Raw genomic sequence first — 60,948 nt, 5'->3', positions numbered from 1 at the left:
ATGAGCAGTAATCCGTCTACTTCTGGCTTCTAACAAACTTTCACTGAATGACAAAATGATTTTAGTGGGCAACAGTTTGCGATGAGAAAGATATGCGGAATGAACGACAGAAACGCGAAGGAATTCACAAGACACAATATCCGCATTGGTTGGCGGCATAACACCTGCGCATCTGTCTCCCTTTAATAAAGTTTTATACAAAGAGCAGCCGCAGCGTGTAGCCGAGAGTCTCGCTGATCACGTGCTCTCCTCGGCGCACTGCATCAGTGCCCCGCCTGCTGTCATTCTGTTCGGATTCAACTGCGTTCTCCATTCCATAGCCCCGCGCAGTTACCATGGCGACAGAGCGTCAGTACCAGCTGGTGATACTTGGGGCCTCTGGCTTCACAGGGCAGTTTGTGGTTGAGGAAGTGTCCCGGGCGGCAGATAGTGAAGATTTCAAGGGCTCTGGGCTCCGCTGGGCAGTTGCGGGTCGGAACAAGAAGAAGCTGGAGGAAGTTTTGCAGAATGCAGCACAGAGACTGTGTGAGTATAATAATGGAGGCTTATTACTGTAATCCTTTGATTTTCAAGCTAATTAATTGTAACACCCTCTTGGCGACCCCCCTGGCACCAAGGTTGTACCATCTTACCAACTCGGGTCCTGAGTCTCCTTTGCAAGGTGAAAGGGTACTGGGAATTCTTCTCATGGCAGTGCTTCCATCTAATGGGATCCGGGTATTCTCCTGCCGGTGGTCCCATTAGGAAAAACATTCAACACACACTTTGCTTTATAACAATATCAACTTTATACAAAGAAAGTGCAGATTAAAGGGTAAGTAAAATTTTAAAATGTACACATGCGTTAAACAGCATGACCCACTACCCTGGTGAACCTGTGCCAGTCCTATCCTGGTAATTCCCTACCAGCACTACTCCTTTGGTGACAAAGTCTCTGTCCCTTTTCCCAACAAGAGCACAAATGGTCCCAGGTAGAGCTATTGCCCAAATACATTTCCCTCCGGACTAGGTACTTGCTCCCACGTGGCAGGCTCACGAAAAGCCTGTGTCACATTAGGAGACACAACAGATCCTCTTCCTTTACTCTTCCCAGGCAGACTCACCCGGGGCCCACACAGAGCTAAAGTAGGCATCCAAGTGATGGCATCCTCATAGGCTCCTAGCCGAGCATCCACTTGCTTGATCCATTGCTGAACTAGAGCTCCCAGCACTGTCTATAGCGCGAGCACACACAATCCATTTTGGGAAATCCAGAGATCTAGACCCTCCTGGTCTAGCTCCTAGGCATGGGGCTGCCACCCCAGCCTCAGAGGCCTCCTGCCTCTACATCTTGTTGGCTGTAATCACTATCTCCTCTGTGAAGTAGTATCCAGCAGTAAGATGGCAGAAATCTGTAATGCCTGTCTGAGCACATGGCATCTCTTTTTATACCGAAGTGTTGCAGCAGCGACACCTTGTGGCATCCTCCGGTATCTGCCATGCTGCACCAGCACAAGGGCTCTGGCCCCTGCCCAGCCCCTCGGAAACCCTGTAGCTAAAGTCTAAACGGGGGTTTCCACACCACGTGGATCAGACCGGAGGGGAATTAACCTTACAGGTCCCTACATAATGGAAACTCTTCTCACATATTGCTTAGTGACCACAGTTCCATTTGTTCATGGAAATTTGTGGAAAAAGTAACAGCTTAGAGTATAATTATGTTCCATAGTATTTAGTAGTGCGGAATGATATGTATTGTAGGTGATGTGCATAATTTCATGGAACTGAGTAAATTTTTCCTCAATGTCACTGTTGGTCTCATCTGATGGTCAGTAGATAAACCCTCAATTCTACAATTTGTCCATTTTTTCCCCTGCAGTTATATATTTTAGTTTTTCATCTGAGCAGTGTTGTGTATGAACTTTGTCTTTGTCTGTCTCTCTTTCCCAATAACGTAACTGCATTTCACAATACAGTCTTTCATGATCATGCAGTTCATTCAACTGGAAATTATGCCTCATTTTGAATTAGGGATGCACTGAATCCACTATTTTGGATTCGGCCGATCCCCTGAATCCTTTGTGAAAGATTCGGCTGAAATCCGAAACCAGGCCAGGCACAAGGATTCAGCCGAATCCCGTTGAAAAAAGCTGAATACCGAACCGAATCCTGGATTGTGTGCATCCCTATTTTGAATATGCAAAAGATGGCTTTTCTCATTTTCATGAATCTTCTAAATGCATTGCTAAAACTGCTCTGATTCCTCACCTAGTGGTAGATATAAGAACAGCACTCAGTAGTAAAAATCCAAGGCCAGCTAATCCGTCACAACACCTCCAGGTAGATTCCAATAGGTTATCTGAAAGCAGTACAGTTGTGAAGTTCTGGCTTTTTCTGAAAGCACAGGACCAGGCACAATGACCTGAGATGGCTGCCTAAACACCAATATTACAGCTGTAATAATATACCATAAAATTCTTACCCTTTTAGGAACAATATGGAGTAAAACAGGGTTTTATGTAACCACGGGTAACACAATACACACTTTTTTAACTATAACTACTGCATACAGCAAGAAGCAATGCATTTAAATGATTAATGGTTTGTGCTTGAAACATTTTGTATGTTGCTTTTAAACAGTAAATAAATAGTTCTATAGTTGATTGTCCTGTAGCAATTTTGTATTCTACCAAAAGAGTTGCACTCGGTTACCTATCTTTTACATAAAGGGTTCTTATACTGTGGGTTGGGACTCCAAAATAGGTCCTTATGCTCTATATGGTGGGACCAGTGTGTATTGAGCAATCCTGTATATCACACCCTCAAATAATAGCAGTCTGCCAGTATAGAGTGAATTTGTCATCTGTGCTTTGAATATGAATTTTGTTGTCTAGAACGTTAATCCTCAAAGTGTGAACACTGGGAAAAAAAAGCCTTCATAATTGAGTACCAGCCACTGACAGGGTTAATTATCTGTGTTTGCCTTCCTTAGCCAAGCCACAACTGAAGACTAATGTTGACATAATCATCTGTGATGTAAGTGACCCTCCCTCCCTCGCTGAAATGTGCAAGAAGGCCTCTGTTGTTCTGGACTGCGTGGGGCCAGTAAGTATAATACAGCTGTGTCAAACAAAAAAACTGGTGTTTTATTCTGCAAAACGGAGAGTAGTGAGATGAATCCGTAATTAGTAAATATTAAATTATGCTTTTGTATTAAGTTTAAATAAATAAATGCAGGTATGGGATATCCAGAAACCCGTTATCCAGAATGCTCCAAATAATGGATGGCTGTCTCCAAACATATAAGGGTACATTATCCATAAACGCATTATCCAGAATGCTCTGAATTAGGAAAGACATTTTCTCATAGACTCAATTTTATCCAAATGATCCAAATTTTTAAAAATGATTTCCCTTTTCTCTGTACAAATAAAACAGTACCTTGTTTTATTATTACACAGAAAAAGAAAATCATTTTTAAAAATCTGGATAAAATGGAGTCTATGAGAGAATGTCTTTCCTAATTCAGAGCATTCTGGATAATGGGTTTCTGGATAATGTACCCTTATATCTTTTCAAAACAATTATCCTCTTGAAATATGGTGGGCCCTTCTTAGTCATCACTGCATCATCAAACTTAACAACCTAAATCTGAACCTTCTGGGGTTCCACAAAATCAGTGTTTCTCTAATTTCTTCTTTGCAGTATAAGCAACTATGATCTTTTCTGAACACGTAAAAACGGTTTGCTCACTGTAGACAGTGGGCCAAAACAATTACTGAAAAATGAGTGCAGGCAAAATTTCTATTTTTTTTCTGAAGTTTTGTATATATACTGGAGTCATTACTAGAATGGTTAGTCCTCTCTATGCCCTTACTTATGTATTCTAAGACCGGGTCTCTAAGCAGAGGGTAAACTACTCGTTATTTCATGAAACATATCACATATCCCTCTGCATAAACATTTCTTGTTTTGACAATTGGGCAATACATAATAATGAATGTGATAAAGCTCCTGCTTGTATAAGGGTATGCAGGCAGCAACCTGACTTCCTTAGTGTCAAAAAAGTTGAACCTGAAAGTGCAGGTAGCTGCACCTTAAACAATCCAGTGCTTATAAATGTGATCAAGAAAAGAACAGGAGAGCTTTACATTCAAAAACCTGAGTGTAGCATCTGATGAATAGACAGAAGCCTTAGTAAATGCCCTTTTTGGTGCAAAGCATCATTTTCTAGATGCAAGTTTTTACCAGTAATTCAGCACTTTCCCAGAATTCGAGATATGGACACATATGCTAAGCCGTAACCATTGCAACTTACACATGATGCACCAATATGGATTCAAATTAGTGGCCATTTTGCAAATTGACTATATATATAACATGCTGCCTTGATGAGAACTCTTCATTTGATATGCTGGCTAGGACATGTAATTCTGAAAACAGTCACCTACTCTATATGTCATCGTCTGTTGGAGACAAAGTGATTGCAAAATATACATGCTATCTTATCTCTCTACTGCAGCTCTTTCAGGGCAAAGTTCTTAAGATAATCAATGTGCTTCTATTATAATAGATATTTCTGCTCATTCTCCTGAGAGCATAACAAATATTGCACAGCTGCATAAAAAGTTACTTCTCCTTCTGTAATATTTATTTTAGGTGTGATTGCTTACCTAAAAGAAAACCTAACCTAAAAGAAAAGGTTTAAACTGTTTCTATAAGGCATTTGTTATAAAATCACTGCAAAGCTATTTTCAAATTTAGTATATTTTACGGTACAAAGCGTATTAACCATTTGTACACCAGCTGGTCAGAATTTGCCCATTGTGGTTGCCACTTTGTTATCCATCAGGTACAAATGATCAGCTAACTCATAACAACATCTTTTGCATAGGGAAGCAAAATCTTGATAACGTTACTCATGTAAAAAGATATAAAGGGAAGGCTCCAGAGAACACCAAATTCAACTATACACAAATCTGGCATACAAAGAAAAGTCTCTTTAAAGGGGAACTCACACTAGTGAACTTTGTTTTTCCAGCACAGGGTGCTTTAAGAATAACTGAAAATACTACACCATATTTTGTCCCTGTTTCTTCTGCTTTCTCCGTTTGCTTTAGGCGTTGTTCCACAAGAAAATATTGTTATATATTTTTATATGCGATATCTTTATATCCAACATTTTTGTATGCAGCTGAGAGACTGAAAAGGAACGGCAGGGGAAAGACATTCTAAAGGACTAACTAATCCTAAATTTGATTTTTGTATTGTTTTAAAAAGAAATAAAGCTGTCAGGTGGTCCCTTGCTGTAGTAGATAACATGGGGTGAATTAATTACTACAGCTGACAAGGGTTTAGAAGTGCTAAATTAAGATTAATTTGATTCTACAAACATTTGAAAGCCACTACCGTGTAGGAGGATTATGGCATTATGGATAATGTTGCCATAGTTTAAGAAAGCTATGGAGCTGAATGTCCTTGGGAGCTGTGTCCAGTAATAGTTGGGAAAGTTGTGCTGTAGTAGTGATCTTCAGCCAGCGGTGCACCCGCACTTTCTTTAGTTTGTGATTAATTTTATGGAGGTATTCCTCAACCGTTTGAAAGTGTTTTTACCCAGATACTTACCTTTATGATTTCACCAACACACATAAGAATATTACTGTCTTGCTAGTACGTGCCACACATTTTGGCGTCCGACCTATAACTGGAGACTCTTCAACAATAACTATTTCATACCCAACAATTACCTTTCAGCAAGGCCACCTTTCCACGTCCCATCCAAACGTATGTGCAACTTCGATATTGCATATAGGAAAGGATACGGGCAAAGGCAGAATAACTGCAATGTGCATTTATTGACACAACATGTTTCAGGTATAACAACCCTTTATCAAGTGTAAAAATGTAAAGTACAAACATATGTTAAATAGCCCAATCACAGGAAATTACATCACAATTAACCACTCCTCACCACCACCTCTTCTTCCCCAAACACAATTAACACTTGTGTAGCTTTCAGTCCCAATCCTTGTTAGGTGAATGAGGAAAATCCTACACCTGAATTCAAAGCCCATACGTAATATCTTAAAAGTTCATCTGTAGTGTAGTCCACCAATTGTCTCATGCCGGCAACCAAAGTCCAAAATTTGAAAAAACGTTTTTTTTTTTTTGAAAAAAGGAAAGATAAAAATAAAAAACTAGCAGAGAGCAAAAAATAAACCATAAGAACATTAATGAAAATTGGTACTGCTGTGTTATAAACTTCATTAATAACAGTATTTTTCAGGGCAAAGTTCTTAAGATAAAACATGATATTTAATTATTATAAGTATCTCAGTTGAGAAAACCAGCATCTTGACTAAAAAAAGAGGGTTCCAGTTCCCTCCTGTGAACCAGAATGAGCTATAGGTAACTTTTGATGTACATTAATATTTTGAATAATTTTTTTGTTTCAGTATCACTTTAGGACAAGTCATTCACAGTGTTGAATGCTTAAAGGGGTTTAACGCCAAATATGAATCTTTTGCATAATTTAAGACAAATTAATTTGTAAATAACATCCCAAAATACAATAATTAGAAATTTGTAATAATCTCAAATTATTAATAAATGTAATTTCTATTCGAAGCATTGCTATTCAAAGTATCTGTATATCTATCCCTTGTCCTCTGAACTGCTGATCCTGGCTAACTGTACCTTTGAAACTGTGTTGCAGTAGTTAGCTATCATCTATGCAAGACCAAATTTACCACAATTTGCCACATTTAGTAATAGTTTCAATCACTTAGCTTATAGAATGTGTTCACCCTAATTGACCTTTAAACTGGACTTTTTTAGAGCATCTGTAAGAGCAAAAAGGTTTTGTTCCCAAAATGGAGTAAAACAGGATAAAATAAATGGAATATAATAGATTGTGCGCTATGGCATGCTAGGAGATTAGTTGCCACTTGCCAGTGATAAAACGCCTCTTCTGCAAATGCTTTACCAGCAGCAATAAAGCAAATAATCATTGGGAGAATACACAGGGCACTTCGTCACTCGATTTTGCAAGAAGCAAAGAAGATTGGAAATGAGGGCATGTGCCAGAGACAGGTGCAAGAAGCCAAAGTAGTGCAGGTGCAATAGTCCATGTATGAGCAAAGAAAATTTGGGGCATAGCCAAGAGGATGTTGAAAGGGACAAAGAAGTGCTTGGAAGTGTGTACACTTAGCAAGGTATGTTAGTGAAGCTGAATATTGTAAAGAACATATTAAAGCAATAGATCAGAACATAGTAAAGGAACCAGGTACCTGTAATGTTACTCACAGTGCATGGAGGTGAAGATATATGGCACAGAAGGAGGAGTGTGGTGATGAGGCAAAAGGTGATGTAAGAGATAGTGGGAGAACATGGTAATGGAAGAAGATGGTTAAGGAGTGGAAGGAGATACTGCAGTAGACATGGGTCAAAAATAAAGGGGGAAGGATTTTTGGCAAAAAAAAATCATACACGTATATAGCATAAACAGATTGTATATAAAAAAAAAAGTTTACATATCCATCTTGTTTTATGCTGCTTTTGGGTTTATAACTCTCCACAGTCCTCATTATTGCTGTAATGCCAGGTTCAAGTATTGTTCTTATTTAATATTGGATTCTTACTATATTTAAAATGTATTCTGTGGATTTGGTCTGTCCTCAAATGTTTTATGCTGTTGTCTGTAAACAGTCATTTTGTTCCTTTTACAGTACAGGTTTTATGGTGAGCCAGTGGTGAAAGCCTGTGTTGAGAATGGAGCACACTTTGTTGATATAAGCGGAGAGCCCCAAGTAAGATTTGTTTTTGTTTTTCCAGACACAATTAAAGGGGATGTCAAGCTGAAAGTGAAAATTCGCCACTACAAACTTTCTAATATATTCCATGAGGCAATTATATACTGGTTTCAAGTAATTCATATGTGGAGGATTTTAAACAGTAGCTTTTCTCTAAACCAGGCTCAGTCTCTCTCTCTCTCTCTCTCTCTCTCTCTCTCTCTCTCTCTCTCTCTCTCTCACACTGTCACTCTAGTAATGTATCTAAAGTTGTTTGTAACCTCAGCAGCCAGAGGTTGTCATTATACCATAATCCACTTCTCCAACCATATAAATTTTTAGAAGCCCACTCGTACCTGTCCATAAGAAGGATACACTGCAACTAACACTATAAAGAGGCATAACATGTACATACTGCGTTGAGTGATACCTGTCTTTGCCTAATTCCGATACTGGGTGCTCATTCTCATGAAGTAGTTTGAAGTAAACCATACAACCCATACATGATTCTCATGTTCTTATTTATGCAACCTGTTATGATGGAGCAGATGTACGGCTAAGGGTCAGGCCACACTGGTCGTTTTGGGAGAGTTGGTCGCCTGGCAACTAATCGCCTCGTTTTTGCGGCGACCAATCTCCCCAAAAGCCTTCCCTCACTTTGCGCCGGCTAAAATGAAAAACCGCCGGCGCTAATCACATGCAGCGATTCATTTTTTAAAGTCGGCCGACCGAAGTTTCCTCGTGACGCAACTTCGGACGACTTCGGAAAATGAACCGCCACTTGTACGATACATATTAGTTCCTAATTTTCACCACCCAAAAGTTAAAAATGGCATTCCAAAGGGCCAGTTCTTTAGGGACAGGAGACTAACTAGTGATAACAAAAGAGGCATTGTACAGTTTCTAAAGTATTTAATTGTATTTAATAAATACGGAGAAAAAACCAGTGCGGATTTGGTTGGAGTTTTTTTTTACAGTTTTCTGAAAATTTTGTTTCTGTGAAAAAAAAACCAAAAAATCTTGAGAAAAAACATCTTACAAATTTTTGGGATTTTCTACCCGAAAACTCAGATTTTTTCTGTTTTTTTCCCGAAAACCAACAAAATCCAAGGATTATTGCACAAAACCCAGTGCAAATCAGAAAAATCTTTGGGACTTCTACTATTGACTTATATGCAACCTTGGCAGGTCTGAGATGCCAGATTTTCGGACTTTTTCCATCCTCAGGGTATAATATATCGCAAAAAATTTTTTTTCACTAAAAATTTGGATTCTATACTAAAAATTTTTTTGGGTTTTTGGCATTCCAAGTTTAGTAAATAACCCCCTAAATAAATAATATATTGTGTGCATAAGTTAAGGTATCTATTTTCAGTTTCTTGAGGGAATGCACCTGAAGTATAACAGCCAAGCAGCAGAGAAAGGAGTATATATTGTTGGCAGCAGTGGTTTTGACTCCATTCCAGCAGATCTAGGTGTTTTATTCACCAAAAACAGCTTAAAAGGTATGAAATCTAGGTTTGCTTTTTCAAATGTTTACAAATGTTCTTCTATTTCTTATAAATTGCATCTTGTCTTTTTAATAACAATGTGAGTTATGTGAAGACTAAGTGACTGTGTGCCCCCCAGCTCAGACATACAAACGGACTATACTAAATTAGGTTATGCTGTTTCCATGTATAAGTAAAAGATTAGATGGGTCATTGTGCCATTTTTTACACTTTGCACTGCATTTAAATATCTGCAAATCCCTGAACTCCACAACATTAATACAGTGCTGTATGCATTGAGAAGCACTGTATTCATGATGGGTGGGAGGGTAAATGTATGCTAACTTGCACATCATTTAAATGTACACATTAGGGAGCAGTGACAGATGCAAGCCGCAGTGAGACCCAGTAATGGCAAGCGATTAAGATCTTATCTATACATTATTCAGCAAGGATTCGGCACTATCAATCCATAGGGCAGTCTGACTGATTCTTAAGAATGTATTCAAATATTAACTTTGTAAATGAGTGAAAAGAGAAGGAATGGTGAAATCAGCGTACCAGCCCAGAGTATTCAGTAAGTGATTTTAATCAGAGACGGGGGGTGGGGAGGATGGATTGTCTAACATTTGAGCACTTTGCTGTCAGGTATGTTTTGATGAATGGCAAAACAGACTGAATTGCTGGGAATGCTTCCAGATTTCTTAGTTCATCTTATATTAGCATTGCACTGACTGTATTCACTATCTAGTCACTTAGGTTGTTAAGGGTAGAATTAACATAATTTATAATAAACTTTTTTCTTTAATAGGGACTCTGACTGCAGTTGAAAGTTTTTTGTCTTTCAAATCAGGACCAAAGGTTAGTATACAGCAGTGATCCCCAACCAGTGGCTCGTGAGCAACATGTTGCTCCCCAACCCCTTGGATGTTTCTCCGAGTAGCCTTAGGGCTATTCCACACGGGGAGATAGGCTTTTTCAGGCTTTTTCAGGCGACTGTTGAAAAGCGCATCGCCTCGTGTGGTTAGCACAGGCGTTTTTACATAGGCGCCCATACAAAACTGTCGCCTGCGCCGGTCGCGGCGACTGTCGCGGCGCTTTGTCGCCGCGACCGCAAACGCGTCGCTATCTCCCCGTGTGGACTAGCCCTTAAAGCAGGAGCTTCCTCAGGGCGACTAATCTCCCCGAATCTGAGTGTGTGTGTCTCTGCATCATCAGTGTGTTAATGCATTCCAGTATATGTCATCCGCAGACTGGATTATCCCTTTCAAAGTGATATGAAAGTGATTATATAGGATTTTGATTGTTGGCTGATCCCAATGTTATCAATAGGGAAAAAAGATAAATATATAGGAAGGCTGGTATTTTTTCCAGAAAAGGGGGCAACCCTAGCTGCACACCTCTTCTGGAATTCTCTCCCACGGTCTGTGTGACTTTCTCCCAGCCTTTCTGTTTTTAAGCACTTATTTAGAGAAGCATACCCTCATTCTGCACTGATATGGGACTTATCCTCCAAATGCGATTAAACAATATTAGATAGCCAGGACCATGCAATTTAAATTAAAAAGCGATATTTATTAACACCATGCCAAAATTACTAAAACCATTTAAAATAAGCAGCGCTGCTTGGGGGGTGGGGTTCCCATTCCTCCTAAATATATATTAATAAACAGTCCAATGTAGTATGAGAGGCTGCGTGCACGCTTTGAATCCGAGCCTCCACTGAGTATCAATTGTAACCCGCTTCTAATCAAAAGCGCCCATCCATACGAGGACCGTGGTTAAACTTTCATATGCTGAGGAGAGCAATAGATCATCACAACAGATGAAATGAAACACCAATGAAGTGCTTAGTTCGATGGAGAAAAGGAGATTAGTCCAGTTCAAGTTGTGGATAACAAGTGTAGAGCGGCATGTGAGGCGGAACCGGTGTGGGGTTAACACATTGGTGCCCAAAATAGTACAGTTCTGAATAGCAAAGACGTGGGCTCTAGAGAAGGGGATATCCCCTAAATACATCCGGTGGACATTTGGATTCCAATGGTATGGTGGTATAACAATTACTGTGTAGTTGTATGTGTCCCACCGCTCTGCAGCGATTGCTGCACCGAATAAGAAAATTACTGACCGTAGCAGATCACCTCCCACACCGGTTTGTGCAACAGTCCATACTCACATCCGTCTTCCGATATCACTTGTACCTCTGGTGCGCATCATCCCCACCGGGAAGGAGAGCAGAAGAATTCCCCTGGCAGCGCTGTACCTCACTGATACTCAGTGGAGGCTCGGATTCAAAGCGTGCACGCAGCCTCTCATACTACATTGGACTGTTTATTAATATATATTTAGGAGGAATGGGAACCCCACCCCCCAAGCAGCGCTGCTTATTTTAAATGGTTTTAGTAATTTTGGCATGGTGTTAATAAATATCGCTTTTTAATTTAAATTGCATGGTCCTGGCTATCTAATATTGTTTAATCGCATTTGGAGGATAAGTCCCATATCAGTGTGGGTAAATACTTCAATATAAATTAAATGTGGACACCTCCTTTATGCGGGCCGTTATTTGGCCATTACCAATTGTAGGTACCTTGCTTGGGCTATATGGATATTTATACCCTCATTCTGCTTAACTACCAAATACAATACCACATACAGTATCCATATATCACCCTCTTTATTCTGATCCTGCCCACAACCATACCTTGTGTCTCATTCCCTTTAGATTGTAAGCCTTTTTGCACAGGGCCTTCCTCACCTTTTGTACCTGTATTTGTTGTGATGTATGTAACGCCATATGTTCCACGTATGTAATTCATGTGATTTAGCTGTATAAACACATTTACTTTACAGCGCTGTGAAATATGTTGGCACTCTATAAATACATGTTAATAATAATAATAATTATATATATATATATATATATATATATATATATATATATATATATATATATATTCTATAAGTAATGTTTTATTCTGCTTAATAGGGCACCTGCATTCATGATGGAACATGGCAATCGGCAATTCATGGAATTGCAGATCAGGGGAATCTTAGGAAATTGAGAAAGCAGTTGGCATATAAGCCTCTTCCAGTAGTCGGGAGGAAAATAAGGAGGAGGTTAGTGCAAGTGCATTTTATCTTATTCCTGTAGTCAGGTCTGCTCCTGACATGAAGCAAGGTGAGAGCCCTACCTGTAGTAGAGAATATTAACGGATGCATTTAACTAGAAGTGCAAAGAAAAGAAATGTTTTGTTTGTTGTTAACATTTGTTAAATCTAAATAAGTATATTCTGTAAGTACATTTGTAATTATGTTAAAATATGATAATACAGAAAAATGTGTATAATCTGAAAAACTTTTGCACCTCTTGTTATCCAGGGATATACTGTACAGTCATGTGATTTTAAAGGGCATGTTCATCTTCACAAGACACAATGTTACAATATGTATGTATTGATAGCTGTGTAGTTTCTGCCTTCCAAAATTGAACTGGTTTTTGTTCCCTTTCTACAGAGGAGCAGTGTTTTATAGTAATGAACTGAAGGAATATGCCATTCCGTTTTTGGGAGCAGATGCTTCTGTTGTCAGACGGACGCAGCGTTATCTGCATGAGACTCTGCAGGAATCTCCTGTAAGTTTACTCTCTACTTGAATATAAAGGGATACAGGTAGGCCCATGGTATATGTACTGTGTATGTAAAGCATCCGAAGCTATATCACACTATTAATAAAGCTAAAGTGCCACAATTTCCTGTTAATTTGGCTTATGCTTAACCTATTAGGTGCAGTATGCTGCATATGTAGCTGTTGGTGGTCTTACATCTGTGATAAAACTGATGTTTGCTGGAATCCTATTTTTACTTTTCACAAAGTTCAGCTGTGGGAGAAAACTTCTGATCAAAGTAAGTATTATTCTTAAATACCATCAACAAAAAAACTCACCATGTATATGAAGAGGCCCACGTGCTCTGCCCTTACCCTTTAGCTTGAGATACTTGATATCACCATGTTGTTGTTGAGCAGGCACTCAAAGAACAGTACTCCTGGCAGTTATAGTTAAAAAGCAGGTAACAACACTTAGAAGCCCATTTATCAAAGGTCGAATTTCAAATTCATGTTCAAGAAGGCTATTAACATCTCCAAATGGCTCAACGAACCACTGCCGTTGACTTGTACATGAACTCGGCAGGTTTTAGGTGGTGAATATTCAAATTAGGTCGAGGTGTCATAAATATTCACATTCGTTCAAATGTACATTTGAATAGAGGGATTAAAATTAGAATGTGTGAATTTTGACACTAAAAAAATTCTAATTTACTATTCGACCCTTAATAAATAGGCGACTGGTGATACACAAGTGTAAGATATTTCCAGTAATCAGCAACTGTGCAATCTAAAGAATATACTTGTATATCTGTATAATTTATCTAATAGGCCTGATATGGGACTATGAAAATTTACAACTATTTGGATAGATATCTGACTGAAATGTCTTTGTCTTATTTTTTTCCTGCTTCACACAGCGAGTACAAACATGGCTACCTTAGCCGTGTCATTTGATACATACCATCATAGTGGGATGGGCTCCATTTTGAATCATTTAGATTGGTAGATTCTCTGATTGGTAAATTTAGGTACGAATGTGATTGGTGGTTAACAGTTTAAATATCTACACTTGTGTATCACCAGTAGCCTATTGATAAAGTGTTGTGAGAACATGAAACGCATAAGGCTGTTATCTATGTTTATACTTCAATAAACACCTGCTTTTTAACTATAACTGCCTGGAGGACTGCTCTTTAACTATTATTCTTTCCTCCAAAAATCATGGATAACCTGAAGACTTGAATTCATCATCCACAATACTGTGTTCATTGTTGTGTTTCTTAGCCCTGACAGATTTGACTAAGTTCTGTTTCATTAAAAGAGGTTTCCAAGCTGCTACAAAAGCCTTTAGCTCTACCTCCCAAAGTCTTCTCTGCACTGATGATGTGAATATTTCTTATGTTTTCACTAGTTTTTTTGCTATACTACTTGTCAGCTGAACTAGGTCTGACAAACCTTTGATCGGAGTTCTTCCCTGTTTCTTGATTCCTTGAATAGTATACGTCACTGTGCTCAGAAAATCTTTTAGATTATTTCCAAATCTTTTATTTCACAGCGTGTGTGTATACTCCCATGTGCAGTTTATTTGTATTCTTGTTTTTTTTTTTTTTTCAGTTCCCCAATCTTTTTTCATTTGGCTATTTCTCAAAGGAAGGACCAACACAAGAACAGGTAATTGTCATCATCCACATGAAAACGTTTTATCATTTAGTTCATTTAGGAACTCTTTTAAGATCCGTATGACCATAATACATGCCTGTTCTGCTGTGCATATATTATATTTTTTTTTAATAAAATGTATACAATATACTCTTTGTACTCAAAATTAGCTTCAGTGTATATATCAATATGATACACAATAATACACAAAGCCATGAATATCCTTTGAATTATATCCTTATAAACGGCTCTTAGTGATGTCATCAGTTATAAATGGAGTTTAGTGATGTCATTTTGGTCACATGACTCACTAAAACTTTGTATTATAATAAATAAAGTACCCCTTGTTGGAAAATATGAGGATATTCGACGTAACCTCAGAGTTCCATGACCTGCACTTGGCCTTCGGCCTCGTACATTTATATGGTCATGGAACTCCTCGGTAACTTATAATATCATTATATTTTACAATAGGGGGTACTTTATTCACTATACAGTATATTTATTAAATGTGTAGGCTATTTAGCCTTATATTTTACAATAGGGGGTACTTTATTTACTATATATTTTTTAAATGTGTAGGCTATTGATACCTTTTAAAGGGACAGTATACAACCCTATTCATCATGAACTGAACTTGTGCTGAACATACTGTAGTTTTGCCTGTTATTTTAATTAAAGGGGTTGTTTACCTTCCAAACACTTTTTTCGTTTCGGTTGTTTTCAGATTGTTCACCATAAACAAAGACTTTTTAATTTGTTTCCATCTTTTATTTTTTACCATTTTCCAGAAATTAAAGTTTAATGTTCATGTCTCTAGTATTTCAGTCTGGCAGCTCAGTGATCCAGGAGCATCTGAACTGTTACAATTTGCTACATTTAGTTGATACAATTAGTTGATACATTTTTCAGCAGTATCTGTGGCATATTAGCAGCTTTTGTATCAATTCTAACAGCTACCTTTAATAATACTCAGGGATTCTACTCAGCAGGGACAAAGTTAAGAAATGTATCAATTTAAAACAGTTAAAGATTCAGCGACCGCCCCCCCCCCAGAGCTGCTTTAGAAGCTGAAAAATGAAACTTTACACTTCAATATTAGAAAAACGGTCGCAAATAGAAAGTAGTTGGAAAAAGGGCTTTATTTCTGGTAAACTATCTTGAAACCAACTGAACTGAAAAAAGTGTTTGAAAGTGGAACTTTAAGATTTATCTATGTTTTTTGGGGGTTTTTTTGGCACTAAATAAAAATATCAGGCCAGTTTCATTTTAGCATTTCCTGTTAATTCCTGATTTTACAGAACATCAGAGGAGCTAATAAAAATAATTGTGTCCACCGAGAGACCCCAGATTATGGGTAGTGATGGACGAATTTCTCCCGAAAAATCTGCGACTTTCCTGCATAATTCGTGAAACGGTGAAAAATTCACAAAAAATCATGAAATTCGAACGTTGTAATGAAAAAATCGTGCAATTCGAATGTCTTCACTAAAATCGAGCAATTCGAACGTGTTCACAAAAAAAATCAAGCAATTCGAACAGTTTCATGAAAAAATCTAGCAATTCGAACATTTCCACAAAAAAATCGGGAAAATCAGAAATTGAAGCCGGAGGATTTTCACCTGAAAATTTTTGTGGGAGATTTGCAAACTTATTTGCCGGCGGCGAAACACGGAAATTTTTTCACCCATCACTAATTATGGGCTGATGCTAAGAGAACTGCCCTGTTTATAAGGAAAAGAGGGGTTCAGTGAAAATAACCCAACTTTCAAATTAGTGCTTCATAATGGAATAAAAATAGGGAAAATTTGTTTTTCTTAATTAAAACAATAGGCAGAATGTAATTAAAACACAAGTCCTATGAATTGTGTTAATTTTTATCAAAAATGTTATATATATTTCAGTGTGTGGTTTCATAAAATATATTCCTTGTGAGATCTTACATGGCCAGACATGATCTGTTGGATTAAAGACCGTTTTACCGTCGGGTATATAAGGTTTTTTTTGTTTATAGTAGGAATATTAGAAAAGTAAAATAATCATACAAATACAACAGCATTCTCATATACTGTACAGTCAAGATTATGTTCAGTAGGAAAATAGAGAGGAGTTTTAGGGGGTTATTTATCTCAATATTTTCTGTGACAAACTCGGATCAAATCCGTTTGGGTTTATTTTATGCTTATTTATTATTACATTTTCCCTGAAAATTTGCTTTGCAGTTAAAAATCCAATTTTCATGATTTTTCCGAACGATTTTCACTATTTTTTTCTGAATTTTCACGCAAAAACTTCAGGGTATTGCACGAAACCCAGCACAAAAAATCATTGGAACTTCTCCCATGGACTTTTATGCAACCTCAAACGGGTCTAAGATGCCGGATTTTCAGATTCAGAATTTTCCATCCTCAGGGTTTAATAAATTCCAAAAAAATCATGATCTTTTAAACGTCTGATTTTATAACAAAAAAAATGAATTTTTCGGAGTTTAGTAAATAACCCCCTTAATGTTGATGTGCTCCGTTTTCCTTCTGTACATATTCTCCTTGACTGTATAGTTAGTTTGTAAGAAATTCATTATATTAGTAGTTAATAAATGGCTTAATGGCTTTAAAATTAAAAAAAAAAACAGTTTTACATTCATTTGTCAGGGTTTACATATCCTAATGGGAATATTAAAAGGTGAATAATTTTTTGTTTTATTTTTTACCTCTAGTGGCTAATGTTCCTGATCCAGCCTGCAGTGTCGGTCTTTCCTAAGCTACAATTGTCTCAGGATGGCTAGCCACATTCAGCTTTATTATGTTGATATCCCTTAACAAGAAGCCATATTTGTGCAAGGCCTTAACTATTCAGGGGAAATTACCAGTTTACCAGGACTATTTATGTAAAACCTGTACAGAGATATGCTATTTCTCTATACAAAGCTAATTTCAGCAACAATATTTTAATACTAGGGATGCACCGAATCTACTATTTTGGATTCGGCCAAACTCCCGAATCCTTCGCAAAGGGCCGAATACAGAACCGAATCCGAATCCTAATTTGTATATGCAAATTAAGGGTGGGAAGGGGAAAACATTTTTTACTTCCTTGTTTTGTGACAAAAAGTCACAGATTTGCCTCCCTGTCCCTAATTTGCATATTCAGATTCGGTTCATTCGGGCGAATCCTGCTGAAAAAGGCTGAATCCCGAACCGAATCCTGGATTCAGTGCATCCCTATTTAATACAGCAGCGGTTCATGGAAATTACTTTTTCATTCCCTTTTCTCAGAAACTGAAGCAGATTTCAGAGAGAACCCCATTTAAAAATACAGCAGATACTGCTAAATGTAACTACTATATACTGTACTTTAATAAACATGTATGTGGCTTATTAACAGATGGATGGATCATCTTTCACAATGACATTTTTTGGTGAAGGTTATAGCCAAGGGCACAAGCCACAAGACGGGAACCCAAATGTAAAGATCTGTACGCAAGTGTCAGGACCAGGTAATGTGATGCTTTTTCACCAGGTTTCCTATGCATTCATCTATAACATAATGTAGACTTCTATAGTATAATAAACTGTGATTTTTTTTTCATAGTAACTGATACACTGGTAAATGGGGACTAGATGATCAATTTAATTAGTGTTTACTTTATTTATTATGATATTTGATGTGCTGGTGACAGTCCTCATATCAAATGGGAGTATTATCCACTGACAGAACACATTGTGGCCAGCCCTCTAATAGACTTTCTGCTCATACACCAATGCTGCCTTCCTCTCAAGCTTGCCATTATAGTTTGGAGTTATACTCCACCATGCTGAACAGGTCTCCTTGTATTCCAGTTAGGGAATTGCATTACCATCTACTTGATGACCAGATCCATGATATTGAGAATTAACTTGAGTAGTTTATCAACCACAGTGGTGGCAGTGGCAATTAGGATTATTTAATGCTTGAACGCCAATGCTAATGGGACACATACACACACCATGATATTATTCATGGACCCGTGGAGCCATACACAGTTCACATTAGAGTGATTATCTTTTGGAGGTGTTGGGAGTTTTAAAGGAGAACTAAAGCTTAACTAAAGAAGTAGCTAGAAATGTTGTTCATTATGTTTTTGGCTTCTGTACCAGCCCAAGGCAACCACAGCCCTTTAGTAGGGAAGATCTGTGTCTCTGAAGATGCCCCAGTAGCTCCCCATTTTGTTTTCTGCTGATTCACTGCACATGCTCTGTGCTGCTGTCACTCAGCTTAGGGACTCACTCACAATATACAGTACACATAGAATAGAAATGTCACAATATAAGGCTGATTAATAATTAATACAGATAATAACTACACGGCAGCACAGAAACCAGTGCAACTAGCAGCAGAATTTAATAATCAGCCTTGTAGCACCATCTTATATTACAGACAAACCTCATTTCCTGTTTGATAATTTGCAACAACCCCTAAGCTTAACTTCTCAACAGCTGCTCAGAGCCCACTGAGCATGTGAGTGGCACAGACACTTTACAAGATGGTGATCCCCTGTGACAAGTTTTAAGTCCTGGATCATTACTGGTATTGAGAAGCTGAAACTTTAGGCTGGTGCAATAAAGTTCAGTATATGAAATATGCCATTTTTAGGGTTTAGTTCTTCTTTAAAATCATTCACTTAGAGTCAGGAATAATGTGCGATCTGTATGAGAATTTGCCCTGTAATAGATGGCATAAAATCTGAAAGTGAATCTGAGTAACCAGACAAGACTTTTGCAGAAGGATCCCAGTTTCGTACATATATAATTATATCAACTTCTTATTCACACTGGGGGGTCATTTATAAACTTTGCGCAGGGCAAAGTGAATATATTTGCCCTGCACATGGTTACATTTATAAAGCTGAATAAGATGGTGCAAACAGAATTGCAAATTTTTTTTTCACAATGTGAATGTCTATAGCAGCTTTTTAAATATGTCACAATTCGCAAATTGCGAATATTTATGCGCACACTCTGCAACTCAATTACGCCACAACTTTGGTGGCTCATAAATATTCGCAAAACAGTTTTGCAAACTGCGAATTTAAGTTACTGTCAACGATATTTTTGCGCACAACAACCTCGCACATTGGGTGCGCTTGCGCAAACTCCCGCCTCATTTGTGCGCCATTTGCGAAAATGTATTCACACTGCGAATTCGCAAAAACCAGAAAGACGGGCAGAGCAGTGCAATATATTAGCGTTCAGGAAAAAACATGCGCAATACAACCATTTGCGAAAAATATGCGCTGCGCAAACTTTATAAATGACCCCCACTGACTGCTACAAATTAGAGTTATGTGTAGGGGATGGGGTTTGTGGTGTTAGGGTGAACTATAGAGACTACCAAAATACTGTATAAGTTATTATAGTAGACTAATAGTAGTAGAATTGCATATATAAAATCTAATAACTCAGATAATTTCAAGACCATTTTTAAAGGATCCTAAACGTTCTGTCTTTTTAAAATAACATTTTACAGAAGCTGGGTATGTTGCTACTCCTATAGCAATGGTACAGGCCGGAGTGACCATTTTAAAGGAACCTGCTTTGCTTCCAAAAAGGTACCGTTTATTTTTATATCTTATAAACAGATTACTGCTGATGACTGGTGTGGGGAAAAACAGCAACTTCCTAATCACTTTGGATGGTCAAGTGGATAAACATAGTTTGAATATATTAATGTTTGTTGGTAATGGTTTTGGTTGCAGAGCTTTGAGCATCAATGATTTAATATGAATGGCGAAGCATTGATGTCATAATAATGTGAGCTAATAAAAAATCCACCTGTAAAGCACAGTTCATTGACCTTGGCAATCAGATTTGCAAATGATTTAAAAATAAAAATCATGGTATTCTGTCTTCTTTTTGGTTGCTATGGTCAGTGACAAGGTGAGTGAAACACATTCAAACCATTAGGGATGCACGGAATCCACTATCTGAGATTCGGCCGAATCCTTGGTGAAAGATTCGGCTGAATACCGAACTGAATCCAAATCATAATTTGCATATGCAAATTAGGGGCAGTAAAGGAAAAAGTGAAAAAAAATATTCTTTTGTGACGAACAATTATGTGATTTCCCTACCCACCCCTAATTTATATATGCAAATTAGAATTCGGATTCGGTTCAGCCGAACCCTGAACCGAATCCTGGATTCGTTGCATCCCTACAAACCATGCTTACATTTATAAAAGAACGTCAGACAATATTAGATTACAAATCCGATTCTAAATATTCGGATATTAATATGTGATCTCATAAACATGGTTTTACTAAAATATTAAAAAGATGTTGTACCAAAATTTCTGATAACTGTAGTAGAACACTTGACAATTCCATTGTAACAGTAGAAGGGACTGACTGATGTTACAGGGACAGAGTGAAGGAAAATAAAAACTTCCTGGAAACCAAAGGTCGAGGCGAATTTTCGAATGAAAAAAAATTGAATCGTAAGCTATTTTTTGTGTACTTGGACTAGGGTATAGTCCAAATTAGATTCGAATTTGAAAAAAATTTGAATATCGAAATTTATCATGTACTGTCTCTAAAAATTTGACTTCGACCATTCGCCATCTAAAAAAATTTCTGTTTTAGTCTATGAGGGACCTCCTAGAACCAGGAGTCAGTTGGTCGACTTTGAAAAATCAAAGTTTTTTGTTAGGGGAAAACTTTGAATCAAATTCGATCGAATGCGCTGTTCCTTAGATTCGTACGATTCCAATACGGCCGAATATGGACCTATCCGATCAATAACTAACCTATTCGATCAATAACTAACCTATTCCACCAAAATAAACTTTGACTTAATTTCGGTTGGTTCAATTCAAAATTCGACCCTTGATATATATGCCCCTTTAAGTCAACATTCTGTAGGTAGGCATTTTCAGATGGCTGTTTAATGCAGCGACCTACATGTATTTACAAAGGAACAAATAACCATCAATTAGGATAGCATTAGGGTTACTACATTACACTGTGGGGCATATTTTTCAAGGGTCGAATTTCGAATTGAAAAAAGTTTGAATTCAAAAAGACCAACCGAAATTAAGTCAAAGTTTTTTTTTGGTCTAATAGGTCTGTATTCTAATTTTTCTCCAAAAAAACTTAGATTTTTCAAAGTCCACCAATTGACTCCAAATAAGTTCTAGGAGGTCCCCCATAGGCTAAAAGCAATTCGACAGGTTTTAGATGGCGAATGGTCGAAGTCGAATTTTTAAAGAGACCGTACGTGATTAATTTTGATATTCAAATTTTTTTCAAATTCAAATCGAATTTGGACTATTTCCTAGTCGAAGTACACGAAAATTCACCTCGACCTTTGATAAATCTGCGTGTGTTATTCCATTCTGACAGCGTGGAGTGTATTTCAACCTGCCTTTTAATTAGGGATGCACCCAATCCACTATTTGGGATGTGGCCGAATACCAAACCGAATCCTAATTTGCATTTGCATATGCAAAATAAGGGCTGGAAAGGAAAAAGTTTTTAAAAACTCCCATAAAGTCGACCAATCGAAATGTATTAATAAATCGAATTTTTAAAACTTGGATAGATTGAATCGACCCAAAAACACGATTCAAATTCGATTTGAATCTAAAAAACTCAATTCGAGTTTTTTTTCTGCAAAACATTTTGAATGTCAGGAAGGCTGCAAATAGCTCCAAATTGATCCCTGGACCTCTCCCACAGCAACTGGCAGGTTTTAGGTGGCGAATAGTCGAACTTGAATTCTTAAAGGGCCAGAGTATGATAAATCTCGAAAATTAAAATAATTTTAAAAAACTCAAATCGAATATGAATAACTCCCTAGTGGAATTTGACAGTTTTGACCATAAAAAAATTAATTCAATTTGACCCTTGATAAATCTGCCCCATAATGTTTATTTTCAAGGTTTCATTAGAGATGTCAACATTGGTATGTGGTCAAACAGGACCCCACTGAGCCTTTCCGCTGTCCATCCACAAATCACTACTGTTGGAAACAGCTTTGTGAGATTGTTATGTATTTTTCACTCTGATAAAGCCACTTGGTAACATGTTTGAATAATGGAATAATATGATGGTGGGATAGGTTGTCATGTTTATTATGTTTATTTTGTATATGGCATTATATAGTAATTCTATAATATATGTTAAAATCTAAAATGTATACATTATGATTCTTTTTTCATAGCGGAGGGGTATACACACCAGGTTGTGCTTTCTCTAAGACGTCATTGATTGAACGTCTGAACAAAGCTGGTCTCCACTTCTCTGTCATCAGCAAACCAGAAGCCTGAGAAGCATTGGGAGCAGTGTATCTACAAACATGGCTAACTGGGATACCGTCCACTTACACACAATTACACGTTTAACTCATGTGTTGATTACTTGGAACTGTTAAGTAGCCAATTAAATTTCTTCGTTCACGTTATATTTCCTCAAAGTGCATAAATCATTTGATTCTACTGGAAAACAATGTTTTTTAACTGGTACTCTTAGCACCTTCCATTTTTAAAACCAAAGGATTATTCTTATAGTTTATCTTAAGTTTTACAATTCGTTAATCAGGTTGTATAGAGGTATATTTACTAAACAACAATTATCTAAAAACAGACAGTAGTAACCACACGCTATCTGATTTTATTATTCCAGAATTGATTTAAAATTTAAGTTACCCTTAAAGTGCATCAATTAGTGAAAGTGCTTAGTGGTTGGAAATTTGTGCAATCAGTTCAGTGCTAGCACAACAACCAATTCATTTATCAGTATAACCAACACTTCATTTATGAATTCATTTAACCATCAAATATAGTTCATTAATTAAAGTGCCAGTGCTTCAATATATCAAGTAATTATGAATTCATTTTCAACCACCAATTAATTAAAGTGCCAGTGCTAATAATTCATAAATTAAGGGGGTTATTTATCAAGGTCCGAATTTATCTCAATATCGGCTGCTACAAACTCCGATCTAACCCGCTCGGGTTTTTAATACTTATTTATTATTACATTTTCCCGAAAATTTGCTTTGCGGGAAAAGCTCAGATTTTCACGATTTTTTCATGAATTTTCTCAGAGAATCTCAGAATTTTTCTGAGTTTTCACCCGAAGGCTCCGAAAACATAGTGAAATTGCCCAAAACCCGACACAACCAAAAATCAATGGGACTGTTCCCATTGACTTTTATGCAACCTCGACAGGTTTGAGATGCCGTGTTTTTATATTGGGGCTTTGTAGCCCTCTGGGTTTAATAAATTCCAAAGAATTCGTAATTTTTTTAAAAGTCGGATTTTATAAAAAAAATCACAAATTTTTCAGATATTCGGAGTTTAGTAAATAACCCCCTAAATGTTGGGTATTCTAGATATTAATATGCTTTCTGCAAATCCTAAGTCAAATATTATCTCCCATGAGAGTAAATTGACTTCCTTTTTTCTAGCTGCTTCTAGGAAAGCTTTATTTAATTTCTGGTTACAAAAGGAACCCCCCTCATTATCGGACATCATCTCTTATATGAATCAGCTTAGTTGGCAAGAAGCCTTAATAACTAAAACTAAAGGAAGTATTTCCAAAGATTCTTTTAGGCTGGTTTGGTCTTCTTATTTTGAAATCTGTAACTCCAATACTGGCGATCAAATAATGCGCTTTCTTCAATAGTTAGATGACCTATCTGACACTCCAGATGATAAATGGGCTTTTTCTTTCTTTTATTACTTGTGCATCCACTGGCTTAGTTAATTTTTAGTTCGTTTTTTGTTATTTTTCATGAATGATATAGTTTTGATACTATCATGCCATTGTCTCCTTTGCAACATATTTTCTTCATCTGTATAACATTTGTTGTCATTTTGATTTCATTTGTTTAATATGAAAATCAAATAAAATATTTTAAACATTAAAAAAAAAAATGTTGGGTATACTGATAAATTAATTGGTTGTCGTGCTAGCACTGAACTGATTGCACAAAATACCAACCACTAAGCACTTTCACTAATTGAGGCACTTTAAGGGTAACTTACATTTTAAATCAATTCTGGAATAAAAAATAATCAGATTGTGTGGGGTTACTACTGTCTGTTTTTAGATAACCTTCCATTTTTAGTTCTGCCAGAGTATCTGTATTGTTCTCAAGACTCAATTTTGAAATCCATTCACTATGCACTGCATTTAAAAACAAAAATATGATGCTTTGTTTTCATTTAGTGCCTTTCTCTAGTTCTTACAAACTCTGAGAACACAGAAAGTTAATTTGAACGGTAACGTTCTGGCATGTCAGATCAATTATGAATCAATGCCTTCAGATAACCCGGCCACTTCCAGCCACTTTTTCTAGTTGCTATCTCTCCCTGTCAAATGTAAATTATAGAATCTATTAAGAGTGGCACATCAGTGTCGCAGGTGAAGCTGTCCTAGGTCTATATCTTAGTACCAGAAGTAGGGCAAATTTTAGAAAAGAAATGTAAAGGTACATACCATTATATGATATGCAGTTGATTGGCTAATTATTTTGCAGAGCATCTGTATGCTTCGCTTTACCTGCATTATAGTTCTTATGCTAAAGTAATTTCATTGTATCTTCAAGCTATGAGCAGACTTTAAGACACGTCCTAGTCAAAGGTAAACATACATATCAAGGGGATGCCTGGGGATATTTTAAAAAATATGGGATGGATGACTGGGAGATGTCCAGGATGTATTTCCATTGTCCCCGACCCCCAGCAACAAGACCCACTGCTCCACTCATTTATTTTATTATATATTAAGGGAGTCCATCACCCTCTCCCCTCATTTCCCTTTTCTGTTGCTTTCCCTGTCCTCTTCTATTGGACCTAATTGTGGTCTCAACGTCTCTGTTGTCTTTCTATTCATGTTAAACCAATAAAGAAAATCTTACAAAAACCCTTTACTTTTCATATGATGTAGCGATATTGTGAGACACCTTTCATATAGTCTTTTTTCTTTTGTACAGTTTTGTATTTTCTTAGGTATTTAGCTTTCTGGTTATCAGATCAGATTACAGATTCAACTTGTCAGTTAATAAAAAGTTGGGACTGTGGGCTGAGCTGTCGGAATCTGGACTGTCCCACAGAAAATGGGACAGTTGGGAGGTATGGAAGCCTCTGCCTCTGGTCACTGGAGAGAAAGTGCAGTATCTTTGCTTGGCTAGTCTCCCATAATATTTTTATAATCTTCTCCAGACTCTCTTTGGACCCATAATGTTATTTCTGGGTGCTGAAAACTAAAACCCTATGCCTATATTAAGTGACAATATGTTTAATGTTGCAAATTCCCAAAACGCATTTGAATTTTGACAGGTATTAGAAACTGTGGGAGAGGACGTCCAACAAAGGTTTGATTTTTATCCTTTTTAGCCAATACTGAAGTCAGACTCCATATATTACTTATTACATACATTATTAAGCGAATGTTAGAAAACATTATTGGTGGAAATTGTGTCAGTCGACTAAAAATGTAAATGAGAAAAAAATTTAATACCTTTTAATTTAGCAAGTAAAAAAAAAAACAAAAAAAACTTCCACAATGAAACAGGGAAAAATGCTCCTGTTATTTCACTTATTTAAAAGAGAACAATTTTTGGTGTACACATGAGACTTTTGAATTGGGACAAATAATGACGTTTTATCCGCTATAAAAAAAAAACCACATTAAAGGGATACTGTCATGGGAAAAAAAAAAATTCAAAATGAATCAGTTAATAGTGCTGCTCCAGCAGAATTCTGCACTGAAATCCATTTCTCAAAAGAGCGAACAGATTTTTTTTATATTCAATTTTGAAATCTGACATGGGGCTAGACATATTGTCAATTTCGCAGCTGCCCAAAGTCATGTAACTTGTGCTCTGATAAACTTCAATCACTCTTTACTGCAAGTTGGCTGAAATGAGCAGGTATGTGGGGGATATGATTGCTCATAAAAAATAATTATTTGAAAAATGCTTATTCATTCGGCAAAGGGGGATTAAAATTTTTGACCATACATTTCCTTTAATAAATGCAGACAGCTCACCAGGTTGGGAGTGGGTGTGTAAGGGAGGGGTGGGTGCTGGACATCTTGTCCACATCAGTACTGCTTTTAGGATGAATTGGGAAATAAGCAATTTTTGAGGCAGTGAGAGAAGCACACTATAAGGGGCCGATTCACTAAGCTCGAGTGAAGGATTCGAATGTAAAAAATTCGAATTTCGAAGTATTTTTTGGGTACTTCGACCATCGAATTGGTTAAATTCGTTCGAAATCGAACGAATCGAACGAAAAATCGTTCGACTATTCGACCATTCGATAGTCGAAGTACTTTCCCTTTAAAAAAAACTTCGACCCCCTACTTCGGCAGATAAAACCTACCGAAGTCAATGTTAGCCTATGGGGAAGGTCCCCATAGGTTTGCTAACCTTTTTTTGATCGAAGGATTTTCCTTCGATCGTTGGATTAAAATCCTTCGAATCGTTCGATTCGAAGGATTTAATCGTTCGATCGAAGGAAAAGCGCTAAATCCTTCGACTTCCATATTCGAAGTCGAAGGATTTCAATTCGAGGGTCGAATTTCGAAGTATTTTTAACTTCGAAATTCAACCCTTAATGAATCTGCCCCTAAGTGTATTTCACTTTTTGGGTGAATGGACACTGATGCATTGATCACTGAAGCACTGATGCTTTCTTTGATCTTCACAGCAGAGCACTATGTTCTGTACTGCTCAAAAATGTACATACATTACATGGGCCAACCCATACGGTAACAACGGATCATCATGACAGTGACATGAGTGAAACTTTCAGTTGGGTCAGATAATTCTCGTTCCACCAATATCACAAGATTATCTGTCAAAATGGCCTTCAACTTGCTGTACAAGCTAAGATGGTTAAGTCTGGTCACAATCAGCCAAACTGCTTGACAAGATCTTGACATGTATGACCAGCTTAAACATGTGATTGCTCTCTTCTAATTCTTTTCCTAGTGCTCCGCATATCAATTTATTTTGAAAGATTTGCAATGGGCAGAAAGCCATCTCCTGTAGAACACTGGGAACAATAACAGAAAATATTGTAGCGGAAACGTTCGTGTATAATCCCCTGCTGCATCCATCTGTCTCCACAAGGCTACATATATTTACTGACGTTTAACCTGTTTTTTCTTTGCCCAGGAACGTTTTTGTTTATTTAATGTTTGAATATGTCAAGTCAAATATAGTGAATGTATAACTTGTTGGAGATACAAATATATATGAGAGACCATTGGATTTTATTTTTTTTTAATAAAAAGTAAAATACTATAATGTATTTTTATTTACCATTCCTGAAAACCTTAGTTACATTTTTATAAACGTATGAAGTATTAATACAAAACAGACAAACTGTCCGGGAAGAAATTTTAGCTCCAGGCGGAGTTATTTAAATTTCAAATACTTTAAGAACATTTACAATAATTTATATAAATTATTGTCTCCCAGATCAGTTTTTTTCAATATTACACATTTTCAACTTTACAAACCTCTGTGCACTTTTAAAAGAAGTAGCCCCCACCCTTCCCTCATATCATCTTTCGGCGCATGACTGGTTTTGACATTATTCTCCTTCTTGTCCGCCAAACTGAATTTTTTTCTGCTCCTTTTGCTTCTGCAGAGTCTTTTTTTGTATCTGTTTCACTCACTGCAGGACTTTCAGGAGGAGAAATCAACTTTATTTCCACGGGCGGAGTTGACCAGGATGTTTTTTTCAGTACCCTGCAAAATCATTAAATACTAAATTGCATTATCTGTGTGTAAATTGTTTGTGACAAAATATTGCCATTGCCAATATAGCTTAGAACATATCAATATTAGACTGAAGATAAGCAGCATCAAATGTTAAGCATGAAAACGTTTTAAATAATGGTCACAGTGAGCTTTTCCATTCTAAATATAACTTAAAATATTAACTGTGGTTACAGTTTGCTGTTATCGTGTACAATTGTATCATCACCTGTATTCAAATAAAGACATATTGCATTTACAATTTAGCAGAGAATTATTGTTCATCAAAAACATTCCGTTAAACCTGTTCCCAACGTGTTTTGTCGTGTCTGGACTTTCTCAAGGGTGATAGAGAGCTGTATAGAGTAGGCCCCTAGGTGTGCTCTTTATATCAGTTGATATTGGGGTTTGTTGATGCCCATTCACTATATATTAATATTCAACATAGTTTGGGTATTAGAATGGAATATTTTTTAAAGGAGACATTGTGTAAAAAAATAAGAATGTACCAGTGCATTATACTCATTTTGATGTAGAAGAATTGTGCTTAAAAAATGAGTGCTTCAGGCTAATTTACTAAATATTTCTGCAAAAACCCTTATAATCCCTCCCTTCTCTACGAATTTCCAGGCTGGGCAGGGGAGCCGGCGGCTCTCAGCTCACTGCACTGTAGGACAGGAACCAATCCGCAGCTATCAGGACCTGATAGGGAACTGAAGCCTGTCTGTGATTGTGTGACTGCAGGGTTGTGATTAGTTGTCCCCCTCCTACTATGCTGCTGGCAGGGACAGTTCGGACACGCCCACCCCTCATTTGACACACAGACAGGGACCAGTAAACATTTAGAGGGAGCTCCAATAAAGGGGCTATTTTTAAAGATATGAATTTTTAGCACCATGTAAAAGCAACACCATATATTTCTCATAATTGCCTACAAAATGAGGGTTTTTTTTTATTTATCCTACATGTCTCCTTTAAGAAATGATACCTATATGCCTAGTATACAATGTCATTTTATTTTAGATTGTATTCAGTATATGCTTACTCAATTAGTTTGGTTTTCACAATAATTTACAGTTACAAAAGTGTGGAACAACAATGGGGACCAGGTTCGCACCCAGTTATGCCAATTTGTTCCTCGGTTATTGGGAACATACTTAAATCTGGCCCTCCAAAGAGTCGAGTGCGAACCTTGTCCTATATAAACGTTATACGGTCAATATTATTATTACGATCTGAAGGGGTACTTTGGATTCTCTTCAGAACTTTGATTATATGAATAGGAATACTATTGGGATTACATTAAATTAGTGGTGGACACTACCAAATTACCTTCTTGGAACTTCATTCTTGAAGGTAAAAATGGGAGAATCATAACTTGCACCATTTTAAAGAAGTGTCAGTGAATGGTTATTTAAATAGGGGTTTTAGTCAATTTTTGAGGCGAAGAAACTGTACTTCACCTCTTGACTATAAGAAAGAAGCAGATTTACTTAAAAAAACACTTTATTGAAAAGGGCTATGAAACCTGGCTAATTGATAAAGCTAAACAACATGCTCTAGCGACTGATAGGTTTAGAGACAACTAAATCAATCCCATGTGTAAACAGTTATTACTAAAAAGCCTGGGAATATAAATAAAATAGACTCAAATACCCATAGAGAAAATAAATAACCCACATGCAAAGAAATATAACAAAGGGAAATCACAGTTTTGCTCCACATATAATCCTGGATATAAAGCGATCATACCATTTTTTTGGAGAAACTCTGGAATATATTACAGTCTGAACTTTATTTATAATTATGTTTAGATTCCAAACCTGATTTAAAGAATATATTGGCCATTAGTAAACTGCCTCAACAAACTCCCGATACTGTACCTGGAAATATCCCTACTGCCAATATTGGTATGCGAAAAATCGAAATGCATCACATAAAAAAAACCTTCTTTAGTTCAAAAGTTACAGGTGGACTTTTTTTCACAGACAAAAGATCACATGCAATTCAAGGAGGGTTATTTATCTTCTTGAATGCGCATGTGGATTACAATATGTTGGACAAACAAAGAGAAAACCTGAAGATTTTGAGAACATAGGTTGAAAAGTCTTGAAGATGGACAAATTATATGACTTTTCTAGGCACCTTCAGAAGATACATAATAGAGATCCTTACACGTTAGATGGGAATAATGTTAGTATCTCTATATTAAAAGGAAAATTATTGGATTTAAATATCACAAACCCTTGCTCCACATGGTCCTTACGAATTATCAGATTATGTTGTACTTTATACAGCTTCAATTACTTATTTTGGTTTCTCTATTTATGGATATTTATGTCTTTTATCCAGACTCCGATTATTTCTTCTGTATTTATATTTTTGGGTTTTTTGTTTTTTTTTTGTACAACCAACAGATGGCAATAATGTCGTAACTTTTTAGTAGATTCAACAGAGGGCGATTGTTTCTGTTGGAATCTATGATACAACCAACTATACCCACACTATAGCCAACAGATGGTGCTTCTCTAACTATAATCTTTACAACAACAGATGGCAATCTCTCCTATTTTAATTCTCCATTTCACCAATGGCTCATGAAAATGTTGCCACGTATATATAGTTACCAAATGACTTATTTTTTATATTTATGGCGATTTTATATTGTGATTTTATTTGCAATTGGCTTCGTTTCATTTGCTATTGGCATGTTGGCGGTGACAGAGAGGCTCTTTCACATTCGTATTTCTTTACTGAGGGTGCTTTCTCTTTTATTCTTTTTGATTCTTTTACAACACATGTTGGCCCTCTCTCAATTTTTTTGGGACATATGGGTAAAGTAATCTGAACCTACTCTATACAGCACTTGATCACCCTTGAGACATGACAAAACGCATTGGGAACATATTTAACAGACTTTTTTGATGAACAATCATTCTCTGCTAAATTGTATGTGCAATATACGTAACTTTATTTGAATAAAGGTTATGATACACATTTATATGATGGGAGCAAGCCCCTTCTTTTATGTTTGTTTGTAGACTTTGCCTGCTTGGGACCAGCAGATTAAGGAGGCAGCACCAAACGTGGAACATTTGTTGGAGTTGTCTGATAATTTACAATTAACTCTTGGAGTGTCAAACATTTGTATTTGACCCAAGTATTTGGACTTTTTTTTTTACCCTCCCCCATTTGCATTATTCGTACACACACACGTACACACGTGCACACACGCGCACACACGCGTACACACACGTACACACACACACACCTTAAACCAGTTAATGCCCCTCTTCTCTTACAGTATATACACGGTTTGCTGCTAGAAATGGAGCAAAGGTTGCAACAGCTCGCATTTACAATCTTCTGTTTGAAATAAAAAAAAGTTATTGGTTGCTATGCGTTACTAGACCAAGAAGTTAGTTTGTGCCTGTTTATACAGGACTCTATACAGCAATTTAGCATTTTCTTGTAGTGTCAATATATAGCAGTGACCCCCAATCTTTTGAACCCGTGGCTTTGAAGCCACTGAGAGCAACATCCAAGGGGTTGGAGAGCAACATGTTGATCATGAGCTACTGGTTGGGGATCACGGATGTATAACAATCCTGTTTTAGGATTTACTTCATAGAAAATATATTAGGAAACCTTATATAGAAGCATAAAGCATATACCTAGTAACCGTCTTTGCTTTGTGTTTTGGAGGTCTGCCTCTTGGTTTTGAGGGCCGAACTTCAGGAACCTCTGTCTCTGCTATTTCATGGGATTCTTGAACTTGCAATTCCTTTAAGAAATTAAAAAGATTAAGATAAGTATTTTACACAAACACAAAATTAAGAAAAATATAACAAATGGGGCAATTGGAAAATAGACAAATACTGTTTAACAGTTCAGGCACCCCCAGTCAAATGATTCATTCTGTTTTTTTTTACTTTGGAAGAGAAAGAAAACCAACATTTGCAAGGAGCCTAAAATGAAAAATAGCTGCAAATTATAATGTACAACTGCGCTAGCAATCAATTAACTCAAGCATAGAATAGGCAGCACCATGATTGCATAGACGATATCTATATTGGAATGGCTTTGGCTTCAATATGAAATATCCCCCTTTATCTCCATGCTACACTATGCAATATCATGTATATATATCAAGCAGTGTATTTATACACACCGGTTCAGTTACAGTTTCACTGACGTTTGCTCTAGTCGCTCTTCTTGTTCTTGTAGATGGAGGAGAGAAGACATATGAGGTGGGTGGTATCAATTCTGTTTGAACTGCAGAACCTGCAACAGCAGAATTACATTTTATTTTCAGCACTCTAATACAGCTGCATTAAGGCAGGGATCCCCAGCCTTTAGAACCTGTGAGCAACATTCGGAAGTAAAAGGAGTTGGGGAGCAAACACTAGCATGAAAAATGTTATTGGGTGCCAAATAAGTGCTGTTATTGGCCTTTAGGTAGCCCCTATGTGGACTGTCAAACTACATTGAGACTCTGTTAGGCAGTGGACCTGGTTTTTATTCCACCAAAACTTGCCTCCAAGCCTGGAATTCAAAAATAAGCAGCTGCTTTGAAGCCACTGGGAGCAACATGTTGCTCACAAGCTACTGGTTGGGGATCACTGCATTAAGGTGTACTAATGGTCTGTCTTTTAAAAATTGCATTTTGCACAATAAGAGAATACTGTAATAGCAGATAACGTAGCAGAGACCAGCTTATATACACAACTGGAGGAGAACTGGTCTCTGATATCTTGTTTCAAGAGTCAAAACCAAACAAAAAGCAAAATTTGAAACTAAACTGGATTCAAAAAGAACTTCACAGGGAAAAAAAGCTGGTATATATTGGCATTTATTTAGAATTAAATTTTATGGATTTGCCGCTTCTTATTAGGCAGTATTAGTATGAAACCTTTATATAGGGGTTTTAAATGTATTTATAATTGCAATTTGTGCTATGATGCACTTCGGTCACAAAACATGTCCATGCATCTCTGTAAGTGGCACACCATACCCTGACTTACTGTTTACCTCCTCAAGCTGCCGGGCTGGGGCTTGAGCAATTGGGCCCAACATTGGACTTCTTTATAGCAACACTACACAGTTTGTATTCATCATTGGTGCAGTTCTGGGTTTGGAAGCATATATGAGTGGGTTTTTAATCCAGCACATATTTGAACAGTTTATGTACTCCTGGGGGGAAAATTTCAGTTTCCCTAGGAAACCTACATATTTCAGGGCATGCTTAGCTTTCGAAAAGAACTACAGTTTACAAAAACAAAAAAAGGGAGGGGCGCAATAAATCTATTTGCTTCTTTAATGAGCCTGATGCCACCAATAGCTCTCCCATCATCTTTTCTGCTCAGAGCACATGCTGTGTGATTTGGTCAGTTACCTGATCTTAGGGACCAAAATAAAGGCAAATTAGTAATTACCCAGCTCCAAAGCATTCGGCAGAAGAAAAGGAACAATTTAGAGTTCGTACCTTTTACAGTCTTTTTAGTTCTTGCTTTTGGTGTTGAAAACTCAAATGTAATGGTAGAAACGTCTGCCACTGAAGATTTACTACCAGACCTTGTTCTTGTGTTTGTGGCTTTAATTTCTTCAGCAATAGCAAGAAGACTACTATGCACTTTGCTGTTGCTCTCTGGAGACCGCAACGGTTGTTCTGAATGGTCTTCGATTACTGGAGGTAGTGTTGCTTTCCTAGCAGATCTCACAACAGATGTATTTGGATTCTTCCCTGGGCGACTGATAATTAAAAACTCTTGTACATCTTCTACAATGGTAGCTTCAGAAACAGCATCTGCAGTTTCTTCAAAGCCCAATTTGTTATTAGATTTCTTGTACCTTTTTCTAGGCGTATCAGTAATGTCTTCCTGCATCTTTGGCACTTGCTCTTCAGTTGCATTAATTATTTGATTATCTGATCCGGTCCTTGTCCATCTAAGAGAGACCTTTTTAGGAGGACTTGTGTCTGTTTTAATATCAGGTTGGGAAGAATTATGTACAAAATGTGTAACCGACTCATTGACAACACGCTTACTGCGCCTGCCTCTTTTAGGCGTTACAACCTCATGCTCAGTCTCACCTGTGTCCTCTATCTGGCCTATTCCTTTTTCATGCTCTAAAATATTTTTAGATCTTGTAATTCTGGTAGGAGTAAGAGGTAGGGCAGTTTTTTCTTCCAGACATTCATAATCTTTGCCATCTGATGTTATAACTCTACCTCTGCGACCCCTGGTTGGAGTAGAAGGCTGCACTTGTAAAGCTTCCCCAACAGCTGGCTCTTTGATTTGTGGGGGTTCAGGGTTTTCCAAAGCAGTAAGGGTTGCTTTCCTGGTAATCCTTCTAGTACTACCTGTTAATTCTTCCTCTGGAACAACAGAAAGTGCGCCTACGTTTTCTTTGGCTTTTTTTTGGCCTCTCTTAGGAGTTGTTGGAAGTGTAATATTGGCAATGATAGCAGCTGAACTGTCATTAGTCTTTGATGAATTCCGTATGCTTCTGCGGGGTGTTACAGGTCTTACTCCTGCAGACTGATCACTATTTGGTGAAACCTGAAGTCCCTTCTCAGTTTTTTCCCCATATATTTTTTCTTCTGTCATTCTGATTTTTTCTACGGAAATTATATTATCAGATTGCCTTATTTTATCTTCTTGGGACTCTGATGGGTCTAAAGACATCATGGCATTCCTAACAGGCTTATTCTCAGAAAGAACTTCACCATGAATCTCAGATGGGACTTCTTTCTCTTCTGTGTCTTCGAGGACCTTTTCTGAAACAGATACTACGGTTTGTTCAGCCTCAGATGGTAATGCCTCCAGGATCTTGCTTTCAAGATCACTGCCCACAAGAGGGGACACATTTGCAGGAATATTTTCAGTCATTTTTTCACAATTTTCTCTAATCTCTGAACAATGCTTCTGATGCGCTATGGGAGGTCTTGTGAGTTCAGGATCAGTTTTGCTAGATGGAGGCTCTAATATCTCCTCTTCAACAGCGTCACCCTCAAGTACTAAGCTAAAGTTATTCTCAGCTTCAAAATGCTCTGCTTCAATTTCATCTATTTCATTTGGAGTCTCTCTCCTATCAGCTAATTCACAAGTGTAATGCTGTTCAATACTTTCAACAGTAAAGCCAAGTGGGACTGCTGCATCTGGATACAATTCTTTGTTATTGGTCTTTTCCGAACCCGTCTCTTCCAGCTCCACCTCTAGATCCGTTGTTTCTACAAGCTAAAGAGATCATATTGGATGAATACTAAATAAATATTTATAGGACAAAACCAAGAATAACCCCAATTATAAACAACCAGAAAATGGGTAAAAAGTATAATAGAAGGAGAATTTGTATGGTTGCGAATTATATCTACCTGCATTACCCAACTCTACTAATATTGATTGAAACAGTCAACAGACTAGCTGTGGAGAGAAAGAACCCCTAGTTTAATCAATTTTCCATTTGGTTCCTCTATCAAATGTAAGATTAATTCCAGTGTTATTAAATAAAATTAATTTCCAATTCAAATTTCAGAAACCAGTTTATATAATTAATGAATATTGGATTGTTTTCACCTAAACACCCTTGACAAATATTCAAATAATCAAAAACAATTAATTCCCATTAATGTAGGTCATAAAAACGTATCCACAGGCAATGCATTTGTGCAGTCGAGTAAACCTATTTCAATTAATTGAGGTAACTAAAGTGCAGTGCTCAGATAATTAAATAAATAATTCCTTATTTATTATCCTTAATAATAAAGTGGCTTGTGCTAATAAATTATTATCAATCCTTAGAATCAAAAACCATTCAGCTCAATTCATTGATAAAAACCACAAATTCCCAGACGCTTAGAGAAAAGAAGGGGTTGGATGGAGAGAGATAAGAGATTGAGCGTAACCACGACCATCCTCAATTGGATTGACGGATTATAAAATCTGAGTTAAAAACATTAGAATAATGTTAAGATATTTTCATGCCAAGGAGAATTTGGGCATTGTTTTCCATCTATATATATGCATTTGGGCATTGTTTTCCATCTATATATCTGCACTGATCAGCATTCTTCTTAGAATGTAACCAGTGCTTCAATATTTCCAAAATTCTTAGGAGAACTAAAGCTTTTGGAGAGTGATTGACTGGACTGGCACACTGATACGTGTTCCATAATTACTCTGGCAAATGTACATCAGTGAATTACTACCTTTTTTTTTTTTTTTTTTTTAAACATAAACTGGACTTACAAGGAAACCCCAGATTTTGCTACTATACAAAAATAGTGAAAAAAGTGTTCTTACTTGAAGCTCCATAGTCAGAACAGGTTGGTCAACAAGCAAAATATTTTCCTCGACTTCCTCGCCATCTTGATCATTTTCAGAAAGGTTACTGTGAACATCCTCACTATCATGAATACTGATAACAGCTGTAGATATAAAAGGTTCTTTTAAATGAACAAAACGTACATAGAATGGTGTGTATAGAAGCACTAACATTAAAAATGGGTGGACATCAAAAACAATACCAGGCATAGGTAAAAGGTAAATTCTTTTTTAAAAAGTAAAAATACCTAACCTATTACAAACATACTTATGCAAGTCTGAAGTACTTTTAACTCTAGTTTCTGCAATAAGAAAAGAAAAAGAAGCATGCAAAACTATGCTAAGTATGATAGGAAATAAGAAAAGACGACAGTTTTACACAGTTTGATGAAACAGTTGCTAACTGAAAGGATACCCATTAGGATAGGGGACTGATAGCTGTACTTACATTCCGAGTCCTTAGCAGAAGCAGCACACTCTTGCTCACCAGTTACAGAAACTGCGCTGCCTGCAGGAGTTTCTGAAATACTAAACAGAGGCAGAAAAGGATCAGTGAAGAAGAGGAATTATTTTCTAGTAAAAAGGCAACAGCCTGGCCACAGAAATGGATATTTCAAGCAGCTATGTTGGGACATAATCCATCAGTAAAAAAAATGTAACTGTATTTGTAGGAACCTTTGCCATTTTGTTTTTAAAACAGTTCAGAGATTTATGTTTAAACTATATTTATTTGGGCACAAATTTTCCTTACTGGCAGCCCCAGAATCTTCTGCGTCATGTTTAAAGTTAGTGCACTCCCTTTAAACACATACTACTGCCAAAATAAAGTGTTTACTCAGATGTCTGCAAAATGATGCACAATCATGTAAAATGAGGGTCGTTTTTAGAAACGTACATTGCTTTTGAAAAAGTTACTGTGTTAGAGGCAGAAATGTATATGCTGGTGCATTTCAATACACATTTTAAACTTATTGATATCATCATGTGGTTACTGCTGCTACATTGTTTCATGGGCTAGAACCAACAGTGAATATTAAAGAAACAGTTCAGTGTAAAAATAAAAACTTGGCTAATAGATAATAAAATGTTTATAATATAGTTGGTTAGCAAAAAATGTCATCAATAAAGGCTGGAGTGACTGGATGTCTAACAGAACAGAACTTCCTGCTTTTCAGCTCTCTAAGTCTGAGTTAGTCCGTGACTTGAAGGGGGGCCACATGGGACATAACTGTTCAGTGAGTTTGCAATTGATCCTCAGCATCCAGCTCAGATTCAAAAGCAAACAGTTATGGCCCATGTGCCCTCCCCCCTCAAGTCACTGATTGGTCACTGCCTGGTGCAAAGCAGGAAGTACTGTTAAGTCCATATTAATCTCATGACAAAAACAAACAACAGTACTAAAGCAATAAATTAAAAAAAAAAAAAAAAAAACAGCTGAAAGTTTCATATTATAAACTAAATAATACAACTTAAAGGACAAGGAAAGGTAGAAATCACTGGGAGATATTTTTCTTCTTAGCACTGCCGTCCATATTGTTTCAGCATCTGCTGTGCTGCACAGGGCAAATGCATGTGCAATACAGAAAAAAACGACGGCAAAAAAAAAAAAGCAGCAGCATGCACAGAGACGAAACGTACCCCGGGGCTGTAGTGGCAGCGTAGAGGCTAGTGGTACGAATAAATATTTGATTCACTTATCGGAGTGCTGCTGGATTTATTACTACACCATACCCCTGGGCTGTTGTGATGAGCAGGTCGAGAATTTCTAGACCCATACTCGACCCTAACCCACCCCAATCCGCACCCGACCCGCTGCTGTCCCTCTATTTATAGACCCGTTCAAGACCCAACGTCTTAAAAGGGGCAGGGGCAAGTCTACAATAGCTCGACCCGGACCCGCCACCTGAAAATTTTGTGCAGGAGTCGGCCAGAACCCGCCTGACCGGCGGGTTTCGGCCGGCCCGCACATCACCTGGGCTGGTGCATATACTGAGAAGAACTAGTCCAGTGTCAGCAGTAAGTGACTAAAATCACAAGGAGTAATTCATATATTAGTACCCTCCAGTGATTCTACATTTCATTTAAAGGAGAAGGAAACCCAGTCGGCGCAAAAACCCTCCCCCCCCTCCCCTGTGTTGCTTCCCCTCCCTCCTTCCCCCTGGCCTACCTGTCCCGGTGGGCAAATGCCCCTAACTTGTTACTTACCCTTCTGCGCAGGTCCAGTCTACGGAGTTCACCGACGCCATCTTCTTCCAATCGATCTTCTTCCTGCTTTGACCGGCGCATGCGCAGTAGGAGCATTTCGCCGGTACGGATCTACTGCGCATGCGCCAAAAGTCACCAAGTTTTCCGATTCGTGACTTTTGGCTCATGCGCAGTAGGAGCGAAATGCTCCTACTGCGCATGCGCCAAAACGCCGGTCAAAGCAGGAAGAAGATCGCGTGGAAGAAGATGGTGCCTGTGAACTCCGTGGACTGGACCTGCGCAGAAGGGTAAGTAACAAGTTAGGGGCATTTGCCCAGCGGGACAGGTAGGCAAGGGGGGAGGGGAAGCAACACAGGGGAGGGGGGTTTTTGCACCGACTAGGTTTCCTTCTCCTTTAAAATCCTTTAATTCTAATCATTGAGTTCTTCTTCTTACCACTGGGCAGCTTCTAACAAATCAATATCAGGTAGAGCAGTTGTACATTCGAGTGCACTTGGACCATTCGACAGGACAGAAATATGTTCGATTTCTTTTTCTTCATAATCTGGTAAAAACATTCAATATGTTATTTGACGGACTAATGACAAAGCAGCAAAGAACAGTAAAGACAAAAGTGTTTACTTTTTTTTCAGAAAAGGACAAGTAAAGCTGGAAAAAACTGCCCTGGACTTTTTAACAAAAAGTGAAATAATTTTAAACAAAAAAGAAGAAATGAATACTTGTGTTGCTTATTTCAAGCTATGTAATGAAAGAAATTATCTCACTGCTAAAAATCGACACACTTGAGTCATGCACACAAAAGGATATTGAATGAGAGACATACAGAGACACTGACTAAGAGGACATTGCCCCCAAGAGTTTATAAATGAGGGGCAGCAGAGTTAGTGGTCTCTAAGCTTGAGGCTATGCTTTCTACACTATTAATGAAGAGTGTAAATAAGTACATAATACCTTTAAACTCCTCTTGCATTGCTTTTTGTATTTCTGTAAGTGGTAGTTCTGCAGGTTTTTCTGTTAAATGACCAGCTTCCATTTGATGATGTACCTCAATAACTTGAGGTTGTACATTGTTTGTTTCACTGATTTCATCATTTTCCAAATCCTCCGGAGTTGGAGCATCATGATACTCTAAGGAAGCCTGTTCTGACCTTACAGATATGTTGCTGGCCTCTTTGCTGACCTCCATTTCGTCCGGGCTTTCTGTCTGGATTCCAGAAGATGATGCGTTGACTTCAATTTTTTTAACAGGAGTGATTTGTGCAAATGAGGCAAATTTTCCTTTCCCTGACCACGCTGCATCTGGGGAAGATCTTAGTACAGGGGACATTTCCAAAAGATCCACCTCTGATGAATGAGCCTATTACACAGAAGAATAAATATACTTTACATGATCGATTTTTACAAGTAAAAGGAAACTGGATTTGAGGGAATTATCTTAAAGAAGACATAATGCGAGAAAAACAAGATATAGAAACAATATGCTTAAAAAAAAGTAGTGTTTCAGGCTCATTTATTGAAAATTCCTGCAAAAAACCCAATCCCACCCATTTGTTCCACTTCCTGCTGCCTCCGTTCCCAGGCTGTGCAGGGCAGCTGGTGGCATTCAGCAAAATGCACTGTAGGATAGGACCCAACCAGCAACTGGGGTGACCCGACAAGGAACTTAATCACGTTTTTTTGGTGTGCTACCACCATTAATTTGGATATTATCGTGACATTTCTTGTGATAACATGGCAGTGGATTAAAGTGGGTGGGATTTAAAAAGGGGAAGTGGTCAATACTGGCTTCCATTATTGACCCTCCACCACATAGGACAGCCCTCGGGACTATAGATCTTGAACAGCACTGTTCTACATGATTACCTACACAAGATTGGAAGGGATCACTGATCTTATATACCTTTTTTAGATGAGTGGAACACACAAATAAGGCTAGAAATTACCCCCCCCTTCCCAGATTCAAAGGAAAGTGAAGCTTTAGCCTTCAATTGAGAGCAATACTAAGAATGTTAAAGGGAAATATAACTCCCCTTTCTAACATGAGATCAGTTAGAGGTACATAAACACAATTTGAATTTGCAGAAATATATATTTTTAATTTTACCCAGACCCGATTCCACAGGTTGAAAAGAAACCATGATATTCTATGCTAAGAGTCATGTGAAGTTATTGTAAAGTGATGGATTCTGGGACTTGAACGTCCCTCTGCTTACCATAGTGTGTGGTGTACAGTTTCTGTGAAAAGCAGGGGAACTTCAAGGTAAGGTAAGGGGGTTGCATTATAGAATCAGCCTAAAGGATGTTGGGAGTTACGTTTCTTTACAAACAGTGGATTCAGGCATAGATTGGAACCTACAACAAATGATAAACTGTACCCAAGCCAATGCACTTTTGAGGGTGTGAGGGAGAGAACAGTTGGGCACGTTCCTTGGTGTCAAAACTTTGAGATAATTTTGTGCTCCTATTGCCTGCTTTGCTTAACTTGCATAGTAAGCCTGGTCACACAACAGCAGATTTGAAGGATCTATTGGCAGGTTTAAAAATGTTGTGGAGCAGAGCCCATGTTGGCGCAATGATGCAGTCCTCTCCTGATGGGCCTGCAAAGGCACCCATTATGAACCGGTTGTTGGCCTGGGGGCCAAATAATTGGATTAGCCCAATTTATAGGTGGCCAAACTGGGCAAAGAACTGCTTGCTTGGCAACCTCACTAAACACTGGGATTGCATATGGCCAGCTTAAGTATGTAGGAAGAAATATATTTAGTATTCAATAGAATTTAGAGCTTCCATAAACCATGGGAAACAAGGTTACAAAAAAAAAAAAAACCCACAAATTTTAGTTTCATCTAAAACAGAAAATGGGAAACACTGGGTACGACATATAAACATAAGGACTAAATTGCACCAGCACATTTACAAACGGCAAACAATGCTTTGCTTTCTTTTTTTAACACGTAGCAAGCTATTTGCTAAAAAATGTAATTCACACACTTACTGCACACAGTGCCTTTCAGCCAGAGGATTTGCATAGACAAACTGAAAAGTGTACATACACATGGATACACCTTTTTACACCCGTATCATGATTTTTGGCCTAAACATGTGGCTTTTTTGGATGGTTCACACCATGTCTTCTTTTTGTTGTTTTTTTGTTTGTTTTTTAATTTCTAACAATATTATTGTATTTTTATATCATACATTGCTGTTAATTGCATCTTTGTAACCATAAAACATTCACTGCACTAGTTAAAGTGGGATTCTGAGCACACTGATATTTTTTAACTTTGGTTTTATTATTTGGATTCTTTGGAATTTTTGGGTTCTGTGTTTTTATTATTTGTCTTATAAAATTCAAAACCATTATTACATTTTAGGGTCTCTACAAGCCACATAGTTTTAGAATTGGATTCATACTCCGTATCAAACCATTCAAAAGACCTATTCAACATTTCTGATGTGTTTCTGTATATTATGAGAATTTTTTTGGGTTGTTATCTCATTACAGAAGATTTAGAACGCTTACGTTGTTCGAAGGAAATGTACTTCGATAATGCACAAAGACTTGAAAAACAGATAATGTAAATGTAGTGCAAAATGTTGCTGGCAGCGAAAGTGAATTATCCCCCCATAGACTGCAATCATACTGGATTATCAGCAAATAGCATCCCTGTTTTAGCATAACAATGCTGATAAAAAAAAAAAAAAAACAGGGACAGGTATGGGATCCATATCTGGAAACCCGTTATCCAGAAAGCTCCGAATTATGGAAAGGCTATGTCCCAGAGACTTAATTTTACCAAAACAATCCAAATTTATCCTCATAAAATAGGACATTTGTTGCCAGGAAATGGTTTATTTGAAGGCTCTGGATCAACAGAAACATTAAATGTAAAATAAATAACCTAAAAAAATTAAATGTTCTGAGGTTTTCCTTTAAAGTGCCTGGAACAGCCCCTTGTGCAAGTTACTGAAAACACAGTTCTAAAGGAAAAAAAACATTAGTCAACCGGTTGAATTATCACACAGCAAAATAAAGCAGGAACACAGGTTCCAACATTATGAACAACAAAAAAAAAAATGACTTACTGCTTTTGTATGTCTGGTAACGGATAATTCCATGAAAGAGATTTTTGTTTCTTTGGGGCGTAAGGGTGGAGTTAGAGATCTCCCAGGTGATACAGAAGGTGAGACCAATGGTGTAGTGCGCACGCTAGATCTTAAAATTGACTGAGGAGTGACACTAGTATATCCAGATGATGCAGTATTGGTAGCCAGGGCCTTCGCTTTCTGAAAGTAAGTTATAAACCAGAATTAGGAATATAAATTGGAATATTGCACCAACCATACATGAACCAAGTCTGACAGCCACAAAGTGACATTTCAACCAACCTACAGTGGTAGCAATGGCTGCCTTCCAATGTTTTAGTTGCCCTATCAGTTTAAACAGTCAAGAGTCTGGCAGGAAGAGATTGAGCCAATACAAGCCTTAGGCTGTAAAACAAGTCCCTACAACTATAGTATTAGTGGTGAGAGATGCAATGCCTGAGTTCAATTTCAATGTGGCTCACTAGGCAAGCAGAAAATGAGGTTTTGTCTGTAATATAAGCCAATTCCAAATGGCTGATTATTAAATTCTGTTGCTAGTTTCTCTGGTTTCTGTGCTGCCATGTAGTAATTATCTTTATTAATTACTAATCAGCCTTATATTGTGACATTTCTATTCTATGTGTACTGTATATCTTTGGAGACACAGATCTTTACTGCTAAAGGGCCGTGGTTGCCTTGGGCTGGTACAGAAGCCCAAAACATAATGTACAACATTTGATGTCTATTTCTTTAGTTAAGCTTTAGTTCTCCTTTAAGGAAAATGATAATTTTACAGTGTGATTGCACACAGTGATCAGCGCTAAGAAAGGACCTCCTTTAGAAGTGTATTTATCAGTGGGCAAGTAGCTTTCAGCATATGAGAAATACCCTTTTAAAAATCCCATAGTAAAGAATAGAAATTGGGTGAGTTTTTCTGTTTTAAACTCTCACATTTTGATAAATCTGGCTCTGAGAGCTTCCACTGTAATCAACGGTTGTATTTCCCACAATATTATTTACAGATTATATGTAAATAGTCACTCAATACAGAAAATAAATAATTATGAAGTGCTTGCTGTACTGCACACCAGGAAAAACCCCAGTAAGTGAAAGGGGATGGAGAAAAATTAGGATAAGTCAAATATGGCATTTATTGCATAGTTTTAGCTTGCATGAGATTACTTACCCTGACGACTAGAGGCGTCTCCAGCAAACTGAATTCAGATGCTTTTGCAAAGCTCCTCATATGAGCCATTCTCCTCAAACTTGACTGCAAAGGACTTGACGTCTTCAACAGAGGAGATTTATGGGGGGTTTGATGATGGTTATCGGTGTCTGAAGATACCAGTGAAGTAGGTTCCATCAGTACAGGGTGAACAACAGAGTCCAACAGCCTGCCAAACAAAACACAATGTTTTAGGCATGCTAAAATGGAAAATACAAATTTTATCAAAACATAACTGAAAATGAAATGCCATCTAATATAAAGAAAAAGAATTCTTGAACAAATTCCCTAACTCCTTGCCTAATAATGAGAAAACCTTAAAGGGATACTGTCATGGGAATTTTTTTTTTTTTTCAAAATGAATCAGTTAATAGTGCTGCTCCAGCAGAATTCTGCACTGAAATCCATTTCTCAAAAGAGCAAACAGATTTTTTTATTTTCAATTTTGAAATCTGACATGGGGCTAGACATATTGTCAATTTCCCAGCTGCCCCAAGTCATGTGACTTGTGCTCTGATAAACTTCAATCACTCTTTACTGCAGTACTGCAAGTTAGAGTGATATCAACCCCCTCCCTTTTCCCCCCCCAGCAGCCAAACAAGAGAACAATGGGAAGGTAACCAGATAACAGCTCCCTAACACAAGATAACAGCTGCCTGGTAGATCTAAGAACATCACTCAATAGTAAAAACCCATGTCAGACTGAGACACATTCAGTTACATTGAGAAGGAAAAACAGCAGCCTGCCAGAAAGCATTTCTCTCCTAAAGTGCAGGCACAAGTCACATGACCAGGGGCAGCTGGGAAATTGACAAAATGTCTAGCTCCATGTCAGATTTCAAAATTGAATGTAAAAAAAAAAAAAAATCTGCTCATTTGAGAAATGGATTTCAGTGCAGAATTCTGCTGGAGTAGCACTATTAACTGATGTGTTTTGGAAAAAAACATGTTTTCTGATGACAGGATCCCTTTAACTTTATTACACTTATGTAAGACAGCTATAAGATATATATCAATAGCTATGTGATAAAAATGTAGCAAATTATTAGAAGTAAACACAAAGGTTACCTGGACACCCTCCGGGATTTGTTTATAGGCGTTCCAAAAAAAGCATCAGGCACATCTATGCCTTGAAGAAGGGCGGCTGTTGGCTCTTCACTAACCATGCTAACAAAGAAAAAATATATCATTTTAGCATAAGATAAACATACCTCGATTTAAATTTAAGAGATTTTATGTTTTTGCTAACATACTCCACCATTTATTTACCCCAAGACTCCACAAATGGAAGGCTTAGGGGCCTATTTAAGAACAATCACCTTTCAATTTTTTTCCACAAATCCCAAAAAATTTTGCTTTTTTGTATATTTCTTAAAAACTCAATTTTTTTTAACTGTAAAAACCATGAAGATTCTAATCCTCTGCAAATGATTCGGCCGAATACCGAACCGAATGTGCATATGCCAATTAGGATTCGGATTTGGTACAGCCAAGTAGAAGGATTCGACCAAATCCGAATCCTGCTGAAAAAGGCCAAATCCTGGATTTGGTGCATCCCTAATAATCAATTCGGACTTTGAGGTTTTTCCGAATTTTTTTGGGTGGGAATTGTCAGATAGCATTTTCTACAGGTTTTCGAGGTATTGGTACTTCGCACATTCTTCCACTTTTTTTCCCATTAGTACTTTTTAAATTCCTATCTTTTGATAAATTTCACAACATTTGTAGTTTTAGAGAAGGCAAGTTTACTCATAGTTTAAAAAACCTGAAATAAGAATGTTGATAAATAAGCCTCCACATTTTTTAAATACCGAGATTTATAACTATTTGTAAATTAGACAAAATACAATGAAATGCGGATTAAAGAAACTCTCCTGGCAAGTTCTTTTTGTATTTTTGCATTTGTATTGGGTAAAAATTGAAAAAAAAAAAATCCAACTATAATACCTATTATCGGTATTAATATTTAAAGAAAGGCACACCAAACAAAAATGTCAGTTTAACAATGTTTGTCACTTTGTGAAGGCCATTTTATTTAAAGGAGAACGTATCATACAAATCTTTTAGATAAATTCCCAGATCACAATGATGGGCCTTTTTTTTTTAGGGCTAGTCCACACAAGGAGATTCGGGGAGATTTTGTCACTGAGGCAACTTTGGGCGACATTTGAAAACGCATCACCATGTGTGCATTAGCGCAGGCGACTTTTCATTGTAGCCTATGGGGAAAAATGCCAAGGTAGTTCGGGGAGGTAGTCGCTCAAAAGACTAGGCGATTAGTTGCCAGGCGACAAAATCTCCCCGAATCTCCTCGTGTGGCCTTACCCTTAAGCACTGGACCTCATTCCATCTTATACTTTATCTTATCCTTAAAGATAAAGATTAGATATTGCTGGATTACAGTCAGCTAGTATCTATTTGGGGGACAATTATTTATATTTTTCCTTCCTGCAAAAATTTTTTTTTTTAACAAAAGTTTTTATTCAAGATAAAAAGAAACACAATGTTGCTTATATATATATATATATATATATATATATATATATATATATATATATATATATATATATATATATATATATATATATATATATATATATATATATATATATATAAACAGTAGCAAATATTTTAGTAGATACATTGGTGAATGTCAAAGTACCAAAATCATACAAGGAAAAAGGGAAGTATAAGGAAATATATGTTAAAAAATTGGTTGTGGCTATTTGTGTCATGTACAACCTTTTTAAGAATTAGTCGTGCCCATGACATTTTATGCCCAAACGTCAGGCAAAAATGTTGATAGATTAATTTGGCTATTCTGTGCATACAACACTTTTAAAAATGTGACACTATTACGACAAATCCATAAAACTATAAGATACCTTCTGTAAATCGGTCATGCTTATGCCATTTGTACAATTTAGCAACCAACATTTTAAGAACTGTGCACTTAAGACACGTTTGTGAATTCCCCCTTAGGGTGAAAACACACAGAGTTCCTAGTAGCAGCTATTTGCCACAGTTAAAGAAAAGACAATAGTGATAATTGGCTTTGCTAAGACACTATGTATGTTTTAGCAGAGGAAATGCTCAAAAACACGTAGTGACTTAGCAAAGCCAATTATCACTATTGTCTATTTTGTAGCAATGACAAGCAGCTGCAACTAGTAGCTCTGTTTGTCTCCACCCTTAGAGTCAGTCCACACAAGCAAAATCAGGGAGATTTAGTCGCCTGGCGACAATCTCCCCGAACAGCCTTCGCGTCTCTTCCGTCCGCTATAATGAAAAGTTGCCTGCGCTAAAGCATGAGCGGCGCTTCGTTTCCCAAAGTTTCCTTGTGAGGCAACTTCGGAAAACGAAGCGTCGAGTGTGCTTTAGCGAAGGCGACTTTTCATTATAGCGGACGGGAAGATACGCAAAGGCAGTTCGGGGAGATTGGCGACTAATCTCCCCTTCAGCCACCACCGTTAGAGTGTATCCCCAACAACTGCTTGGTTGGAGCTACAGCCATTTGATTCTGGACCCCCATTGTCCCATTTTATTAATTATTAAATGTACCCGAGTCAAAATACTAACTGAATAAATTCTACAAGTCATATGGACAGTTTGAAAGTGTGCAGGCATGTGGGGTGCATAAAAAAAACTGCTTCTGCTTGTCATGGTTCTTTCACAAAATAAATGTACACTGAACATGAAGCAGATATCAGCCAGTGAAGCTTGTATCACGACATCCAATCTGGGTTCTTTATGAAAGAAGCTACAAATATGATTCATAGTTGTAGACTGTTTATTAATGGTTTCATTTGTTATTAGGCATACTTGAGGTAAGGGGCTGTTAAAGGAGAAGGAAAGCTATGGAGGCATTTTATTGCCAATAGATTAGCTGCAATAGTGCAAGCTATATTTATTCTGTAGAATGTTTTACCATACCTGAGTAAAAAGCTCTAGAAACTCTCTGTTTGTTTAGGATAGGAGCTGCAGTATTAACATGGTGTGACATCACTTCCTGCCTGAGTCTCTCCCTGCTCTGGGCTCAGATTACAGGGAGGGGAGGGGGAAGAGGAGCAAACTGAGCATGCTCTTGCCCAGGGCAATGAGGTATAAACTGAAGGCAGGAAGTCTGATACAGAAGCCCATGTGTACACAATAGAAGGAAAGAAATGTGTTTCTTTTGACAGGGGACTCAGAGCAGCATTACTTTGGGGGTTTACTGGTATATTTGGATGGACCTTTCTGATAAGGCTTACTTAGTTTTAACCTTTCCTTCTCCTTTAAAAGCAGATTATTCGATATTGAAAAAAAGTAATAATAAAATGACTCAGGTCTTACCTTTTGTAAGGTGAATATTCCTCCTGTTTTTCATTTGCAGAAGAAACTTCTTTTATTTTTGACAGAACATTGCAAATAAAATTTGCTTTGGTTATTATACTTCCAGGAGCAGCTTCCTTTGCAGAAGTTGATAACGGTTGTGGTCTAGCAACTTAAAAGTAAAAAAGTTATGTTAATTAGACCTTAACAAGAAAAAGCAGGGTATTGTATTGGATTATGGTTATTAGGAGACAAAAATATACCTTCTCTCCACACAAGTGATGGTAATGAGTAGGGTTTGGCCCTTTCACGTGCAAGCGTTTGCTGGACTCTTGGTAGTATCTTTCCATACTGATCCAGAATAGCATTCCTTGCCATAGATCTTTCAGAATTATTCTGCTCCAAAGGAGATGGGGGAGTGGTTACATTTTATAAATCACAAATTAAAAACATAGCTACATAAAAGTATGCACATAATTACCAAGTGGTTTGTTTTCAATGACTGGTTTAGCTGCAAGGCTGGTATATAATTGGCACGTTGTAGATGGTGCACCAATAGCAGCTCCTGATTTTGGACACCGGTAGTCTGCAAGAACTTGTGCAAATAGTCCTACAATTGAAAGATTTTACAGAAAAGTCTTTCAGATGAGCTACACTTAGTATTAGACTGCAACATTTAGTCTGAAATTTCGAATGACCTACCTGCTCAAAATCTGTAAACGTTAGCTTGAATAATTCTTCAATAAGCCCCATTTCCTGGCATGTTTCATACATGTGCTTGAGCAGTTCTTCTACATTCAGCCGACTAGAGTGCAGTCTCTGTAAGTTCCACGCCTCTAAAATAGATCTGTATGCATAGAAAAATATACAATCTGAAAGCAGATGTAGAAAGCAGACTGAAATGTATTGTATCTTCCACACTGTTGCCTGTCCAACTTCCTTCAGCTCCTACTCTGCAAGTCCCTGGCTTCTAGTGCCAGCCACCAGCTTGTGTTTAACAGACAGCAGTTCGCCATCTTTCAGCTATTAAAATAAGTGCATCTGTTTAAAGCCCAATGGTTGACGAAAGATAGGCAGGCAACAGGTTTTTGGTAGAAGAAAGCATTCAAATGTTTTTATGATGTTCAGAACTAAAGGTTCTGAACATCATAATTTTGTCTATATAAATAAAATTACCTACACATAATTGCTGCTTCAACTTATGTGAACAAAAATATGTAGACAAATGAGGATTCCTATGCCAATGTTCTCCTGAACAATTTGTCATTTAATAAAAAAACCACAGAAGGGACCAAAAGTATACTAGCAAGCCACTGCAACCCTGCCATAACGAAGGCAGGAAAATGGAGTTTGGATACAGGCTCCGTAGCCTAGCTCTGTTGATCTACACTGAAAAATGCAGCTTCCATTAGTGTGCAGGCACCTGGTGTGAAGGTTGATCAGAAAATGCCTACTTTCACGATTTTGGGCTCAGTGTGCCTGCATGCAAATGGAAGCTGCACTTTTCAGTGCAGATGAAGGGAACTAGGAAAGAAAGCACATCTGCTTGTCTCGGCCTGCAAAAAAAAAAATAAATAAAAGCCAAACAAACTCAGGCTGAGCGCAGCAGAGCCAATGCTCCATGTGCCCTCAACCTTATATAACACACTGGCAGTCAGGCAGCCAGTAGGCTTACACAAAGCTCCAAACAACACATAAATGAAAGCAGATGAAAACAAATCAAGCTGAGAATCATCTATCTTTTAAAATACACATTAGAAAAAGTTATATTAAATGGGATGTAAAGGCAAAAAAATAAAATCCCATTTTTACTTTATTTAATGAAAAAGAAATCTATCTCCAATATACTTTAATTAAAAAATGTCTACCTTTTTTTATAAGAAACTTAACTGTATGCAGTGAAATGCCCCCTTTGTTTTACTTGTTCTGACAGTGGAGGTTAGGAAACTTCAGACAGTCCCTAACTGCCCTGCAGGAAAACTACCATACTTTCAAACGGCAGGGGGGAGCTCCCCCCACCTTACTACCCAGAACTCGAGCAGCTTTGTTTGTTTCCCTGTAGAGCAGCCGGCGACTGTGTAGTGATTTGTATCCGCAGACCCAGTGTAGTCTGTAGTCATATTCTGATCATTAATCAGTCTTGCTGCATCAGCTTCTTTGGCAGATATAATTTGACTTGTGCTGTTTTGATAATTTGTGACGATCCCTTTGTGAAGCTTAACTTGCCAACTGAAGTCCAGACCACACTGAACATGTGCATGGTCTTGCAAAGATGTTTAGCACAGTTACAAGATGGTTATCTTCAGATAGATCACCAGAAATAATGACTTTTTCCAATGACTTTCTATTTTCTATGTTTTACTTTTTTTTAATGAAGTGTAAAGTGTAATTTTTCACCTTCTGAAGCAGCCCGGGGGGGGGGGGGGGGGATCGCCAACCCTGTAAACTGTTCTAAATGGATACATTTAGTGGATACATTTCTTATCTTTGTCCCTGCTGAGCAGAATCTCTGGGTTTCAATACAGGCAGCTGTTAGAATTGATACAATAGTTGCGAATACTCCAGAGATATTGCTGAGAAATGTATCAACTAAATTGTAACAGTTCAGAATCTGCACCTGAATTACTGAGCTGCCAGACAAACACCAGAGACACGAACATTCAACTTTAAACTTCGATTTTGGAAAAACAGTAAAAAAATAAATAATGGAGAAATAATTCAAAAAAGTATTTTTCTGGGCAACAATCTAAAAACAACAGAATTGAAAAAAGTGTTTGGAAGTTGAACACCACCTTTAAGGTTTTGTCTTGAAATATTTAACATTTCCTTACCTGTTTGCAAGCAGCACAGACATATGCAGTTTAACCTCTTTGCTGGTGGCTGCTACGGGCTTCATCACCTGTATATACCTGAGAGCCTGTCTCGGATCTCCTTGGAACATCAAAGTTTCAATGATTTGAGAGTGCTGCCATGACATGACTCGACTTGATGCTGGATTAAGTATACAGTCGACCGAGTTCTAATGAAAACACAAAGTGAAAAGAAAAAAATGACCCTACATATGTGACCTTCTAAATGTAAACTGCTTTTCATGCTACATGCACAATGAAGCTGCTTAAACATTATGTGCGAATATTAGCTTTTCGCAAAATGTTCTCTAAACCGGTTTCTGTAAGAAATCTACACCTAAGGGTAGGACTTCACGATACGAGAGGAGCCGACACGTCGATATGCATGCGACGTGTCTGATGACGCAGCAATGCGTTTTCATCCGACAGATGGATACATTTAGTTTTTACCAGCGATTTCTCCTTCACTTCCTGTTTCTTTAGAACATCCGACATGTTGCATCCGTTTTGACGCATGGTGACGTGTCGGCTCCTCTCGCATCATGAAGTCCTACCCTAAAACAAAACTGTTTGTTGTGCTCTTGTCGGAGAAGATCTTTTTTTAAACTAATGACATTCATTCAAAATGACATTCAAATAACCAACAGTACCTGGTAATCATTGTGATCCAGAAGCCAAAACCCTTGAATTAATTTGATAAGACTGGCAGGAACAGAAAAGGCTGTAGGAAAGGACTCAATTGAAGAATCAGGTTTATCCGGAAAAGAATACATTATATCCAAAAGAAAATATATGATCTGATAAGTCACACAGTTAAGGTTTACTGGGACAGAATCCGACATCACCAAACTTTAATCATCTTAAATCCGTAGACTACAAGGTGTTTTGTGTGTCTGTATTTATTGACTAGTAAAGCAGAATAATACATTAATAACCACGAAAAAGCAAAGACTTAAAGTGATAACGACAGTAAAAATTTTCTTTTCAAATTACTCTACATTAAAAGTTACGTTGATCGTTTTTCGCTGATAGTTCTGCTTTTGTAAGTAATTGTCACTTGAAGTTCCTAAACATGACTGTTTTGCCAACCTGTCCCATCTCAGCCTGTCAGTTAGAGTTTCTAATGCAAACAGACTACTGCTACATAAATATGGCAGCCCCCTCATAGATGAACAGGGTCGTAAGAAGGGTAATGTAAAAGCATCAGGCAAAAACTTTTATGGCAAAATTATACATTGCATTCAAATACATTGTTATGATAGATAATATAGTGAATAAAGTACCCCCTCTTGTAAAATATAAGGATATTATAAGTTACCGAGGAGTTTCATGACCATATAAAAACACGAGGCCGAAGGCCGAGTGTTTTTATACAGGTCATGGAACTCCGAGGTAACTTCTAATATCCTCATATTTTGCAACTGGGGGTACTTTATTTATTATAATACACAAATTTCAGTGAGTCATGTGACAGAAATGACATCACAACTCACCGTTTATAACTGATGACATCACAACTCACCGTTTATAAGGATATAATTTACAGGATATTCATGGCTTTTGTGTATTATAAAAGGTTATTTTCTCTTGTCAGTATCTCTATAAGGCAAAATAGTAACACATTAAAACTAACCTTTAGCAAACATCTTTATGAAGTATACCTTCACTATCTTTTTCCCCTAGCAAGTGGTGACCAAAACTGTGGGATTTAAAGGGGTTGTTCACCTTCAACCACCTAGTTTTCAGATTCACCTGAAATAATGACTTTTTCCAATTACTTTCTATTATCTATGTGTGACAGTTTTCTAATATTGAAGTGTAAGGTGTCATGTTTCACCTTCTAAAGCAGCTCTGGGAGGGGGGTCACCGACCCTTTAAACTGTTCTAAATTGATACATTTAGTTGATACATTTCTTATCTTTGTCCCTGCTGAGCAGAATCTCTGGGTTTCATTACAGGCAGCTGTTAGAATTGATCCAATAGTTGCCAATACTCCAGAGATGCTGCTGAGAAATATATCAACTAATGTAGCAAAATTGTAACAGTTTAGAGTCTGCACCTGAATTACTGAGCTGCCAGACTCAAACACCAGAGACAGGAACTAGTGATGTGCGAGCCGACCAGATACCCACGGGTCGGGCGGGTTCGGGTCGACCTCGCACTGCTCCTCACGGGTGGTGGGCGGATGCAGGTTGAGCTCTTCTTCTGTCACCATCAAATGCCGGCATCCGACTTCCGTTTTTTATAGTCTCGCGTCTGCTTGCCCCTTTTGTGACGTCATCGGTGGTGCGGGTTGGCGCGGGTCTATAAATGGGCAGGTTAGGGTCGGTTGTGGGTCAGAAAAACCCTGACCCGCACATCACTAACAGGAACACTTAACTAAACACGTTTGAAAAAATTGTAAAAAATAAATAATGGAAAGTGTTTGAAAAATGTGTTTGGAAGGTGAACAACTCCTTTAAATCTGTTTGATTTTTTTTTTGAGCCCTGGAGTGCTATACTTTATTTTTTTCTAAAAATCACTTATCCCATTAAATTGCCAGTCAGATCAGATTAATTGCCAGTCAGATCAGATTAAAAGGATACTATAGCATGCTTGCTCATTTCATCTGCATTTTCAAGTAGGTACACATCAAGAAGAGCCTGTTAAAAGAACAAAAATACAAAGCTGGTGGTACATAATTTATACTATACTGGGTTATAAGATACATTCTCAGGTATTGAGCTAAAGGTAGACTCAAAATAAAATAAATAAACTAGTGATATCACTGACAGTGCTTAGTGTCAAAGACTTGTTACATCATAAGGAAAGCAACAGGGGATCACACAGCTTAATGGTCACTGTGGGGCAGGAGCAATGTTAGGCAGCCCCCGGTGTTTTTTTTATAGGTTTATAATTTGCATCCTACAAAACAACAAAGAAGACTGGATAACATTATTTATATATCATCAGTGACTAATGTAACACAAAGGGAGGCATATGAACACCGTTTCTCATGGTGTGTTTCAAGTAGAGTTTAGTCATCTGGTAAAGACACTTGAGGGCTGGCATCCAGCCATGCTTCCCATTTTTTCTCAAATTTCTCAGGAGTTCCCCGAGCTTTATAGGTCAGTTTGATGAGAGGCAATGTAGCGTTTATTAATTCAACCCACCGTTGAAATGTAGGAGAGTTGGGACTCATCCTTTTTTTTAATTACCAGCTTTTCTGCATAGTATATAACGGAGCATAGTAAAATTCTGTCTTTTTGTAGGGCTATTAATTTATCTATTACAACTAGTAAGCATGTTTCAGGAGATACGATTCCCGGGCGGGATAGACATTCGTTAACATAACAAGTTACTTCTATCCAGAATGATGCTACTGAAGAAACACAGCCTCTTCTATAACACATTTAGCTCCTTCTAACCTTCCCATGGCTGTAAGTCTCAGGTGTACTTTAGATTTAGTGGACCATCTTAAATTGGACCATTCTGTCCCTTAGTGATATAAAAAAATGCATATAGGTTGTCCGTGGCCTCTTCCCATTGGTCATCGTCTAATGGGGGGATTATTAACGACCACTTCCATTTAGCAGTGTCCAATGGGACAGGCTGAGAGGACTGCATTATGCTATATAACTGAGATAATAGTTTAGTTGGGTCCCAGAGTCTGACTTAACACGCCAGCAGTGTTGTTGTGAGTCGAAAATGGGCATAGAATGCATGCCTCATCTGAAAGTAGCAGAACAGCTGTAGGTCTTGGCAGTTAAGTTTAGTTTTTAACTGTTCCAGGGAAGCAAAACAGCCCTCAACTATTAGGTCGTCGCGGTGCTTAACTCCTAGGACTGGCCAGTACTGGAAGTCTACTAGGTGTTTCAAATGGCACAAGTTGGAGTTTCTCCATAGGGAGAAACGGGGGTGTCTGTTTTTATTTGTAGCTTTGCCCAAACAGTAATAGGAGTAGTGATTACTTCTAGTAATCGGGGGGGGGGAAATCGCACCTTCACCTTGTTACCTATAGCTTCTAGGATCCTGCAATTATTGCATGTAGATTTGTTTTGCTCTCGCCCGGGTTGAACCAGTTGTGCAATTGGGATGTAAAAATAGTAGTTTTGTAGATGGGGGAGGGGAAGCCCCCCTTTGTCTCTAGGTGCAGCAGTTTTGGCGATTTATTGGCCCAGATAAATAACTTTATTTTCTTGAAAAACTGATTCGTTATGGTAAGTTCCCCAGTGGTTTTAATAGCTTTCTTTATACCCTGGGCTGGTGTTCCTGTTAGCAGAATACTGCACTGGCCTCAGGTATTTCTGTGGAAGCAGCACATAGCACCTCTTTCTTCTGTTGCCAGGAGCAGATGCATGCATTTTTCAGCAAAGTCTTATACTTACATGTAAATTAGCAGGTGGGTATTTTCCTGTGCCATTATCATCTCTGCTCCAGAGCTGCTGAACTCGATCTCCAAACTGATTTATCAGTCCATCAATCATCAAGGAACTAGTGTCCCACTTTCCTCTGTACAGCAAGACATAATTAAAAAATATTTTATTTCAAAAAGTGTAAAAGTTGGTAAAAAGAAATAGTTTAATTATGGCAATATTATCACAATCACAAAGATAATATATTATATAACTTATTTTATTGTTAGAGGTAAATGTCAGCTCACTAAAGAGCAAATTATATTGTAGTTAGAAGGGGATGCTTTAACAAATTTTATGTTCTCTACCTTGCCAAACGTTCCAGCTTTTTTCGTTGATCAGAGTAGTACTGCTGAATTACTTGGTAATTGTAGAATGGTCTGGTTAATTGCACTGTTTCATCTATCAAACAAAAGAGTTTAAATTTCAGTCCAATAAATTAACTAAATGCAATCATTAGTAGTAATTACAGAAATCAAGAAAACTGTACAATTGAAACACATGCAATTAATATAAATTGTAAAGCAATGTCAACTCATAATAATTTACTGCAAATGTTGATTAAAAAAACCTTCTTGCTTTAAGAGCATAATGGGCCCATAGCCTCTCTTGACATAAAAAAAGCTTTCAACTCAGTCCGTTGGCAATATCTATGGCAAGTTGGATTGAGCACTAAGCTTATCACCTGGATCCATTTATTATACAAGGAACGAGTAGCAAAAGTCTCCTTGGGCAACATTGAGGAAAAGATATATGCAGACAATACTGTTTTTTCTAGTGGATGGGGGGATCTCTAGATGCAACCTTAGACATTATCCATTGCAAATCAAAAATCTAAATCACACAATTTTCCTAGGGTGCTCCCAGTCCTGCAGGCAGCAGAGGAGGCTTGCAATGGGTTTCCTGATGCACGTATCTAGGCATCACAATCAATCACAGTACATAGAGGAAAACCTAGAACTGATTGTAACTAACTTTAAAAGGGCTAGCTCTCAATGCGTCAAGCTTCCTTGACGCATTGAGTAAACTCGCTGATTATCTCATTCATCTGGACCAACAAAATCTCCCAAATATCATGGAAATTACATCTGACTCCAGGGGAGTAAGGAGGACTGGCACTGCCAAACTTACATAACTATTACGTGGCCAGTCAACTTTTGTACATTCATAGCTGGTTCTAACCAGTAGTGGACAACCCCTTGACAGTCCTCCACGCCACAATTATAGGATCCCAGGAGGCCCTACAATATGCCCCTTTTAGACGAATTAAAGACTCCTCACCTGCCCCAGAAGTCACAACAATTTCCATCAATGTATGGAGTCAAAATGGACAGACCCTCCCCCCCCTCTCCATCTCATGTCTCTCCTAAACTCCCATTACTGAAGAACACCAACCTCCCACACTTTAGTAGCCTTGTTGATTTTCAGTATTGGCTGCTGCTAGGTGTTAAGTATGCAGCGGATCTGAACCTTTCCCACTCTGGAACAATGGAGAGCCTTTGCACAACACCCACAAGTACAACTGAATAGATACCTACAACTGAGGTAAGCTTTTAGGTTAGAGTTCGGTTCTCTATCCATCACATAAGAACAGGTTCTGGGATCAGACTTGTATAAATCACTGTACAATCCCAAGGTGGTGCCATACATGCCAGCACGCCATAAATGGCACCAATCCATTCAGAGTATAGATGATGAAAAATGGGAAGAATCGTATCTATACATTTTTGATCTCGACCAGAGCTAGGATGATATGGTTTAAAGCAATACACCAATTGAATGTCACCCCTCTGAGACTAGAACATATGGGTAGATCAAAAGAGGGCCAATGGCATAGATGCAGAACACCTTACTCTGGTTTCTTTCACATGATTTGGGACTGTAGAATTATATCTACTTATTGGAGAAGCATTATAGAGAACATAAACCATTTGGATATTCCAGGGGTAAAGTGTATTTATTAGAGATTGTGGGTGAAATTGTACCTCTAAACAAAACCAGAGATGTAATGAGAACTGTACCGTTTTATGGTAAAAATGTTGGTAATAATATCAACGAACCCCCCCCCCCCCCCTTTGATACCTCTATGGAAAGAGTAGATTAATAAAATGCTGATTAAGCTTACCTACATTGCCAGAGGCTCCCCAGGGAAGTTTGAAAATATCGGACTGCCCTGTTTGGAGGCTTAACCTGAAGTGATACTACCTGCATCCCTGTAGCTGCCAGTTAGCCTGACTCTATTGTAGAATATACTTTCTGTCCTCATGACCTGTTGTGCAATACATCTGAATATATTTATTCAAAGTGCTTGTTAATGATCGCTAAGGAAAGGTGACAAAAATGCTGCATTTTGTAATGTGTTAATGTGAAGATTGTAAAATACAAATAAAAACCTTTAAAAAACAAACCTTTGCAGTATCACTTTTATCAGATTAGGCTGATTAGTGCAGCGGATAAGACAATGAGTACCGTATATACTCGAGTATAAGCCGACCCAAGTATAAGCCGAGGTACCTAATTTTAACTACGAAAACTGGGAAAACTTATTGACTCGAGTATAAGCCTAGACACAACTATAGCCCTGTCTCCCAGCAGCACACATTCCGCCAAAGCGACCCCCCCCCCCAGCGATCAACCGGACTTCTTTGCAAAGTTCATGGTGACAGAGAATTGGCAAACGGATTACTGTGTGCATTGTCCCACTACCATGTGCAGAGGGTGCTGTGTGATATTGCCATCACTGTTAATCTTTCGTATAACCAACAGAGGGCGCTGCGTGATATTGCCATCACTGTTAATCTTTCGTATAACCAACAGAGGGCGCTGTGTGATATTGCCATCACTGTTAATCCTTCATATAACCAACAGAGGGCACTGTGTGATATTGCAGTCACTGTTATTCTTTCATATAACCAACAGAGGGTTCTGTGTGATATTGCAGTCACTGTTAATCTTTCATATAACCAAGAGGGCGCACTGTTATTCTTTCATATAACCAACAGAGGGTGCACTGTTATTTTCATATAACCAACAGACGGCGCTGTGTGATATTGCAGTCTCTCCCCAAGCGAACTGTTGGTATAGGAATGATTAAAAGTGACTGCAATCTCAGCTACTGCCCACTGACTCGAGTATAAGAAGAGGTAGACTTTTTCAGCACATTTTGGATGCTGAAAAACTCGGCTTATACTCTAGTATATACGGTAACATATTTATCTCCCAAAAACAGCAGACTTTCACTTCAACAAGGAGAAGTCAACAGTTCTTACAGAGAACACTGGAGAAAGGAAAATCTATATCCTGTAAGACTGGATATTGACCTAAATCATACATCACCTGAAGAGTCTGGCAACAATCCAGATCGACAAAACCAGAGTACAACAGAGGCATACAGAGACAATAGTCTGGTTACAGATTGTTTATTCTCGAGGTCTACTGCTCCTGTAAAAGTAAAAGGAGAGAAAATAATTTGCTAAAGAACTTTGTACAGGTATGGGATCCGTTATCCAGAAAGCTCTGAATTACGGAAAGGTCGTAATCCAAATTCTAAAAAAGGATTTCCTTTTTCTCTGTAATAATAAATCAGTACTTTGTACTTGATCCAAACCAAGATATAATTAATCCTTATTGAAATCAACACCAGCATATTGGGCTTATTTAAAATTTAAAAGATTTTCCAGTAGACTTAAGGAAAGACCCATTATCCAGAATTCCCAGGTCCTGAGCATTCTGGATAACAGGTCCCATACCTGTATCTAAAAGTGAAGAGAAGTGTGCCCATACAGATCTAGATCAGCGGTTTCATTGAGACTGTGGACCTCATAACCCTCCTGAAAATGTGAGCTATAACAGCTTTTTCATCTGAGACATTTATTTCGTTTGATATAGTATGACAGGAAGTCCCTTTATGGATGCTGCCAACATATTATCACCTAATTATACCCCCATATATAAAAATACACAAGTTTAATACTCAATTATTTTTGATATTACTTTACAGAGCTTTTTAAAATTATTTACCTATGGAAAAATACTGTGGGTGTCTTGTCTGCTAACATAGGCTCTAGTAAAAACAAAGGGCATGGGTGTGCCAGCAGGCAAACTTTTGTGATGATATTGCAGACATCAAGCAAAGACTCACAGAATATGCTTCTCTACTCAAAGTATCACATGCAAGGGCACAGGAGGTTGTTGTCCAATACTGGACTGAACAAGTTAACTTATACATATTGATATAAAGAACAGTTCATGATTAAATATCATGCCGTACAGAGCAAATTACCCATAAAGATTATAATACATAGGGCATTGACAGTAATTGCCATCAGGCTGAAAAACAGAACTCTTGGGAAATTAGACAATTATAATCTGTAGCGGTGGCCAGTAGACATTATTCAGAAACACCAAAGGGTTTCAGGGTGAGGGACTGCCTGTTGCCTACAGAGCTCTGTGGGAAATGATGACAGACAGAGGGATGTTTTGCACATTGCAGTTTTCCATATGATGCAATCAGAGGGTATAAATGCCCAGTGTGCAACAGCTTAAAGTTTGAGTTTATTATCCATTGAAATGCTAAGCAAAGACACATACCTTGATAAGTTACTTCTTTTGCTTGTGCAATAAAACAGTTCAAGATTGCGGTTAGATTGCTAAAATGCAAATGACACTGCTGAAGGGACTGAAGAGTATGTGGGTCAATGAAGTTACATGATCCATCAAAAAGGCAAAAACCTAAAAAAGGAAAAAAAAAAAAAAAAAATTAAACATTAAAAAAAAGGAGAGAATCAGCATGTGCAAGAGACACTAAAATATGGTCCAACTGAAAACACCCAAAGCAATAAGGTATTATGTTGTAGCAAATGTATACTAAAATGCAATTTCTAAAGATGCACCAAATGCGTGCTTTAGTTCTAGATTCGGCAGAATCCAAGTGGCTAAAAATGGAGTGACTTTTTGTCACACAAGAAAATTGTGACTTTTTGCCCACACTCTTTGCAACCCTTAACATAATTTGCATATGCAAATTGGGGTTCTGATTCAGTCTGGGATTTGGCCAATCCCAAATAGAGGATTTGGTACAATGGATTACACACGGAAAACCTTTCGTAAAAAAAAAAAAAAGAGAAATTTTAAAGAAGAATATGTTTGGCACCCAGGCGAACTCAAATTTTTTTCCCCCTGGGTCGATGGCTTTTTTTAGGAACAATTGCACTGGCCCAAGGAAAAAAAGGTAATGCAGAAATGTGCCACCATATTTATTTACCAGGTGTCC

The 60,948-nt window shown here is 37.7% G+C and overlaps 2 protein-coding genes across 2 annotated transcripts; one reads left to right on the top strand and one right to left on the bottom strand.

Annotated features, from left to right (window-relative positions):
- The first annotated feature begins 288 nt into the window (after nt 1-288).
- sccpdh.S (saccharopine dehydrogenase (putative) S homeolog) lies at nt 289-22,965 on the top strand. Its single transcript, NM_001092473.1, is given in 12 exon segments — nt 289-525; nt 2,972-3,084; nt 7,707-7,787; nt 9,145-9,274; nt 10,071-10,120; nt 12,249-12,379; nt 12,776-12,893; nt 13,045-13,164; nt 14,483-14,539; nt 17,912-18,023; nt 20,033-20,114; nt 22,726-22,965. Coding segments are annotated over 12 exon segments (1,290 nt in total). The 5' UTR covers nt 289-335; the 3' UTR covers nt 22,832-22,965.
- Nucleotides 22,966-27,784: 4,819 nt separating this feature from the next.
- MGC86530 (protein) lies at nt 27,785-34,972 on the bottom strand (the record flags this gene model as incomplete). The annotated part of the gene is given in 4 exon segments (NM_001094355.1): nt 27,785-28,272; nt 31,956-32,065; nt 32,453-32,565; nt 33,767-34,972. Coding segments are annotated over 4 exon segments (1,539 nt in total). The 3' UTR covers nt 27,785-28,079.
- Nucleotides 34,973-60,948: the final 25,976 nt, after the last annotated feature.

The sequence above is a fragment of the Xenopus laevis genome, chromosome 5S (genome assembly GCF_017654675.1).
Source record: "Xenopus laevis strain J_2021 chromosome 5S, Xenopus_laevis_v10.1, whole genome shotgun sequence".
Taxonomy (NCBI): Eukaryota; Metazoa; Chordata; class Amphibia; order Anura; family Pipidae; genus Xenopus; species Xenopus laevis.
The sequence above is the reverse complement of the archived record's forward strand: the minus strand, read 5'-3'. Positions and strand labels throughout refer to the sequence as shown.